The sequence below is a fragment of the Pseudochaenichthys georgianus genome, chromosome 10 (assembly GCF_902827115.2).
Source record: "Pseudochaenichthys georgianus chromosome 10, fPseGeo1.2, whole genome shotgun sequence".
In the NCBI taxonomy this organism is placed as follows: Eukaryota; Metazoa; Chordata; class Actinopteri; order Perciformes; family Channichthyidae; genus Pseudochaenichthys; species Pseudochaenichthys georgianus.
Window position 1 is genome coordinate 15,159,251 of NC_047512.1, and position 72,089 is coordinate 15,231,339.

The 72,089-nt window shown below is 40.6% G+C and overlaps 3 protein-coding genes across 4 annotated transcripts in view; 1 reads left to right on the forward strand and 2 right to left on the reverse strand.

Annotated features, from left to right (window-relative positions):
- Positions 1-12,359: 12,359 nt before the first annotated feature.
- Positions 12,360-41,159, reverse strand: zdhhc9 (zinc finger DHHC-type palmitoyltransferase 9). Its single transcript, XM_034093411.2, has 9 exons — positions 40,340-41,159; positions 31,745-31,905; positions 27,742-27,900; positions 25,783-25,920; positions 24,812-24,860; positions 24,093-24,195; positions 17,273-17,376; positions 16,706-16,805; positions 12,360-15,604 (listed from the first exon to the last, which is right to left on the reverse strand). The coding sequence occupies exons 1-9, from the start codon at positions 40,501-40,503 to the stop codon at positions 15,287-15,289; spliced, it is 1,296 nt and encodes a 431-aa protein (XP_033949302.1). The 5' UTR covers positions 40,504-41,159; the 3' UTR covers positions 12,360-15,286.
- Positions 41,160-52,923: 11,764 nt separating this feature from the next.
- sytl4 (synaptotagmin-like 4) lies at positions 52,924-67,894 on the forward strand. 2 transcript variants are annotated; one of them, XM_034092590.2, is made up of 19 exons: positions 52,924-53,259; positions 53,354-53,421; positions 54,415-54,452; positions 55,109-55,306; positions 56,831-57,046; positions 57,786-57,895; positions 58,080-58,194; positions 58,287-58,454; positions 59,596-59,692; positions 59,781-59,877; positions 59,986-60,080; positions 60,758-60,850; positions 61,865-62,043; positions 62,470-62,572; positions 63,023-63,184; positions 65,813-65,915; positions 65,996-66,104; positions 66,201-66,400; positions 67,234-67,894. In XM_034092590.2, exons 4-19 carry the CDS (start codon positions 55,182-55,184, stop codon positions 67,374-67,376), a joined length of 2,115 nt encoding a protein of 704 aa, XP_033948481.1. In that variant the 5' UTR covers positions 52,924-53,259; positions 53,354-53,421; positions 54,415-54,452; positions 55,109-55,181; the 3' UTR covers positions 67,377-67,894. The 2 variants fall into 2 exon arrangements, with proteins under 2 accessions (XP_033948481.1, XP_033948480.1); XM_034092589.2 differs by lacking the exon at positions 54,415-54,452.
- A 229-nt stretch (positions 67,895-68,123) lies between these two features.
- The window catches only part of srpx2 (sushi-repeat containing protein X-linked 2), a 12,028-nt gene continuing 8,062 nt past the window's right edge, over positions 68,124-72,089 (reverse strand). Inside the window, exons 5-10 of the mRNA XM_034092591.1 lie at positions 71,176-71,299; positions 70,977-71,098; positions 70,183-70,362; positions 69,952-70,085; positions 69,750-69,871; positions 68,124-68,560 (exon numbers count right to left, since the gene is read on the reverse strand). Coding sequence (XP_033948482.1) covers positions 68,380-68,560; positions 69,750-69,871; positions 69,952-70,085; positions 70,183-70,362; positions 70,977-71,098; positions 71,176-71,299 — 863 coding nt within the window. The 3' untranslated portion in view covers positions 68,124-68,379. The remainder of the gene's footprint in view (positions 68,561-69,749; positions 69,872-69,951; positions 70,086-70,182; positions 70,363-70,976; positions 71,099-71,175; positions 71,300-72,089) is intronic.

Genomic DNA, 72,089 nt, shown 5'->3' on the forward strand with positions numbered 1-72,089 from the left:
AAAAAAAACACGAGTAATACCAAGCCTTTGAATTAGAATTGAGCGAAAAAATGCTAACGCTTTTTTACACAGAACTCACGGTAGAAATGCCCTTATTACTATCTTAACTGCACAAACAAGATATACGATTTAAAGCTGAGACTCCACAGATTCTACACATGTAATATCATCACTGTACGACCCCGAATTAAGGAGCTATCAGCCAGAAAAGAGAAAGTAAACAACATCCGGTTTCAAAAATATTACAATAATTACGTCTTACCTTTTTTGATTTGTGATCAAAAGTTGTGTTCAACGGAATAAAAACGCCGCTCAAGGTTAATCCAATGTCTTTGTGTCACGTAGACATTTTACTGATAATCCATCATCATATTTATGGCAATATACTGGGTATAAAGTTTTGCAGTCCAGGCTTGCACTTTCAGATATGCTTTGTTTGCTTCTCTATTACGTCCGCTATGGTAATGTTTACGTGGAATTGGGAACTGCCCATCGATTCTATTGGTTCTGATGGTTAAGAAAAAGGTGTAAATCACACGAATCGACCAATGGGTTCCAGAGATATGGTCCTGCGTAAAGTATAAAGAATGCCAGCCAGAGTAAGTACTTTACGCAGCCGACTTCATTGTTTACTACGTAACGAAGCAGGAATTGCAGGGCACAGAGCGGACAGCAGATCCCAGAGCAGATTACAATATTTGCGTTTAGGACTTTTTCTGTACTTTGACTTTTGTCAAATAATGACTCACAAGAAATAGATGCTTACTACTTACAGGCAATGGAAATTGTGACTAATGTTGACAGCGATGCAGATATGTTACCTGTTGATTCTGAGTCAGACGACGAGGATCTCCTGCAGCCAGAACGGAACCCGGACCGTTGTGACTCTGATGACGAAATTCCACCACGGCAAAGGTATGTAATCTCTCTGTTTTTATCTATTACTTGTTTAACGATTATTCATATAGTAAATAAAAGCGTGTTTGGCAGGAATTAGAGGGGTTATTTACAAAAATACCAAATAGTGTTTATTGTCCGTTACATTTACTAAAAGTATAGGCCAGTGTTCGTCTATAGTCACTAAATGTATTGCATTCACACGCTCAAAATGCCATGTTTACTGCCAAGGAAACAGGAATTACAGGAATTCATCTAATCTCTTTGTTATTCCACATTTGCCAGGAAAAGGAAAAGCATCAGATAAATGTGTAAAACCCAGGAAGCGTGGCCGAGGTTCTTCCTCTTCCAGAACGACAGAAGAAGAACTCAGGTGGCACAACAGAGAGGAGAATGACCAAACACCAGAGCCACTCAATTTCACGCCAGCCAGGGTCCCAGGCCCAACGCTCGACCCCACTGTAGCATGGTCTCCCCTCTCCATTTTCAGATTTTTTTTAGCGCTTCCGTGGTTCATACAATCTCATTACCAACACGAACGCCAACGCCCTGAAAAGACTGCAGGCTGGAAAGAAGCATGTTTGGAAAATGCTGACTGTGAGGGATTTCTATATTTTCCTGTCCATCATCATTTTCTCAGGCCTCGTCCCCATTCACAACCGATCGGACTACTGGAGGAAGAAATGGCCATATAACTTCCAATTCCCAGGTGATACGATGTCCTGGGACCGTTTTGAAGCCATCATGTGGTCACTGCACCTGAGCGACCCTGATGAAGACGAGGAAAACGATCGCAAAAGGAACACCGCTGAGTATGACAGACTTTTCAAGATAAAGCCCCTGTACACGGACATCGTTGATGCCTGCAAAGCCCATTTCCTGCCCTATCAGAACATTTCAATAGATGAGAGGATGGTCGCCTCAAAGGCCCGCATCAGCATGAAACAATACATGAAAGATAAACCAACGAAGTGGGGATACAAGCTGTTTGTGCTGGCGGATTCCTCCACGGCATACACATGGAACTTCTTTGTGTACACAGGGAAGAGTACGTTCCTCTCAGGCCAGGGACTCAGCTACACCTCCGTGACCGACCTCCTGCCCCTCCCTCTGCTTGGTGCGGGCTACACACTCTTTGTGGACAACTTCTACACAAGCCCTGCCCTATTTGGGGATTTGTCCACAACAAACATTGGCTGTTGTGGGACCATTAGAAAAAATCGAATTGGTTTCCCACAGACGGAGTTGAATGGCCTACCAAAAAAGGCTGAAAGGGGAGATCTGCGGTGGATAAGGGAAGGCAAACTCCTGTTCATAAAGTGGTTGGACAGCCGTGAAGTGACCATGTGCTCCACAGTCCAGCGGAAAGTGAAACAGGCTGGTGTGTGGCAGACTAAGACTGTTCCTGTTCCTGACGCTGTGTTGGACTACAACCGAAGCATGGGTGGCGTGGATGTGACGCTTTGATCGGGTACGACAGCGTTCTCCACAAAATAATGAAATGGTACAAAAGAGGTAACCACAAAGCGATATTTAACTGAAAATACTAGGGAAATATTTACTCAGAATTTTTCTTCCACACTTGCCCCTGCTAACACCTCAGTAAATGAGCTAGTAGATCATTTTAATTCAAAAATTAAAAATTTTATAGATGCCATTGCTCCAATTAAGGTAAAGGAAGTGACTGGGAAGAAAATATCTCCATGGAGAAAGGCCATGACCGTGAAAACAGAAAAAAGAGAATGTCGAAAAGCTGAACGCAGGTGGCGAAAAACAAATCTCCAGGTTCACTTTGACATTTATAAAGAGAGACTTGGCCTTTATAATTTGGAATTGAAAAACGCACGACAATCGTTCTTCTCTGACATCATTACCAAAAACAAAAACAACGCATGTGCCTTGTTTGCTACTGTCGACAGACTAACTAACCCCCCAGTGTCAGTAGCCTCTGAATTTCTATCCACAGGGCGTGCAATGATTTTTGCCTCCTTTTTCACTGACAAAATTCAAAAAATCAGACAAGCAGTCAGTGCCTCTGCATCAGGAACAGCAAATGTGTTGTCTCTGTGTCCACTTAACATCAATTCAGACATCATGACACAATTCCATCAGATTAATGATAAAAACCTAGAGGACATTATACAACTTCTGAAATCCTCCTCCTGCTGCCTTGATATTATTCCAACAGGATTTTTCAAAGATGTTTTGCCTTGAATGGCTTCAGAACTACTTCATATAGTAAACAAATCTCTTCACTCAGGTATTTTTCTTGCATTTAAATAACTGTTTCGATGTGTTCCAGTCAGGCTTTCGTCCAAACCACAGCACTGAGACTGCTCTTGTAAAGGTCTTTAATGACATCCACTTAAACACAGACAGTGGCAGAACTTCAGTGTTAGTATTATTAGATCTCAGTGCTGCGTTTGACACTGTTGACCACAGCATATTACTAGACCGACTGGAAAACTGGGTGGGGACTTTCGGAAACAGTTCTAAATTGGTTTGAATCCTACTTAAAGGACAGAAACAACTTTGTTTCTATAGGTAAATACAAATCTGAGTTGACAAATATGACGTGTGGGGTTCCTCAAGGCTCCATCTTGGGGCCTCTTCTCTTTAACATCTACATGCTACCACTGGCTCAGATAATGAAGAACAACTGTGAAGAAGAAGCCTTCATCACAGTTGGCATAGGGGCATGGTAAAAGGCACACTGAGGGTAACACACATTTGATCAAATATAACCCAAGTCATTGTTTGTTCAAACCTAATTTATTGGAAGTCTTTTTGCAAATAACCTGCTTACCCTCTCCTTCAAGGTTGTGAAGGCCAAACAGAGCCACAGAAAGAAGCAGCCTTAAGTAGAGGCTCAATCAGTGGGAACACCTGTGCGCAATTGGAGCATACCATGTAGTGCATGGGCGCGGGTGGCACTTTTCTTGCAAGTATAAAAATGTTATTGTTTGGGGCTTCTGTGGTCAAAGAGATAATATGTTGACCTATTTTGATGTGGTGTGTTTGGGTAATTTGTCTTGCATTGTGAATGACATTGGTTAGGGGTATAAATAGTGGATTATCCTATGGGGAGGGGCTTAACATGTATAAAACCCTGGCCACAAGTGTTTTGATGGGGAGTCCTGACTGTGGCTGTAGAGCAGAAGAGGTACCAGGTATGTGTCCTCGACCTGTATGTATATAGCAGGGTTTTGATTTCTTCCTGTACAATCCTTGTTACTTTGTGTTTTTTTCAGCACGTTGGTGTTAATAAAAGCACCTAAGGATACAATTTTTGGTGACTCTAAGCCATCTTATTTAATTCCTAGTTTTTTCATCGAACCTTTTTATAACATATGGTGTCAGAAGTGGGATGGCCAGTCGCAAAAAGGGACGTGTTGTTAAAAACACGAACTGGACTACGCTCTGAGCGAAAACTTTTTTTTGAAGAAGGATGAGGAATGGGACACAGCTGTGACGTCAGAGGAAGAAGGACTATCAATTAGTGTTTGAAAACCCAAGGGGCAACACCGAAAATCCAGCAGCGGCAACCTGGGGCCATCTCCAGGAGCGGGTCCCTCAACCGGTGACATTGTAAATATTGTCAGGGACTTCATAGCGGCTCAGCAGAGGAGAGATGATATCCTACAGGAGGAGCTCAGGGGCCTGCGGGTCTCAGTTGAGGCCTCCCAGCAGCCTGTACATCGCTACCGGGGGGGTCCACACGTTGATGTTGGGCCTTCATTGATGTCTTCTCCTGACAGATTTGGTACTCCTTCTGGGGATGTAGCGGCAGTTCATCGTAAGGAGCCAAAGATGCCAGTATATCAAAATGGGTGAAGACATTGAAAAGTACCTTTCTACGCTTCGAACGCATGGCAAAGACATGGCAGTGGCCAAGGGAGGAATGGGCCTGTCGACTTGTCCCTTTGCTAACTGGCAAAGCCCTGGAAGCCTACACCGCGATGGATGAAGACATGTCCAACTGCTACCCAGATCTGAGGGAGGGGGGCGCTGTTGGTCAAATTTGACATCTCTCCAGAGACCTATCGTCAGCGGTTCCGGGCCACCTCATCGCCACCGGGGGAGACACCGACAGAATCATACCACCGGTTGAAAGGGCTCTATCGTCGCTGGATGCGACCGGAGCAAGAGAGTAAAGAACAGATTGGGGAGACTATCATCCTGGAGCAGCTGCTGCAGGTGCTTCCTCCAGATACTCGTACGTGGGTAAAAGAACATGAAACCGGAGGATGGTCTTATAGCATCCAAGTTGGCCATGCAGTTCCTGACCGCCAGAAAGGGGACGACTCACGACCAACGCGGATGAAACCAGGGACTGGAACCACCAAGGGACAACTTTCCAAAGACCTGGTCAAGGTAACCGGGGGGCATATGACAAGGTGGACCCTCTGCTCAGTCAGGGACTAAACCTTTTGTATGTTATCATTGTCAGCAGCAGGGACACAAGCGTCAGATTGCCCCCTGAGAAGCCAAAACTGACAGGACTTGTGTTATGTGCCCAGAAAGGGTGAGGAGATTGACTGTCAAGACAGGGAAGGAGGGTGTAAAGTGATCCCGGTAAAGGTAATGGTAAAATGATACACTGCTCTCCTTGACTCTGGAAGCTCCAGTGTCATTCATTAGGCAAAGTTGCTGTGCCTTGGTGCTATTGACTACAACCAGCAGACAGATTGTGTTTATGTGTACCTGGTGATTGCAAGCCAGAAACCACAGGTAAGAGATACAGTTAATGTAGAAGGCCAAAGGTATCTGTTCAACGTGGGGGTAAAGTGAAAGTTACCTGTTGAATGCTGTTGGGGAGGGATTTGCCTATTCTATATGATCTCCTTAGCAGTCTAAACAATGTCTGTGAACCCTTGTCAAGGACAGAACATGCATGTTTCTTGTTTCGTAGTGACACGGTCACAGGCAAAAGCCCAAGCAAATCCTGGTGTCCAGCCTCTGCCAGACTTATGTGGTAGTCTGTGCAGTGCTGGAACACAAAAGCACCAAGGAAAACACGTCGGCAACGGCGTTTAGAGAAACACGCTTGGTCACCTGTACCTGGTGAAATGCCTGGCAATGCTTTGTCAAATGTAAAGTGGGAAATACCAGAGAATATGACCATATTGCAACAGTCTGATCCCTTGTTAAAGTCTTTGCTAACCAGGTTGTTAAACTCAGCCAATCAAACCGCTCTAGTAGGTGGTGGCAGCATACTTTCTCCACAATGACCTGCTTTATGAGGGGGAAGAGCAAGACGGCAGGAGATTAGTTGTGCCAGGTAGCTGTAGATCCCTAGTACTACACCTTGCACCACACACTTCCATGGGCAGGACATCTAGGTCACTATAAGACGTATCTCAGACTTGCCTCTAGGTTCTTTTGGCCTTCAATGTACACTGATGTGCAGAAATATTGTAAAACATGCCAGAGTGTCAGAAAACTTGTCTCTCCGCAAATCAAACCGAGCACCCCTCCAAACCATGCCGGTGATAACAACCCCATTCAGCGGATTGCCATGGACATGTGGGGCCCCTGGGAAAAAAGCTAACAGGATACCAGTACATTCTGGTGGTATGTGACTATGCTTACCTCGGTTTCCTGAAGCTTTTCCTCTCCGGTCTATAACCACCCCCAAAGTTGATCAGTGCTCTTGTTCAGCGGTTTTTCTCGTGTAGGAATCCCTGAGGAAATTCTGACGGACCAGGAACCAACTTCACATCACGCCGACTGGGTCAACTGCAATAGGAGTTGGGATAAAAGCTATCAAGGACGACTCTTACCACCCAGAGACTCGACGGACTTGTTGAAAGGTTTAAAAACTTAACCAAACCCTCACGAGGATGCTAAAGGAAAGTTCGTATCTGATACTGGAAAAGACTGGGGATAAGTTGTTACCCTTTCTACTCTTTGCCTACAGGGAAAGTGCCTCAAGCGTCCACCGGATTTTCCCGTTCGAAGCTACTCTACGGCTGCGCCAGGTCCAAGGGCCCTGGATCTGTTGAAACGTAACGGGGAGGAAAGGTAACAGACAAAAAGGCAGAAGGGCAGGGTATTTTGCGTAGATTTCCTCCAGATCAGGACAGGTTGGATCAGTACCGAGAGGAGGCCAGGCTCAATCTAATGGATGCCCAGAAGACTCAAAAACGATGGTACGAACCAGCAAGCACGCAACCGTGAGTTCAAACCAAGGTCAAAAGGTTTTGTTACTCTTGCCTTCTTCCTCTAGCAAGCTAACTGGCCAAATGGCAGGGACCGTTTGAAGTGTTAAGGAAGATGGGGCCTACGACTTATGAGATCTTGCACCCGGAGAAAAGAAAAAAAAAGCAGACTTATCATGTCAATCTCCTTAAAGCATGGGAGGAAAGAAGCAGCCCTCCTCCCATCACCTCACTACTGGCCCGCAGGGTGGTTGAAGAGGATGACTCCGAGGGGTAGTTTGGTGCCTGGAATCAGCAGCCAGCGAAGGTCGATCTCTCCCACCTGGATGGTAAGAAGCCAGTTGACTTGCAAGTTATTTTCGATACCCTTCCCCACTTGTTCACACAGAAACCAGGCCGGACAGGTGTGTTGCAGCATGTAATCCGAGTAAAACCGGGGCAGAACACAGTTCGGCAGGCATGCTACAGAGTACCGGAACGTTTAGTGGAGGCATTGAAGGAAGAAATCCGCTTGATGCTCGAGCTGGGAGTAATTGAACCATCAACCAGTGAGTGTAGTAGCCCTATTGTCATTGTCATTGCCCAAGAAGGATGGCTCTCTCGCATTTGCATTGACTTCAGGAAGCTGAAATGCCATCTCCTTCTTTGATGCCTACCCAATGCCCCGGATTGAGGACCTGCTGGAGAGGATTGGTCGAGCCCAACTACATCACTACCTTGGACCTCTGCAAGGGGTATTGGCAGGTCCCCTTGGAAAGCCAGTCCCGGCACCTCACACCGCGTTCAGAAAGCCCACTAGGCCTCTTCCAGTTTACTGTGATGCCGTTGGTCTACATGGTGCCCCAGCAACCTTCCAGAGGTTAATGGACAAAGTTCTTCTGGGGTGCGAGGACTGCAGTGCTGCCTACCTGGATGACGTGGTCATTTACAGCAGGACCTGGGGAGGACATCTCGATCACCTTCGTCGGGGTCCTAGGTGCAATCCATGCCGCAGGACTCACACTCAATCTACAGAAATGTGAGTGGGCTAAGCAGGAGACTCGTTACCTTGGGTATCAGCTGGGGAACGGTTGAAGTCAGGGCCACAGGTGGACAAAGTTGAGGCCGTCTCTGAACAGTCCGAGACCTCGTACCAAGAAACAAGTACGGTCCTTTCTTGGCCTGGTTGGATGGTATCGACGTTTTCATTCCTCAGTTTTGCCACTCTAGCAGTTTCCATTGACCAACCTCACGTGCAAGGCTGCTCGGAATCCTGTGGAATGGAATGAAGAGTGTGAAAGGGGCTTTCCAGGAGTTTGAAGAAAAAACTGTGCTCGTCTCCGGTACTGCAGAGTCCTGACTTCAAAAGACGCTTCCTGTTCAGGTGGATGCCTCTGGATGGGCATCAGTGCAGTGCTGGCTCAGGGAGAACCAGGAGAGGAACGTCCAGTGTTGTATCTCAGCAGGAAACTTCTGCCCCGTGAAACCCGGTACTCCACCATCGAGAAGGAGTGTCTGGCAATCAAGTGGGCATTGGACAGCCTAAGGTACTACCTACTCGGGAGGGAATTCGACCTACAGACGGACCATAGAGCCTTGACGTGGATTCAGACCATGAAGGACCGGAATGCCAGGGTGACTAGATGGTATCTTGAACTACAACCATTCAAGTTCTGTGTGTGGCACAAAGCAGGCAAGGAAAACGTCACCGCAGACTACCTGTCAAGGCTGCCAAACATCGTTGATGTAGGAGAGGAGGGTGGTAATGTGAAGAAGCCTTCATCACAGTTGGCATAGGGGCATGGTAAAAGGCCACACTGAGGGTAACACACATTTGATCAAATCTAATTTATTGGAAGTCTTTTTGCAAGTAACCTGCTTACCCTCTCCTTCAAGGTTGTGAAGGCCAAACAGAGCCACAGATAGAAGCAGCCTTAACACCTGTGCGCAATTGGAGCATACTATGTAGTGCATGGGCGCGGGTGGCACTTTTCTTGCAAGTATAAAAATGTTATTGTTGGGGGCTTCTGTGGTCAAAGAGATAATATGTTGACCTATTTTGATGTGGTGTGTTTGGGTAATTTGTCTTGCATTGTGAATGACATTGGTTAGGGGTATAAATAGTGGATTATCCTATGGGGAGGGGCTTAACATGTATAAAACCCTGGCCACAAGTGTTTTGATGGGGAGTCTGACTGTGGCTGTAGAGCAGAGAGGTACCAGGTATGTGTCCTCGACCTGTATGTATATAGCAGGGTTTTGATTTCTTCCTGTACAATCCTTGTTACTTTGTGTTTTTTCAGCACGTTGGTGTTAATAAAAGCACCTAAGGATACATTTTTGGTGACTCTAGCCATCTTATTTAATTCCTAGTTTTTTCATCGAACCTTTTTATAACAACAACAAAATAAGTTACCATAGCTATGCAGATGATACACAAATTTACGTAACAATTTCACCAGGAGACTATGCTCCAATTCAAACACTGAGTAAGTGCATTGAACAAATCAATGACTGGATGTGTCAGAACTTTCTCCAATTAAACAAAGATAAAACTGAGGTAATGGTTTTTGGAGCCAAGTCAGAACGTATAAAAGTTAGCGCTAAGCTTCAGTCTGCAATGTTCAAACCAACAGATAAAGCCAGAAATCTAGGTGTAGTCATGGACTCTGACCTGAGTTTCAACAGTCACATTAAAACGGTTACTAAATCAGCCTACTATCACCTAAAGAACATATCTAGGATTAAAAGACTGTCACAGCAGGATTTGGAAAAACTTGTCCATGCCTTTATCTTCAGTAGACTCGACTACTGCAATGGTGTCTTCACAGGTCTCACTAAAAAATCTATTAGGAAGCTGCAGCTGATTCAGAACGCCGCTGCTCGAGTCCTCACTAACACTAAGAAAGTGGATCACATCACTCCAGTTCTGAAGTCTTTACACTGGCTTCCTGTGTGTCAAAGAATAGATTTAAAAATACTGCTGCTGGTTTATAAAGCACTGAATGGTTTAGGCCCAAAATACATTACTGACCTCCTGCTAAATTATGAACCATCCAGATCTCTCAGGTCTTCAGGGACTGGTCAGCTTTCTGTCCCCAGAGTCAGAACTAAACATGGTAAAAGCAGCGTTCAGTTATTATGCTCCAAATATCTGGAACAAACTCCCAGAAACCTGCAGGTCCGCTGCAACTCTGACTACTTTTAAATCCAGGCTGAAGACTTTTCTTTTTGTCGCTGCTTTTAATTGAACTATTCATATTTTAAACTGCACTGTAACTTTTATCCATGTATTTTTTCTTTTAATGTTTATTTTATTAGCTTTTCTTTTTTAATGCTATGTCATTTTTTGTAAAGCACTTTGAATTGCCTTGTGTTGAAAAGTGCTATATAAATAAACTTGCCTTGCAATACTTTTTTTTTCCATTTTATGGACATTGCCGTGGTGAACAGCTTCATTCTCTACAAGGAGCTGTTCAAGATGAGGGTTGACGCCGGCAGGACGAAGCCACACACACAGAAGACTTTCAGGGAGCAGCTGGCTACAGAGATGTTGGAATATGCTGAAGGCTCTGCACCTACACCCCCACCACTCACATGCGGGCCCATGTTTTATGGGAAAGATGTCCATATCAGGAAGAACTGCAGGAACTGCCATGATGCTGGCAAAAAGAGTGAAGACACCTTTGCCTAAAAACGGGGGAACAACGGAGCTGATCCCGATTTTCAATTTACATATTTAAAAAAAACTCAAAGCATGTCTTTAAAACTCAGTAAAGAGAAAGTTATTGTACTGTATGTCATACAAACTTGTTTTAAGAAAGATAGTTTAAAATCCTAGAATTGTATGTCAAATATGTTTTAAGTAATTTCATACTATGTCATGAAAAGTCTTAAATCTTAGTACAGTAATACACAAAAATATCAAATAGAAAACATGTTTGAACAAAGTTGGTATACTCTACGTTTAGTCTTCTGATACAGAACTTTAACATCTATCTGCTTAATGAAATGAGGGGGAAATAAAGTACATCCATACTACTTAATTTATTACTTGGTAGTTTGGAAGACATTACAGTTAAACAAAGGACCTGTATTATCGGATGATCTGTAACATCGTCACCCTTACATTTGTTGTTGTTTTTCTAAGAGTAATAGAGAATGCAACGATCACAAACATGCTGCAGACTTTGTGGAAGTGAAGACACTGAAACCAAATCCTATTTAGAGATGTAAACACAATCCTCTGCTGTTTGCTCTGATGTGTGAATCTCTGCATGTTACTCCTTACACAGCAACAATATCATGGCAGTACATATGAGTGTTGTGTGCCAGGAAGACTGAGGTAACATCTGATATATGGAAAGAGCAGTAAAGTAAACATTGTACTTTTACAAAAGGGATTCATTCATTCATAAAAGATCACTTGTTTTCAAATGATTGTATTAATACTGTAGTGGGAAGAGGAATAATAAGTAGTCTGACCTTTACTGAAGTAAAAATACTAATACTACATTTCAAAAAACGTCCGACTGCCTATTGAAACATTGAAATAACACTAAAACAGAAAAACAAACCGCATTTTCAACTTGATTTTCAAAGTTAATGCACATTCTTTTCGACGGGATTCTTCTTTCACAGAGAGATTAATGGTTTGATAGCATAAATAATACTTCTGTAATTAAAGGTGTTCCCTTTCCTATAATGTGTTATAAAGATTTTTGTGCATGTAAATGGTCTGCAAAGGCTAAAATATGTAACACTCGCTAGTGCTCCAACACATTGTAGGCTAAGGGGCGGGACATCTCTAAGGGGTTGACCAATCACAACAGAGCTGGCCAGCTAACCAATCAGAGCAGACTGGGCTCTGGTTTCAGACAGAGGGTGAAAAGAGGTGCTGCAGCACAGGCAGAATGAGAAAAATAAAGAGCTTTTTGAACATTAAAGAATGGAGACATGTCACAGTAGAGACACTAAATACAAATATGAAAGTAAAAATGAGCATGATAGGGCCCCTTTAACTAGTTTAGCTAGTTCATTAGCTTGTCACCCATTATGTGTACAGAGAGTTAATATTGTAATTTCAACCATTAACATGTTGCTGGTTTTACAATTAACTGTGTGTATATTTTAAGTCTAATAATAATCAAAAAGGTGTGTATGCAAGTGTGAACTCCGCCAAGTGTCTCCTGTAAACATGTTCTGTTGTTGCTCTTGCTAAATGCAGCGCAAATCTGTATTTCATCGTTTTGTTTCCCTTCATTTGCATTGCGCCCTCTAGAACTCTGTATAAGAGCAAAAAAAACATTTTAAAAGACAAACAATAAGACAATATTGTTTATTTACCAGACACATTGATCATGTAAAAAGAAGTGAATTAAATTGAATGAAACACATAAAGTCACAGTGCTGATACTTAACAAAGTGAACATAAATAAAGAGTATCATCGATGGTATATTACTGTTTCTGTATACATCATGTAATTGATTGATCAGAGCATTCAGATCTGACCATCATGGCATTTTAACACAAGAATCATACGTACAAGAGCTCAGCTTGAGCCAAAAAATCATACTTCATCCGTCCCTTTTAAAGTCTCCCGTCTCTTCTTTCATCGAATATCAATCACATACATTCTTGCTTCTCTGTGACAGCAAATCAATGAAATACACCAAACTGTCTTCAAATACTTTCCACAAAGAAAGATCAGCCGCTAAATTCAGCTTGAAAAACTAGTCTCAAACCTTCTTATTAAAAAGTTTTCCCAACAAATACTCAGCTGTTTTTTTTTATACTTCACAGAAACAAAACTGTCACAAAGGAGAGTCTGTCATCTCTCCTTTTTTCATCCTAATGTAGAGATTAATGTGGAGCTAAAAGTGTTCGTCAATTTATCGACAGGAAATTAATTGCACAATTTATTTTTGCTGGAATTGTGCAAGTTCCAGCTTTTTTAAATATAAATATTTTCTGATTTTCTGAAAGTTCAATGATTTTCGAAGGGTCTTCGAATAGCTGGTTGGACAACATTAAATACTTCAATATGTCAACCGAATATTTTTTGGACAAAGGGTTAGCCGGTAAAGAAACTCATCCACAGATTAAACAAGAATGAAGAATATTGGCCAAAATGAATCTTTATCATCCAAAGTGTTGCTGCTCCATTATTACGGTACAATATAAATAATCAAACATTTCCACTCTTTGTTTGATCTTCAGGATAAACTGTGACTTAGTAATAAATAATCTCAGGCAGATTTCTGATACAATGCTGTTGACAAACTAGAACTTCTACACAGGTACATTTCACAAACACTAGCTCTGTCTTGCATACAACACAATAACTATTACAAACCCTCGCTATCAGCTAACATCATTTAAATACTAAGAATAACTCTTCCTCTTTCCTCGGTGTGGATGCTGTCCCCTCGAGCGACCTGTGACCAAAACAAATAAACTCTGCAGCCATTTTGAAGTCTGAAATACACAGAAGTGTGAAGAGAAAGGACGTCTTAGCCTCGGCTCTTTATGCTTGAATGATGCGGCCACAGATGGCTGCAGTGGAGACCTCGGCTTTAGGTGCACCGTCACAGCAAGGAGGCGAGGAGAAGGAGAAGTGTTAAATATGTAGTAACAGGAAGAGAGAGGAGGAGGAGGAAGATCAGCAGGAGGAGGCGCTGGAGCTCAAAGGCATTGGGAATAACACCGGCTGCACTTAAACGCTAAAAAAAAAAACCTTGCTTTAGTCTCTCCTCCTATCTAATCAGCTGACATCTTTACCTTGCAGAAATATGTACAATTCAACACGGCTTCACTACCTTTTTGCTTTACAATGTCTAATTCAGTGGTTCCCAACCTTTTTAGCATGTCCATAAGTCAACCAGCAGTTCAAACTGAGTGCTTATTGTCCTTCTAGGATTTATTTTTGTGATTTTCCAGCTAAAAACCCTTTAAGAAAATGTACTTCAATTACGGTCTGTTCAAAATGTCATCGCTTCATTATTTTGATCCTAATAAACATTTGTGTAAATTGTGGACCTTTGTGTTAAATTTGATATTCTACCTTTAGACAGAGTCAGGCTAGCTGTTTCCCTTTGTTACCAGTCCTTTTGCTAAGCTAAGCTAACTGTCTATTAGCGGTCGCTTTATTTACTGTACATATGTTGTAGTGATATAAATCTTTTCATCCAACTCTTCAGGAAAGGGAAGAAACTACTTCCCAAATAGTGAAATGATACCTTAGTTCTTACCCTCCAGGTTGGGAACCACTGAACACTTAATAGATGTTAAGTGTTCAGTGGTTAGAAGAATAAACGTTGGCATTTGTCTATCAGTGGCATGAACGTATCTATCTGTTGGTCGACTTCAGTTGCACTTGTTGGTGCGTCTGTTATGATAAGGCACTGTTACTACTAGTGTCTACTATCATCAGAAGTCAGACCTTTCCTCTCACACAGTGGGACTGAGCGTCTCCTGGATAGAAGACTTCACGTTAAGCAACTTCAGAGCACCGATGTCACACTACATCCTGGATTTATAAAAATGGAAGGACAGGTGTTGGTCTGTATCTCTTAAAAAAAAGTAATGCATGTAAGTTATAACAATACTGAATGCAGCAGTATCATAAAACAAGGTAGATTGGACTTTCCTGGAAGGAGCCTTTAATCTGTCAGCTAAGGATCGTCCTCCTGGACTCCTGCCATTAACCCTTCTCTTCAAAAAGCTGCACGTCCAGCCTCTGTATGTTTGCATAGGGCATGTAATGTGCACACAACAGATAAATGGAGTTTTATACATGTCCAGAAGTAATATCGTCGTTGCCAGACACTTGCAAGGAATATATTTGAACTGGCCTCTCACAATAAATGTCATCACGCAATATTTTAAATAAAGAACAGAAGCAGTAGTGATAATCCCACAGGTGGCCTGCTGGGACGTCAAACGCTTGGAGAGTTTTTGTATTTCTCTCTGCAGTTCTTCCTGCAGCTTCTCCCCCTGCGTGTCTTTTCCATGCAGTGTGCAGGAGACAGAGGAAGCTGCTGACTTTACATTAAATCGATGCCCCTCCTGCACTGTCAATCTGCGGGTGAGGAGAGGGGGGGAGAGGAGGAGCTGCTGCAGAAACCCTGCTCTCCTGGAGGAATGTGGGGCGGGCGTCGGAGGATAACTGAGTCCCCCGCACAGTCATCACACGTCGATAATGTTTCACTTCCTGACCGGCCAGGATCAGAGCCCCCCCCTCATGCAGCTAATGGGCCGGTCCCTTGGTGACGGACACCTCTGCGTCAGGCTCGGGTGAAGCCAGGGGCGGGACCTTCGGGGTCTCCTCTCTGGGGGAGGAGCTCTTCTCCTCTCGGGGGGAGGAGCTCTTCTCCTCTCTGGGGGAGGAACCCTTCTCCTCTCGGGGGGAGGAGCTCTTCTCCTCTCTGGGGGAGGAACCCTTCTCCTCTCGAGGGGAGGAGCTCTTCTCCTCTCTGGGGGAGGAGCTCTTCTCCTCAGGGGCGGCGATGCTCCGCTTGGCCTCATCAGGTGTGTGTTCGTTGCGGATGAAAGGAGCCGTGGTTTTCTGCAGAAAGAGACACTGATGAGGAACTGAGCTGCAGCAAAGCTGAAGGAATGACATACAAACAACAAGCATGGCATTTTTAGCTTCATTATAACTGGATAAACTTCTCTCACCATTTTAGTATTAAATTGATATATCTTTCGAGAAATAAACAGACATAAAGGTGAATTCAGTTCTGACTTTCTGCTGCTTTCAGTATATGGTTAAAACCAACACACTGCTCATTGAATTAATTAAATCGAAGGAAATAATTTCCATGAGAACTCTATAGAACCTCGCTATCGCGTGAAGGGTCTGCTTTATGCACTCCGCACAGTAACTCTGCTGCGTGCTCACTACCACACCAACCCCCCCCCCCGTTCATAAAGTCAAGTAGCCTACCCCTCAAAAGGTCCGGTTTATTTCATTTTAAGGATGCGCACCAAGCAACATCTCCAGGTGCTCCTTTGAGAACCAGGGCAAACAAGTTATGTGCACCCCTGATTATAACAGTGTAATACTGTATACTGTGCATTATTCTTCAATGGGCCATTCTGCGTTAAAAGCACTTTTAGTTTGGGTATTCCTGTACATTGATGCTAGTACACATTTCTAATTGTTACCGATGACTTTTACACCATGGTATTAGCACTTAAGTTAAAGGTCGGTATGTGTCTTCCTCCGCTCCAAACACGACTAATGACGTAGCCTATTTATTAGCAGAAAATATAACAAAATAAAAATAATAAATAGATAAATAATAGACTATATAAAGAGACACAACATGGCTCAACATCAGTGTGTCTCAAGATGGATTACCTGTCAGTTTGATTACACACACCACACACACAAACACACACTTTTTCCAACATCCTCTGTAATTGGCTAAGACTGTTTTATGTCTGCTCTGTATTCACTATCCTATGCTCTGCAGCCTCGTTCACTTTAGAGCCAGAGAAGGAGAAGTGTGTGAAGGGGGGTATACAGTGTGTGTGTGTGTGTGTGTGTGTGTGTGTGTGTGTGTGTGTGTGTGTGTGTGTGTGTGTGTGTGTGTGTGTGTGTGTGTGTGTGTGTGTGTGTGTGTGTGTGTGTGTGTGTGTGTGTGTGTGTGTGTGTGTTCACCGTGGTTTGTGACACTGGGTTGCTTCTGGAGGGGGGGAGTGAAGCAGACGCAGCAGAAAATGATGAATCCTCCTGCATCAGTCCTCTCCTGTCCAACACGCTGCGGGGACAAGGCCATCGGTCACTGACGGCAACCGGCTCGTTACCGGGCAGGGTGAGGAGCAGCAGAGAGACACATCTACCGACTAATCTATCACACACACTCTCTGTCGCAGCTCACAGATCTATCTATTATGACAATAAGCAGTGTTTTATTTCACTGTACAGCATTTCAATTTACATTCTATTTTTACCTCATCTTGTTCTATTTTACTTGAATATAGTTAACCTCTCCAACATTAAGTGCACATTAGTCTTGCAACATCCTCTTGCACTCATTTATTTCTACTGGTTCCTATTGCACTATTTGTATTGTGTTTAACTATAACTATACTTTCGATGTGCATACCACAATAAAGCCTTTGAACAGAGCTCTTCGATAAAACTGCAACATACTGAAAACCTAATATAGGCATCTAGACAATTTATTAACCACGAAAGATGATCATGTTTTAGTCCGACAGTTACCTCGGGAACGTCGGCCCGCAGAGAACCTCGAAGCAGTTCTTGAAGCAGTTCTTGTGGCTGTACGGGTTCTGGACTCGGTTCTTACCCGACCAGGATCCTTTAATCTGGGAAAACACAAAAAAAAGAAACACTTTAGAGCAAAATCTTCCCAAACCACATCCCTGATTTTCCCTGCGCTTATATCTTATTCAAAAGCATACTTCCTTTTTTAGATGTTATCCCCACAGGCTTGGCTCTGACCTACTTAAAAGGAACTTTAACGATTCCTGGTTTAACGGGAACTCTATCCGCCAACGGGTGCGAACAAGCATAGCATGATTACAACCACTTTAATAATTCATTCAAGAATCTGAGGATTAATATAAAGGATTTCCCCCGGTAATATAACACATTCCACACTGTGCTGTATGCATGCATAGAGGCTTCTTTTATGTTCCTATGATGTACAAAGTGATTTCAATATTAAAATCCTTTATGCCTTTTAGCGCAGCACATTTACATGAAATGAAAATATTCTAAAAGTCTTTTATAAAAGCGTCAACAAAATACCTCCTGACATTTTTTGTATTTTTTAAAACTCAAAGACTCTCAAAGTCACACACAGGCTTCCCACTTTGTTGGTGAAGGTGGTTGGAGGAATACCTTCAGACATGACTGGGGGTTGAAAATAAACTGCCAGCTCGACTGCATGCTTTTGGATTATAGAGAAATACTTTGAGTGCAGTTTGTATTCTCCTAAATATACATTATAATAGAAAGTCAGCTAGTTGAGCTTAACTTTTATTTAAAAAAAAAGAAGCTTTTTATCAAAGCAAGGTTAACACGTATTTTGGGTATTCTATTTTATATACTGTTCATATTTCATGGTCTTGTATTTTCTATTTCATCTGTGTTGCTGAAATTGTTTCATTTTATGTCTTTTACATTTTGTTTTATGTATTTACTATATTTATGTTCTTATACTATCAAAAAATGAAAGAAAGAAAGTTCATAATTAATAATCCAGCATCATTTCTTAAGTGCTAGATTGACTCAAGTGTTACTGGTACAAAAAACACAATTTAGATTGTATATATAATTGACCCCTACAGAACAAACGTTGGCTGCACAGCAGCAGTTTGTACCGAAAGACCCTCCAGCGAGTCAGAGAGAAAATAAAAAGCTTTTCTTTTTAGTTGTTGCGGCAGATGTAGGTCAAACTGTCTGCCCCTGGGCTACTTTAGTACTGCATGCCTATGTGTAATGTGTGTGTGTGTGTGTGTGTGTGTGTGTGTGTGTGTGTGTGTGTGTGTGTGTGTGTTCGTCCTGTGGGAGAGATCGGAGCAGCACTCAAGGTGCTTTCTCTTGCTCACCCTCCTTCCCCTCTCCTCCCTCTCCTCCCTCTCCTCCCTCTTCTCCCTCTCTCCCTCCCCCTCCCTTCTGCCACACCAGGCCCTGCAGCGATTGGTGGATTTATTATTAGGCCAATCACAGATAACCAAGCTATTGTTTCAACTCCTGGAGCAAAACTACACCGGACTGTACTGTAGGTGCTCATTGCAGAGCTTCATTACTGATTAAATGAAAAAAATGAGGCCAGCTCTTGCACAGGAGAGAGAGAGGGGATTATAAATTAATCATTACAACAAAGTATGAGTGCACTTTCTTGCTTCCAGCCATCTAGAAGCTTCTATCATCGCTGCTGCGCTCTGCTTCTCCTCAGAGCCTCTGCAGCACTAACAAAACCTCAGATAACATACACACTGTTACACTCACACACACAGACACCACATAAATGACTCCCTGAGGATTCAGCCACCTGCATCATCACCACTCATCTCTGTGTGTGTGTGGGGGCGTGTGTGTGTGGTGACTCAATATTAGTCAAGCAATTAATACTTATTTAGCTCATTTAGCCTCACAAGCATCTCTAAATATATTCTTGTCATTCCGTTTTGTTTGTCTGTTTTCATGCATATTTTTAGATCATAAGTCGATGTCGGCTCGTGAGCAGAGAGGAGTCCAAGCTTTCTCCAGACAGGTTGTCATATGGCTCAGCCTGTGAGCAGAATAAAAGTGTTCCTGCTGTACCGCCCACATTAAGTGTGGCTGTGGTGGACACTATAAGACATCATTCATTTTAAATACAGACAAAAACATTTGTCATGCTTTTCGTAGCCTGATTTATATCACCTTTCATTCTATAGATATATATATATGTTATGGCTGTAGAGTATATTCTTTACTTTTTTATAGTTATACATAGCGATATCGAAATCCCCTCTGTAAAAAATGTAGACTCGAACATGTTAACCAAACAATTAAAAGGTTTTGAAACTGGCTTCATCAAAAGGTCGGATTTCTGTCTCGGAACAGTATGTTAGCTAGAAAAATAATAGATAATGCATTTCTATTTCCATATTTTAAACAAACATAATTATTCTGATGCAGGTTATCAGAAAATGTCCTGGTGATATCCGTTAGTTACATTTTTACACTATTCACTCTTTCTATGGTTTCTAATTTCTCTCATTTCCCCTCCTCGACTCCTCGGTTCTCCGGTAGTGACCCGGAAATGGATTTCAGCGCGCCATGTTGAAGGACATCTCATTTCTCTAACTGCACAACGAGGACGAGGATCGAGCGTCGAGGAGGCTCTCTGGAGGAGCTCTAACCGAGGAGACACTGATGGGTCCTCCACGGCTCCTTCGTGGATGCATTTCCGGCAACAGAGATGTTTCAAAGAGGCGTGACTCACGGCCGGACTTATCTCAGCCAATGACAGCTCTGCATGCATCCCCTGGATATTCTTTTATTAACTGCTTGAATCGCAACGCAATGTTTACAGTGAGAACAGCTGTGAGGTCCGTGCAGAAAGCAAAGCAGTGTGTATAATATATATCACTCAGGATAACAGGCCTACTCTCTGTATTTGCTGTAGTTTAGTAGATATCGGCTGTAGCCTGATATGTATTATATGCTTTAGGAGCTGTAGGTGTGTGCGTGGTACAGTGCGTAGGTGTGTGTGTTGTACAGTGTGTAGGTGTGTGTGGTACAGTGTGTAGGTGTGTGTGGTACAGTGTGTAGGTGTGTGTGTGGTACAGTGTGTAGGTGTGTGTGGTACAGTGTGTAGGTGTGTGTGGTACAGTGTGTAGGTGTGTGTGTGGTACAGTGTGTAGGTGTGTGTGTGGTACAGTGTGTAGGTGTGTGTTGTACAGTGTGTAGGTGCGTGTTGTACAGTGTGTAGGTGTGTGTGTGGTACAGTGTGTAGGTGTGTGTTGTACAGTGTGTAGGTGTGTGTGGTACAGTGTGTAGGTGTGTGTGTGTGTGTGTGTGTGTGTGTGTGTGTGTGTGTGTGTGTGTGTGTGTGTGTGTGTGTGTGTGTGTTGTACAGTGTGTAGGTGTGTGTGTTGTACAGTGTGTATGTGTGTATTGTACAGTGTGTAGGTGTGTGTGGTACAGTGCGTAGGTGTGTAGGTGTGTGTGGTACAGTGTGTAGATGTGTGTGGTACAGTGCGTAGGTGTGTGGTACAGTGCGTAGGTGTGTAGGTGTGTGTGGTACAGTGTGTAGATGTGTGTGGTACAGTGCGTAGGTGTGTGTGTTGTACAGTGTGTAGGTGTGTGTGTTGTACAGTGCGTAGGTGTGTGTGTGTGTTGTACAGTGCGTAGGTGTGTGTGTGGTACAGTGTGTAGGTGTGTGTGTGTGTGTGTGTGTGTGTGTGTGTGTGTGTGTGTGTGTGTGTGTGTGGTACAGTGCGTAGGTGTTTGTGTGGTACAGTGTGTAGGTGTGTGTGTTGTACAGTGTGTAGGTGTGTGTGTTGTACAGTGCGTAGGTGTGTTTTACAGTGCGTAGGTGTGTGGTACAGTGCGTAGGTGTGTGTGGTACAGTGCGTAGGTGTGTGTGGTACAGTGTGTAGATGTGTGTGGTACAGTGCGTAGGTGTGTGTGTTGTACAGTGTGTAGGTGTGTGTTGTACAATGTGTAGGTGTGTGTGTTGTACAGTGCGTAGGTGTGTGTGTGGTACAGTGTGTAGGTGTGTGTGTGTGTGTGTGTGTGTGTGTGTGTGTGTGTGTGTGTGTGTGTGTGTGTGTGTGTGTGTGTGTGTGTGTGTGTGTGTGTGTGTGTGTGTGTGTGTGTGGTACAGTGCGTAGGTGTGTGTGTGGTACAGTGTGTAGGTGTGTGTGTGTGTGTGTGTGTGTGTGTGTGTGTGTGTGTGTGTGTGTGTGTGTGTGTGTGTGTGTGTGTGTGTGGTAGTGCGTAGTGTGTGTGTGTGTGGTACAGTGCGTAGGTGTGTGTGTGGTACAGTGTGTAGGTGTGTGTGGGTACAGTGTGTGTGTGTGTGTGTGTGTGTGTGTGTGTGTGTGTGTGTGTGTGTGTGTGTGTGTGTGTGTGTGTGTGTGTGTGTGTGTGTGTGTGTGTGTGTGTGGTACAGTGCGTAGGTGTGTGTGTGGTACAGTGTGTAGGTGTGTGTGGTACAGTGTGTAGGTGTGTGTGGTACAGTGTGTAGGTGTGTGTGTGGTACAGTGTGTAGGTGTGTGTGGTACAGTGTGTAGGTGTGTGTTGTACAGTGTGTAGGTGTGTGTGTACAGTGTGTAGGTGTGTGGGGTACAGTTTGTAGGTGTGTGTGTGGTACAGTGTGTGTAGGTGTGTGTGTGTGTGTGTGTGTGTGTGTGTGTGTGTGTGTGTGTGTGTGTGTGTGTGTGTGTGTGTGTGTTGTGTGTGTGTGTGTGTGTGTGTGTGTGTGTGTGTGTGTGTGTGTGTGTGTGTGTGTGTGTGTGTGTGTGTGTGTGTGTGTGTTGTACAGTGTGTAGGTGTGTGTGTTGTACAGTGCGTAGATACAGGTCTCAGTTGGTTTGGTGTCCTATGCTTACTTTTAATAATTGTAAATAAAACTTTTGGCCCGTAATTTAAATTCTCCAGTTCAGCGACCAGAGAGGGGGGTCCGCATCTGTAGCCTGTTATTGTCTCATTATACCGCACTGTGAATGAATCAAAGTAAATATAGAAGTGGTCATGAACACATCTGTCCATCAGACAGAGGGCTGCTGTGCCTTCTGTCATCATTAATGGACGTCTCTTTAAAATGACCGCTCAGAGGAGAGGAGTTCTCATTTCTCTAACCGCCTGCTGCTTCCCCTCCTCTCTCCTCGGCTCCCCTCCTCGGCTCCTCCGCTCGCATCTCCTGTGGGCGGGACTAAGTCTCGAGGATAGGAGTCGAGGAGGGGAGTTAGAGAAATGAGAAACCTTCATAGTGTCTCCTTTAGCTGCAGTTATAAATACCCTGTTGTTTTGGTCGTGAATTTGTTTTCACATCTCTGTTTTCGTTCAATATGTATATATTTGCTTTACTGTATTTTACGTTAGGAGCCTTGTTTAACAACCAACAGTTTACTGGCACTTTTTTGTCAAGGAAACAGCTCTGCAGTATACTATGTTTACACCTCTGTGTGATGTAGGTTTGTGAAGCCAGCTGCCGGATCACAACATTAACTCATGTATTCTTAAAACTGCACTTTATCTTCATTATGACTTTTATACTGTATAAATGACTTTAATGTGAATGTGTCTTATATCTGAGAACAAAGATACTATTCTTATCTCATCTGTGATCGATTGGTGGGAAAGGACTTTGCTCAAACATGACTTTTATGGTACACTAATGAGTGGTTTGACCCCTTGTCTGGGAGATAAAAATAACGCTGGCCACTCAGATTGACCAACTATTTACCAACCGGCACGATCTCAGTTCTCTCTTATTCACACCCGGCAACTTCAAGCTGCTTGGCTGAATCTCAGAGAGTTGTTTGACACAAAAACAAGAACTTTTCATTTGCATTATCACCACCCTGGGCCGTAGAAGGATCAACCAAATCAGGGTTTCCATACTTTCTTACTTTTCCAGTACTTTCCATCCCTGATTCTCTTATATTCAAGCACCCATGGCTGTAAGGTTTGAGACGTATAGAGTTATTTTAACACATAAAGCAACACTTTATCTTATTTAAAACTGGCAACTCCTGATTATTGGCCGAATCACAAAACTATCGGATTTATGTAAAAGTGCAAAATCAACCACAAAGTATTTTGGTGCTTCTAGCCAGATGTTTTGAAAATGTAAATGCATTTCTCTCTTTATATAAAAGTTGTTAGCAAGCAAGCAAAACCTTGAGTGTCTTCTTGCAATGTTTTATAAATCCTTTTAAACATCAAAATTAAGGACTTTCCAGGTCTTTGCAAGCACGTCCTCTCATATTTCAAACCCCCAACGCCATCACGTTTGAGACATGGAGTTTTCTTGACACAAAAGCAAAACTTCATCCTTTAACTTATAACTAACATTATTATTTCTTAATTGAACAAGGGCCACACATAAAATGACATTATCTCTTAAGAGAAGAGATGACTCATGCCAGATTTGAGATAATAGCTTATTTCCATCTGCAGTCCTTTCACTGAAGAGAAAGGGGATAAAAAACGTAATCTGACAGTAACTTAAAGTGTCGGATAAATGTTGTGTGGTAAAAATAAATATGCTTCCCTTTGAGACATATTGAAGAAGTTTGAAGTCGCATAAAATGGAAATACTCAAGTACAAGTATCTCAAATATGTACCTAAATATAGCACTTGAGTAAACAGACTTACTTACATTCCCTATCAATAATAATAATACGGAACAAAAACTAACCAAAGAATGAGTTGATGCTGTGGCTCCATGATATTTTGCATGAAGCCAGGATGAAACAAAGTCGATGCTAAGTACAGCATGTGCGTCTTCGGGGTTATTTCAGATAGAAGAGACAGCTTTAATCTCGCAGTAACATTGAGTTATGAATCACTTACATCCTCGTTGGTGGTCTGGTTGAGGGAGATCAGGTAGGTGTGGAAGCCGGTCAGTCCCACCACCGACCACAGGGTGAAGAAACACACCAACACCTCCAGCACCGTGGGGAACAGTTAAGAAAAAAGCAACAGATGTTTCCTGCCCGACATGCGGTCACTGATTAAACAGCAGATGACGGCAGACAATTATGCAACATGAATAATGACAGAGGGTTTTTTTAAAGGATCAAAGGCAGGAAGTTTTTACATTTTAAAAAGACAGAAATGGCCAGCTGGAATGTAGCTCTTATCCATATGCTATCTTTAGTCATGCTGGCTGGGGTTATTCAAAATACAATAAGAGCAGGGCAGAGTTAATAATGTTAGCTTGAACTCTAATAGCAATAGGTTACTATTGAAGCTATTCATCAATAGACGGTCATGCTAAAAGATGGAGCTTGTGTAGAAGTAGAAAAACATTTTCTGAATCCATGCTTGCATTTTTGCTGCTGTGTTTTTGGTTTTTGAAAAGGCCACAAAAAGACGTTAAGAAATCAAAGCTGTACAGGCCTGCAAAGCTATTATGTTAGTCTCACTGATCAGGGTAAGTTTAGGAAACAGTAATAGTCATGGTGTGATATTTGAAAGAATCTGGATGTCTTTCCATTTCCTTTTCTCGGAAATCTGACAAACATCATCCACACAGCAGCTGTTTTTGTGGCCAGAGCCTAAAAGGATATGTTCCAGGTGTTTCCTTCAAAGTGTTCAAAAAGCCTTTATCCACTGAACCTGTGAACAGAGCAAAACAGAGGGAAGTTAGGGAAAAAAGCCTTCTAAAAATTAAAATGCTTCCCTACTAATTTGTCCTCTACTGAAGAGCACAATATATATTTCCTTTATTTAACCAGGTAAAAGACTCATTGAGATTAAAATCCCTTTTCCAAGAGTGACCCGGCCAAGAAGGGCAGCATGTACGAAGTTACAACAGATAAAACACAGACAAGACCGGCAGACAACTACAGCTGTAAAACACAAATAAAATGGCACAATAGCCAGTCAATATGCGAAGTAAAACAAACTATTAAAAATCATTCAAAACTGGAAACATTTCAAACGATTTTAGGATATACGAGCACTCACATCTACCAATGGTGTCGTGTTCTCTGTCCTTTAAGATGGCCCTGAATTCCCCCATAGTGACTAAATCTGAGAGTTTCAGCTCCTTCTGTACATTGTTCCAAGCTGTGGGGGCAGCATAGTTAAAAGCTGTGTTACCCAGTTGTGTTCTCACTGTAGGAACCAGCATCTGAATAACATCTTGGGAGCGCAGGCCATATGGACATATAGCACATTACTGCAGTATTAAGATAACAGGCTCAGAGATAATGGTCCTGACTAGAAACACTGTTTCCTCGTCTCTCTGTCGCCTCGCTGCCTGTTGGGTAGAACAAGGAAGCAGGAGGCAGGTCATGAAAGAGGAATCAGGTTGTCGTTCGCTGTCACGTGTCATGTCTCGCTGCAGGAAAAGCTGGTCTGAACGAGGTCAGAGTTGCTGCTCATGTACTGTAAGAGTCTGCAAAAACTCTGGAAGCTGCTAATGAGTTTGTGTCAAAGGTTGTTCTTCCTGTTTTACCACAATCTTTCTATTCATACTCTAATCTCCTACACGTTGGTTCCTTCTTATTGCACAAACGGCTGACAGGATACTCACGCATCACCACGTGGACGATGTCGAAGGTGAAGATGTAGATGGTGAGCAGGGAGAGCGACAGGGTGAACATGTAGAAGTATCGGTAGTTCCTCTTGCCCACACAGTTGCCTACCCATGGACAGTGGTGATCAAAGCGGTCTGTAAAAGAGGACAAAAGGGTGTCTGTTTGAATAGGGAAATTGTACAGGAGCTGCAAAAACAACTTAGAAAACAGATACTTTTGGAAATCAATCGAGTGTTAAAAATACACCGGTATTTCAGTCAAAGAAAGCTTTGAGCAGCAGCTCTGTAAACCTGCAGTCTAAATATAGGGATCACTTCCTCTCGGCCTCTCCTCTTCTCTTCTTTGGAGGAGAGCCAGAAGAAAGCAGGACAGGGTCAAACGGACACAAGGATGGAGTTTCTCAACAATATACAGTAAATATAGAGGCAGGAACACAAGACTTGGAGCAACTCGGAGATTCAAAAATAAAAGGATACTTTATATATTTAGAGAGAAGACGTTCCGTGCTGTCCTTCTGTGTTTACATAAATATTTGGTGAACATAACATGTTCAACTTAAATGTGATGCTGAAGTGACTTTTAATAGGGAGAAGTGTGTCTCTTTCAGTCTCTGCACCCCGAACTTCTGTTCTTACACAATGTTACTTTTCGTAAATTGGTCGTACAATCTCCAGGGAGAAGTACATAAGATATTACCGCAATAAAAGTAGTATTTATCTCTCTTATGTCCTCCCGTTGGTGATTTACAGATCTTACTGATGGACAGGAAGCATCACCTAATTGCTAACGTCGCAAACATTAACTGACCTTATCTAGTTAGCCTTTAGCTCCGTTTTTCCACTCCTTACATAACTAATGTAATCATAACAAATGAATGTGTACCATTACAGCTGTCTCATCTACGGCAGCAGTGCATAAGGGAAATGCATCACATTTATCTTAAAGCACCACAACGTACGTTAATAATGAAATATGAAATGTGAAGTGTGAAGTGTGCTGCAATCCAGAGGTCTGGAGTCGGGCGAGCACTTTACCCCCAGAGATATTGTTTTATTCCTGCATACAGATATAAAACTACTGCCTAAATACTCAGAGACTACAGTATATTGTGCATCAGACATCTCATAATATATTAACTACAGAAGGCTCCGGGTATAAACAAAATGTATATAGTGAAGCAGTTTGTTGTTTTTTATTATGCTGCATGTTTTGTTTAGGACTTTACCTGCAGTAAACAATGTGAGGTTGAGGAGGGAGAGATATGATTGCAGTAAAAGAGGGACTGAGGCATGCTGCTGTGTCATGCTTGGACTGTGTGTGTGTGTGTGTGTGTGTGTGTTGTGTGTGTGTGTGTGGTGTGTGTGTGTGTGTGTGTGTGTGTGTGTGTGTGTGTGTGTGGTGTGTGTGTGTGTGTGGTGTGTGTGTGTGTGTGTGTGTGTGTGTGTGTGTGTGTGTGTGTGGACTACAGCAGGTGGACACAGATGAACCAGTGTTCACAATGACTGTGCACTTATTCCTCACTGAGCCTCCCCTGTCTCCTCTTATATCGACTTTGAGTCTACGCTGCCTTTAGACGCATTCCTCACTCATCAGCAGCCAAATCACCTTTTAGTTCTGCCGAGTTGAGAGACAGCTGCACACACACACACACACACACACACACACACACACACACACACACACACACACACACCACACACACACACACACACACACAACACACACACACACACACACACACACACACACACACACACACACATTATTGTGACAAACGATTGCAGAGAGGTAATTAAGAGTAGGGCTTCAGAGATAATCCTCACATCACGAAGCTTTTTTTCCCCACAGGAACTCACCTTTCTATTTCTGAAAAACTGAAATAAACCGATTTCAATGAGCTGTCTTCTCACTTTGTTCAGCCTTTGACAGCGGATCGGAGGACGTTTCTTTCTTACCGACGCAGTTGTCACAGATGCTGCAGTGAGAAGCTCGAGGAGGTCTGAAGATCTTGCAGGTGTAGCAGTACTTGAGCTTCACGATCTGGTTGTTGATCTGAACGTTGCGGATTCGAGGGGGGGCTCGCTGCCCCGCGGGGACGTTCCCATTAGCAGCCTCTGCGGAAACAAAGAAGAAAAAACATTCATAAGCAGGTGTTGGCAATCTTGATCACACAATGAACTGGAATGGCATTTGACGAGCAAAGACCTCCTCCACCAAGGCCAATGGTGCATTCAAATGCTCCACGCTTCAGGTGGTCCCATTTCCTAATGTGGGAAGTCGGGCTTTATCTGTTTTATTTGTTCTATGTGCTATGTATAGTCATGTTGCACTGTTGGAGGAGCCTGTGACCTAAGTTTTTCATTGCCATATCTACACTGTAGCTAGTGACAATAAAGCCTTGAATCTTTAATCCTATGGGTTCATCAGCCTACGTTTAATGTAACGCGACATGGAAACAACACTTTTTTTTTATTGCTCAGAGCGTTTAAACAAACACTTATATATTTTCCAAGTTCTTTTTTCCGACTCAAGGGGGAGTTTAACTACGTTTTTATGATCATTCAGACCCAAAATGTGTGCAGCCAGCACCACTTTCGTATCTACCAATGTTACCCTAAAGTCAAACATAATTTGTATATACTATAAATAGGTTCTTCATTGGTCAAGCCTCACCCCAAGACAAGGGTTTATGCAAATAGGGCCAAGTAGTTTTTCCATAATCATCTACACTGCTATTAAAAGGTTTTAGCTCATGGTTATCTGCTACATACAACAACACTACAAACTACGTCCTCAAAGTCACAACTAAAATCTCTGAGAATATTTCACAATAAATGAATAGGTCTTAGACAGGCAGTGAGAAATGTGAGATTCAGTGACAGGGACAAGAGAAATAAGGGACGTAAATCTCCACAGCTGACGTTGAGCGAGTCAGGGAACGGACCCGGATTGGCTCGATACAGTATTGATGATGCTGGATTTCTATGTAATCCACTGCTGAGCTGTACATATTATGTATTTTTATCAACACTGTTTGGGCTTCAGCTACCTTCCTAACACGGACATATCTTGAGGTGAGTCATTTAGACCTTTCTGATTCAGTAGCACTGCAATAGCTGGGTGCAGAGAGCTAATGACCAAAGGGCTGAAACCTCTCCGGAGAGTTCTGTTCGAGAGAAATCCTCCATTACCACGCTGCATAGAGAAGCTGTGAACGTGCCGTTAATGGAAAAGAGCATTACGGAGAGCTCATTTGACGTTGTGGGGGTAAATTAAGAAAAGGAATGTGGCCTTTGTGGAAATACATTATCAGGAATAAGAAAACGTGTTCAGAGATTAACATAAACTAAAGTGTTTGTTTATCATTTGTATATATTACTGAATCCAAAAATCTGTATTGTAAATAAAGCTTCTATACATCTACAGACATAAAGATGGTGAAAATGACGGCACAAACTGCTCAGCCTCATGAATCTACTGAATGTGGGATTGGTGGCTTTCAGGATAAACCAGCGGAGAATAAACAAATGACTCATCACTCACGGGAGGATGATGCCACTCCCTCGGGCAGCAAAGCTCAGTCTGGTAGTGGCATTATATCCTACCTATTAGCAACTCCCCCCCTCCCCCTCCCCCAGGGACTTGTGTCTAACAGGCTTCTTCCATACCTGCCTTCTCTACTGGCTGTTCGCTGTTAGCACGGCCCAACACATCACAGCAAACAGATACCATAACACAGTGGAAAATACCCGCCATAGGAGCTGAAATGGAATCTGTGCACATCCTGGATATTAGGTGATGAAGAACCGGCTATTTTGGGACATTTGCTGAGATGTGTTTGGTGGAATGTAATAATGGCCATTAGGTGCCTTTACCTGAATATCATTTCATTTGACCGCTTCCCCTGATTAATATATATTGGGTTTACTGGTGATTTAACAACAAAGTATTTGTTGTTAAATCGCTCTGGGAACTTGTGATTATGATCTATATCTAAAAGACACAATTATTGGTGGAAGACAATTATTTAGAACTTGAGCAATGTATGCTCATCCAAAGTTTTGATGATGATGATATTCTTACAAATTGATATTGTTCTTTTCAATGTGTTTTCCTCACAAATATCACACAAGCATTCGTGTTCCTGTTGTACAGAACACGTTAGGCAACAATGTTTGTAGCTTTAGGAAAAGATTGCGGTTTGTAAAAGCGTCATTAAAGTACACAACCCTAGGTAACAAAATACGTTAAAATACGTCACTTTGACTTGGTTTCCAATCGGGACTTGACCAGTCTCCATGATTAAAGCCCTGTGCTTTTTGACCCCATCCATCCAGCCCAATACAACCATAAGTTGCGGCTCTATTCACATAAATAATCTTTCCTAGTGAGATTTCCTTATACGGCTGCATGCAGGAGCTGCACAGGTCATCACGGCCGCAGCTATGACCAGCGAAGCATTGTCACGCTGCCAGTGGTATGAGTCAACAGCCATGATGAGAGGAGTGCTGCCAGATGACCATCCTCAGAGGACTGTCCTGCCTCCGCCCTGCTTTTTACACCCCCCCTCTGTCATGAGCCAGCCTCCACCCGTGCCTCTCCACCGGAGTGAGAGCACGAGTGATGGTTCTGAAGGACACAGTGAATCTTTAACAGAGACGAAGAGTGAACATTGACCAGCCACAGAGGCAGAAGGGTGGGGGGGTGGGGGGGGATGCAGGGAGGGCTGTTGCAGAAATATTGCAGATTAAATCTCATTCCTCCAAATAGGAAGAGAGTATGGCCAACCCGGGAGAAAGTATGGTCAATTAGTTTGTGTTGTAGTAATGAACACAGGATCCTTTGTAATGAATGTGGTGTTAGAACTCAGCTCTACATCCACCGGGGAGCCCGGCCAACCTTCCGCAACATAAAGAATACCAAACATGAATAAACAACAGGACTGAGGCTCTCTGCTCACTGCTCAACTAGCATATAAGCTGAAGTTATTATGCCCCCCAAAATATCTTTCTCTTGAGCTAGCCTCCAACATTATTTAGAGTGACTAACAACCAAGAAAGAAATGATGACGTAACAGCAGCATGGACTCTAACACCTTCACATTTGAATGGATGTCGATAAGGATTTGGGCCGTGTGGCTTTATCAGCGCTGATTGTGAATAACAGCCACTCAAGGTGAGGAGCAATCACAGAGGTGAGAACACACGCTGCTTCAAACCTGACAGCACTCTGGAGAGGATCTGAGCTGAAGGGGCATGAAGAAAGATGATACTGAGCTGTTCTTCTATTATCATTTTAAGCTGCCGATATTTCATTGCAAACATTAGCATATACAATTGTTATGTGCTAAAATGCATTCTTCAGATTAGCAGAGCCATTTTTACATTTCTTATTTTGGCAAAAGTAAAATAAATATTTCATGTCAAACTAATGGAATCCCTCAGTTCACCAGCGAGTCCTCACTGTGTCTGCTGTGGACGTCGGGCAGGTAGTGTACAGTGAGTGTTTACTAAAGACAACTGCCTGCTCAAATGACAACACTATTAGAGTAACCCAAAACAGCAATGTTGCAGCCAGACAGACAAACGATGAGCCGACACGTTAAGCATCTCCATAAAGCTGAGCGGCAGATCCAGCTGACCCATTTCACACTGACTTCATTTGACATTTTAGTCATAAAATATTGATTATCGCAACTTTAAATACACGTTCATCAAAGTACTGACACTATCACAACTCACACTTGATTATGTGCGTCTGCCACACAGGAGGACTGTTCACAGGATGTTCAGAGGATTCAAATCTGATCAAATCACACCAACACATTTATATCATGCTTATGAAGTCATGAGTGTTCAATATTATAGAGAAGGATTGGAAGCCAAGTTTCGAGCAGAGTATTGGGGAGACGGGTGCTTTCTAGATTCGAGAGAATTCTTAAACTGTCTTTAAACTCACCAATCTCCATCTCAATGAATGTGGCTTCCTCTGGCAGAGCTCGTGGCAGCACCCCGGGGTCGCTGAAGCTCGTCCTTAGCAACATGGAGATGACGAAGAAGAAGAGCACGATGGCGAAAACTGGGACGGAAGGAGACAGATGGACGGCCAGGTACGGACATCTGTGGGAAAGCAAAGAGGGTGAAGAGCCGGTCAAAAAGCAGGTAAGGTTTCTCAGAAAGGTTAAGAGTATTTGATATAGCATACTATAAGAACAATGTATGTTTTTGATACCTCTATTAGTTTTGTGTCTCATTCTTAACATTATTTGACCGTTTTGACTGTTGGTTGAACATTTTGCATTTTGAATGTGATGGACATTTCTCCAACATTTGATAGACAAAAGAAAATAGTTGCCAGAAGAATGTAATTGTTAGTTGTGTAATTTCCCACAAAATGATTATTCTTTGAAATGTCATGTGTTTGCATCACATGGACACAGCAGATAAGAGAAGCTGTGGAGTTCATTATAAAAGCGGCCTGTGCAGAGAGGGCACGACACGACAACACACACATTCTGAACTGGTGTTGCGAGCACAAGGTCATGAACCACGAGGGCTGCCCTTTCTCCGAACCCTCCCGAAGTCATGGCCGTGAATAAACAACACCGTGTCGCACCCCCCCTCACCTTCTGGAGAAACATTAGCATGTCCCCGTCAGCCCGGCCACTGAGACCGCAGCCAGCGGAGCTCCTGTTGCTCAGGGCGATAACAGATGAGCTGCAGAGGCTGCGGTATGGGCATGAAGTTATTAATAGTTAAACTGTGCGGGCTCATCTCCCTGCCAGGTGGACGGGATCATATATATTTATAATGCAACACTAATGCTGCTCTACAGGAGAGAAAGGTATTGTGCTACATCCTGTACAAGACTGACTTTTGTTCTGATGCCATGCATAACACAGACTGCACACATATAGACGATGCAAAGGAGGGCCATTTCAACTCTGCAATATTTTTAAAACTCTCCTCTGAAGAGTCATCAGGCTACATTACATACGTGTCATCACCTTTTTCTTGAATTAAACATATTCAGTAGGAGTTCAGCAAAACGATTGTTCTAAAGCTGATGACAAAACATAATTCTGAAGTTTTTTGGAAAATAGATTGATAGTTCAAGTTATTTTTCAGGCAGAAATGAAATCAATCTATGCTTTAATTATTCTTAAATGGTAATAAACTGACCATAATTGGGTTACTGCCCTAAAGAGATATTACCTTGGCCATTAATAAATAACTTTTTAACAAAATGATCAATTGTTTAAAACTAATCAGCAGATTAATAGATAAAGAAAGATGGCTTCGAAGCAGCCTCAGATATAAGTAGTCAGGTTTTTAAAAGGGTTTTTGGGTGCACAAGGTTCATTTGTGTGGAACGTAATATCCAATACTGACAGCAGCCATGTATCCGTATCACATAGCAGCCAAAACACTGCAGACACAGTTACATACATGAGTATGAGATGTCAATAACTCTCAGGGGGAGAAAGCAGCACTAATGCGTTTCATTTCTCAGTGATTGTTTAGTCTAGATTTGTTTGATCGGACTGAGCAATCTTATATTTGGATACAAATGTGCTGAAATACAGAACCAATAAACAAGATGTGTATCTGTCAAAATACATATGGACTGCACTGTAGCTGTACATCATCAGACATCCCATAATAAGTTATTTAATCGAATGAGCAGCTATTTTTGATCGATAATAAAGCAGCAAGTTGGTTTCAGCCTCTGTGAAGTGGAGATCTGCTCCCTCGTCTGTTTTAATCATTTTTAAAGTGATTTGAGTTTCAGACCCTGAGGTCTATTTAATCACTTCCAGTGCCATCTGTTATTGTTTTGTCCAGGTTGCATTTCGTTTTCATTTAACTGCACATATACAGCGCTAAGGGGAAGGATGTAACTAAGTCAAACAACTTCCTCAGCTCAACATAGCAGAGAACAAAGTCCACCTGCCTAGCTGCACCTGCTCGTGTAGCTACACCATGCAGGTACGCCAGCATACCTGTGCACTTGTGAAACATCACACACAAAAATACAACACCAGCTGAACAGGTCAGAGCAGTTTCCCTGCAGTATCCTTTCTCACACAAATGGAAACTAGGAGCAGCGATTAAATCAATACAGGTTTCCAGTGGACCGGCCCTGTGAAGTATGTCAGGCCCAGAGCAGAGAGCAGCCGGAGGATTCAGACGGAGGAGAGGCAGCCTGCGGGTGAAGTGTAATTCCCGTAATGATGACTGGTAGGTATCGGAGGCGCACTCTATCATCGGCTTCCCATCATGCCCCTCCACGTCCTTCCTGGATGTGACCGTTTCCTCTGCTGTGGAGGAGCAGTTGTGTGTGCTGTGTATTCATCAGTCACCACAGAGCAGCAGAAAAAAACTGGACTTAATCGAGCCCATGTGGGGAAAATATTTTCATCAGTGAGGCGATCAATCAGACCACCAAGTGACACTCATGCCACTTACACATTACCTCTCTCTCTGCCTCTCCGTTGAGGCTAACAATAAACTAGCTCCTGTGGTGGAATGCAACGGAGTACATTTACTCACTTACCCCAGCCAGCAACACTATGAACATGCTACTTATGTGTTAAAGGGTTTGTTGTTTTTTTTGAAGCGGGGTTGCATATGATCCATAATGAATGTACGGTATGACCTACAGTACATGTCAAGTGGCACACTCCCAATGATAGGAAACAGACAGGAGTCGGACCACAGGAGCTAAGAAATGTACTTTGGCAGACAGGCGCAGCAGCGAAACACATTTTACCTCTTAAAAAAAAAGGCCCACTTATCAATTTAATTTAAATAAGTTGGAGTTTTCACTTTATTTTGATCTTTTTACCGCATGTCCTTGCTGTCAGATTGCCCTTCCGACAGAAGCTTTTTTTCGATGCTTCGACTCTTCAAAGTCACCAGATTTACCTCGCAGAACACAGAGGTTGCTGGACTATAGCTGCCTTAATCATTTAGTCTGTTATTGTGTTACGCTGTTGAATATAAAGCAACCCTTCAAAACACAAAAGTTACAAATGAACCAAAACATAGTTACAGATGGAGGGCAGAGGTAGACCATCACCTCTGATGTTCTGCAAGGTAACATTACTGTGTTTGTCAAAGGAGTCTTTGAGCTTTGACAAGAGCAACCATCAACACCGAGCAGCCTTCCCTGAAACACCAAGTGGGACCAACGTTGCATTTTGGGTAATGTAGGCGCCAGGTTTTACAAAGGAAGGAGAAAGTGTCAAACCAAAAAAAAAGGTTTTTAGGGACGATATGAATTCCAAACTGCAACACAGAGATATATTTTCATTTCACTAAAGTGTTTCATCCATATGACATAACACATTTAGTTTAATCAATGGTCTGTACAAATGTTATAACATCATTAAGAGAGTGACCCTAGGGCTATTCCAATATAGAAAATATCGTTTTCATGGCTTAATAAATTGAACCATTAGCTTAAAACCTGCAATCAGCTACCAGTCATGAGAGAACATAATCACATATGAAAGATAAACAGAGTTACACAAGAGATAGTGATAGGTTACATACTGTACAGTACTGCTGATTCTACAACCAAAGTGTGATGTCCGTGTGTGTGTGTGTGTGTGTGTGTGTGTGTGTGTGTGTGGTGTGTGTGTGTGTGTGTGTGTGTGTGTGTGGAGATGCATTAAGGAGAGTCTACTGCAGACTTTGATCTAAAGGATGTCCCCTCTTAACTCAGGATGACATGGGTTTAAAGGTGAGAAGCTTCTTCGTAGGGATATTGCTGAGTTTAATCCCTTTAACCTTTCAGCAATAAATCCACTAAACTCATGATGATGACTTCACCACTTCATGCCTCGGTGACTCTTTGTTTTACATTATAAATACTTAACAGTTGTAACCCCGTCATACAAACATCTGTGGACTGGACTGTGACTCTGCCCGTTTCAAAAATAACAAAAGCACAAACTCTGCTTGCCCTCTCCCTTTTTTCCACCAACAGACATAAAACCTACTTCATTACCCAACTTGGTAAATATTCTGAGTAGAGGAGGGGGTTTCATAATTCCTTTCATCAGGTCAGGTCAGGTGTTTTGCAAACACAGGACGGATATGTCATAGGCTACCTGTATTAGGGGTAAAGTGCAATCCAGTCATACGAGAAACAGGTGAGAAATCTATCAAAATGGTTTGAAGGAATCAAGAAAAACCTTGAAAGCAGCAGTTAATGTTACAATGTTAACCTTCATGGTTTTAAAAGATTGCAAAGTATTTTTTTCTTTTCATAACATTCAATGCTGTGACTCAGATGTAATGTTTATAAATACGGAAAATCCAGAAACATGTCCTTTAAAACCTGATCCAATAAATGAATGCGTTAAAAAGAGGCTACACTTGAGATGAAGAGGACACCATCTGTTGTCCAGTTTAAATCAGTCATCCTTGTTATGCAATCCTTAAATACCATATGAGAGAGATGAAACATGAGAGCCACGGTCATAGTCCTTTTCCCAGGATTAAAGCTAGGATTACAGATGTTGCGTCATAGAATACTCACTAAGTGAAATGAAGAATGATGAGAAATATGATGATTTAATGTTGTCAATGTCCACATGAAAAAACAATACTACTGAACAACATTAAAGATGTAGTCATTTATAAAGGAAAAATCATCGAAGAGGGCATCTAATTCAAGCCAAACACGTCACAAAACAACGTGAGGTAAAGTGTAAAGTGTGCCTCCCTGTATGGCACAGGTTGTGGGCGAGAATAGCAGCAAAGAGAAGCATCCAGAGAAGCCTGTAGATCACTGTTACAGTAAATGGTGCACATACTCTGAATAGAGCATAAATCATGTTATTGCTCATTCAGTCAGGGCTGGCGGGTGCTTTCTGATTGGCTAACAGGGAGACAGGGTGGGGTTGGATGCTGAGGGAGGCTCGGTTACAAGATCTCCTCCGACTGCAGCCGCCCGCCCTGCACTACTCAATATGTGTTCACATTTTATAAGGCTGATAGGGCCTATGTAAGGATGTAGAGTTACAACACAAACACACACACACACACAGTCACACACAGTCACACACACCAAGGATCACTCTCATTACATGCACATATGCTACGCTGGCCTCGTCGTAGCTGAGCGTCCTGCAGTGGAGAGACAGATGACACACTCTCCTTGTGTTCCAGTTTCTTTTTCCTTCATCCAAGCTCCATAGGTAGCAACGCACATTCACATATGCCTGCATGCACGCACTACATTTACAACATCATACAAATGGGAACCGAACCAGTTAGTATCCAACAGCGAGGAAGCGTTAGTTACCACCTTATACAGCATCCAGGTATAATATAAATATGTAAATTCCATTTCAAAATCAGATCAGTGGGTATTACAAGGGCAGAAACCAACAGCGTGAGGACACACAGCCCTAAAATTGATTCCAGGGGAAAACAGGCCGGGCCCATCTCTTCCCTGAGTAATTTGTTTAGTTGTTCCTAATGGCTTTTTCCATTTGTGTATTCGGGCTGCTCGTTTCCGCAATTTAGCACAAATTAAAGTAGAGAGAAGTCTCCCTGCACGGGATGCTGATGCCTGGTGATAAAAGTGAGACGTCTGTGTGCATGGTGTTGGATGTGAGCCAGCCAACGCCAAGACACTGCCCTCGCTGTTTACCCATCATGCCCCGCTGCAGCTCACAGATGCACCTCAGGCATGTGAGGAACGAACTCTCCAAAACAAGGAAACGACGCCACAAAGACAGAGGATGTGATGATTGAAGAAGGCTGAACCACAGCTCAATGCACCAACATGCAAACGTTTAAAATCAGATTATAAGGATGCATTGTTGGGCATATTTTGTTTTTAATCAATGCCAAGCCTTTTTCATAGAGTTTTTGATAAATGATGGCCACTGAATGATATTTTGGAACGGACAATATTATAATTCATATTAGCTGGAGCTGTTATGGGTACATCTATTGATTGGCTACTATTTTTGAAAATGTATTTATTCTCATATTCAGCGCAAGATGAGGGAAACAATCTGCAGTTGTTTGCTGGCAAAACAACCATCTAATAATGCTAAGAATCAAACTGCAGCATGCTAACCCCATAATTACAACTAAACACAAAGTATAGCTGAGCTGATTTAAATGTCATTAGATTTGCAGGTAATTAGCAATAAACCAGAGTAGTTAACAATAACTAAATAAATACATGTTGACCCGATAGTGGCGCTATATGAAAATCAGGGTATCACCAAAATGATTACAATGAAGGGGGCATGAATGAATGTACTCAAATGCAATGGCGATCCATGTAATGGTTTTCAATATATTAGTGAAAATGCCAAACTTCTATGACGTCGTCTTTTCAAATGTTGAGTGCTGAATGTCTTACATGATGTTAAACTGAACGCTTCTGGGCTTGAAACTTTTGCTCGGATAATAAAAGCAATTTGTAAACACAAACCAGGAAATATAGAATGGGTCTTTCTTTATCACCATTTCTTTAAATGACTACAAAATAATTCAAAATCTAGTGAATATAAAAATGTTCTGCAGATAAATCATCAGTGGGTATTCCACTCTCAATATTCATTCCAAGAAAGAGTGCAATTAGAGGTTTTAATCCTACTATTAAGCACAGATGCAAGTTTGCAGTTTGTGAATGCATTAAAGCTCTTTTTGCAGAAGGCTATTCCTCCGTCAGAGGGTTACATCAGATAAGCATCAACAATGCCGTGTAATGGCCAGTTGGAAATTACCCCCATGTCGTCTGGGTGCAATCTCTGTGTTAATATCCATGCACCTACGAGAGATAATTATGTTCAACAACTGTAATATGAACATAGCATGCTGACAACCCTCCAGCCATTAGTCACCACAATGGCTCCTCTGGGCTCTGGACCTTCGGTGTGAGAAGTATCATCTCTCTGCCTCTCCTTTTGCTCCGGATAACAGCTGCTTCTGTCCGCACTCAGAAGAAAAGCAGGAGGCCATTAAAGTGCAGAGCAGATAAAGATGGGAAGGGCCTGGCACGATGTGAGCTACCTCTCTTCTCTGCTATACTTTAAATCCATTTGGCCTGCATGTAAACACCCTCAATCAGTACAGAAGAGCACGATTGTGAGCTAAATCATTCCGTCTATTTTTTGAAAACTGGCAAGATAAGAGAGAAGAAAGAGGAAACAAGTGGTACATACACAGAAAGTGCAATCTAAATGAGAAGCAGCGCTGCTTTATGATCATTTAAATTCATGTTCGTCCCGTTAAAAACAATCCTCTGCGCAGCCTGACAGGATTTGGGCTCTCATGCTGCGTACGAGCCTGTGTTCGCAGGACTAATGAGTCCACTGGGTGTGTGCGAGTAGTGGTTTGAGACAGAACTGCTGAGACAACAAAAAGGCAGCTTTCCTTTCTTAAAGCAGAGCAGAAGATGGGCAGCTACTGGCTATTAAATATTTAACACCTCAGTATGTGGTCAATCATAAACCTCTTTCCTGTCCCGGACTGAGAAACCAAACATGGATCCACAGAGTCACTGTGATCTTTCTATCAGCACAAGAAAACAACAATCCAAGATGCCCATCAGCTCACATTTTCGTATAGCTTACTAATGTCCAATTCTCATTTGAAACTATTGACCATCAAATATGTATGGCAGTAATTGTTGAGATGAGACTTCAAGTTTGAGTTGAAACAAAAACATCTAGTATCTTGTGGTTTAAGCTAAAATAAATTGATGATTTTACCTTTTCCTTTGTTGTAATGATAGTAACCTAAAGAAATGTGCTAGCTGGTTGGATAAAACAGACCATTTCCATTAATCCAATTAAGTTTAACAATAGTATTTCACTACTTTCTGATATTTCATTGGCAAAACTGCATAAATGGAGAAAATATTTGAATAAAATCTGAACAAATCCCCTCTTGACTTCTTCAGATGTCTTATTCTGTTTAAAACAAAAATGTGAAGAGCTGGGCACTGACTGGAATTGATGAATCTATAATCCATAAAGCTTCCATGTTATCCTCTGTCTATCATCTTGTCGAACATTGGATATTTATCAACCACTCCTTCTTCATCATATTCACAATGAATTAGATATTTGTTTTATATGCTGTGTGCTTAAAGATGTGTTTCTGTGAATTTCCCTGCGGAGATCAATAAAGGTCCATCTTCAAATTGTTTGTGAGAGACTATGTTATGATGTTGCATGTACAATTGTAATTGTAATGTCTGTTGGTTGTTCTATGTGTAGCTGCCTAGGGACTGCAGATGAAAATAAGCTAATAGCTAAATCTAACATAAATCATGTGTTTGTTATGCATGGTCCTTGTTAAAAAGGGACTAATCATGTTTGCACTGATTGTTGAAGCTCTCAAGTTGGATAATGTTGGAAATGGCAATACTGTCAGCTAGCTTAATACAGAAATGTTGGGAATGTGTGTATTTGTGAAGAACCACAAGAGCCTTAAAATGACGTGTGAACCCTCTCAGGAGCAAATCATCAACGAGTGATTTCATTATGGAGTCAGAGGCAGGAAATGAACTCACTCAAAGGCGAAGAAGAGGGAGCAGGTCCCGACAATGAGGAAGAGGGTCAGGTAGAAGACTCCCTTCTGCCGGGCCATCATCACCCTGCCGTCGCAGCAGAAAGTGTTTTTCCCCGGCAGCTTCTCCCATTTTCGCACCTTACGTGTGATCATCACCGCCGACATGGTGCCCTCTCTTCAGATCTCAGTCCTTCTTTAGGTTGATGCCAGCTGTTATACTGTAAAACGATTCAGATACCTCTGATTCAGAACCTGATAGCTCTTACAAATATTGCCCAGTCAATGTGACACAGTCCACTGAGGAAGAAATACCCGAAACGACTCAATGTGTAATATTAAAGATGTCAGCACAAGGTGATCATTGTAAAGCATCTTCTTTTCGTAGTTCGTAGTCACATCATCGTTGTGTTTTCATGTCCATTTGTATTTCCAGTCTTTACTGCAGCATGTCATTCCCACACTGGGGCTCCCACGCTGCACCGACAATCTCGATCCTCTCACAGGACAATATTAATAAAAAAATAATATATTAATTAGAAATTAATCCAAATGCTCGCAGCAGATGTTTCCCACAAGGAGCAAGAAAATCCAGCTGGGGCTGTTGCATCGGGATCTTGACCGAGTGACATTCATATCATCTCGATAAATCATAAAAGGCGTTCCCAGACATTACACTCTGGCCATGCGGCTGGACGTGGACAATATGCCTTCTTGTATTAAAAAATAAATTAAAATCCTTCAGAATTAGGAGACAGCAGTCAGTATGGAGGAAACATGTAAAGCTGTTAGATTCTTTTTTCCTCCTGCAGGAGCCAGCCCTCGGTTTGAGTCAATGGCAGCAGCAAGAAACACGCCTAGATTGAAATGTCTTATCTTAAAGGGGCAGGACAGGTAAAGCAAAGCGAACAAAGGACGAGGATGACGGTCCTATTTGGATCACATGAATATGCTGAATTGCTCGCCTGTGGTATTACCCAAGGGGGAGACTGTGAAGGAGTGTATTTAATGAAGGTAATTGGTTTTAGACACCAGATGCATTCATCCCCAAAGTGTTGCTCTATATGTAGTTTAAAGCAGAGCAGAAGTAAACAGTGCAGAGGTCCACAGAATAAATACACCTTTCACTTATAGATTAGGTATGTTTCCTAATAATAATAATAATAATGTTATTTATAGAGCACTTTTCAGGATAGTCAAATATACTTTACATGTTAAAATACATTACAACAACATTAAAAAACCACACTTAAAATATATAAAACACAACAATAATGACAGATGAAAAGCAGTTCTGAAAAGGTGAGTTTTGATTTGAGATAGGTTACTTATTCCACCTCCATTGATACATTTAAAACATGTCCAAATAGCAATCTCTTGTTAAGAAAAATAAGTCTATAAAATCGAGAGACGATTTGAAGATGTAAGACATTTTGTCATTGTGTCATTTTTATTTTTAATAATCCACCAACACGAATCCTCTTTTCTAATTTTCCATTAATGGGACTACAAAAAAACGAATACATCTTGTAGCACTAGTCCGTGTAGCTCCATTTCAATTGCAATAATAACATCTGTTTAACCCACGGTTGTAATTTTACAACATTACTTTAAGCTATCCTTTTTTTTAAAGACTACATTTACATAGTCAAAAGGTCCTTTTGTTCAGCCTCAATGCTATTGGGTAGTAAATGTGTTTATAGGTCCTGCCCTGCCATGCACTCACACAACTTCCGAATCTTCAAACGAGCAACATCTCTTTGTTTTATTGGACTGGATTTGTCAGATTCAATTAAGTAAAATGCCTCAAAAAAATGTGTTTGTGATTATTACAATGTCTAGAACATGTACATATTTAGTTATTGTGGAATACATTCATCCAATTTGATTTTGAGCAGCTTATGTCTTTGTAATATTACAACACTGGGTCAGTGTGGTTGTCAAAATAGCACGTGTCCCTGTCATGGAGATTGCCCTTCTTATATGTTCACATATGGAAATAAAACACTAATAGAAATATGATGTCTTTGATAATTCACTATAACTAAGTTCTAAATGGGTGCTCTGTTAAGATTTTGAATTAAAACCAGAATTGAATAAATGAATACATTATTTCTGATAAAAGTACGTGAAATTATATCTGTAGCAATATTTTAAACTCTACTTGTATCTTATCAGTTAGTTAGTTGCAGCAATACATTTAACTCTGGTTCTGGCAGAGACAGTTCTTTCTGAAATGTTTTGGGACACTTGGATGTATCCCTTTTAGTATGATAATTAGCCTATTATCATTAGCCAGACAGCATTGTGTGACTTGTATCCTAATGTATTTTTGACATGTATCTTGATTGATTCTGTTCTAATCATGTAAACACAACTCTTCTGAAAACTGCCAAGAGAGGACGACCATCTTCAGGCAACGGGAGCCCAGCAGCGACATTGACATCAAGGAGCCCGTTGAATGCTCAGAAGAGACCATCCTCAGGTGAAGGGGTCCACCAAAGACCAAACAGGGCCCCATCCAAGAGATCACAACCTCCACTGGATGTACGAAAGGACCTAATGGCACATTTTCCAGGGAAGACAAAGAGAGGACGCTGCAGACACTGCAGTAAAGGGTACACAAACACACAATGCACCAAGTGTGACGTCCGTCCGAACTGTTTTTGGGACAACCATTGTATTCATATTTAATAAATGACTATTCATAAAAAAAATATGATTGATGTGTGTTTATTATTCATGCTATACTGATATAGGGCTAAGTAAGCAATCAATCCTGCAAATCAACCCTTAGTTGTTCAATATATTTATTCAGACAATGTGAGTAGACATACATAAATTCTGCTCCCACCTAAGCCCAACATTGCAATATTACATTTCCCTAAACACTTACCTGCTTTCTCAAAGCAGCAAACAGAAATCTTTCTCCCTATTTACATTTCAACCCGGAGAGACGTGATGTATGGAATACATATTTATTGTTACACGTCATATGAATGAAATGATTGCCATGATAATACAACAGGAGAATGGAATGGTGTTTGGCGATTAGGCCCCGGTTTGCAGGATAATCATTCAGGAGGGAAAGCACTGCTCCGATGAAATCCCCGGGGTCTAGACACTGGTGGTGGTGCTGAGTAGGTGGGACCGGTCTGAAGGAGGAAGGTTTTAGCTTTGTCCTGGAGGAGACGGGAGGCGAGAGGGGTGGAGGAGGGTTGCGTGTGGTCACCTGAAATGACAACTGACAGGAAGGAAGAGCAGGCATTTAAGGAATTTAACGTGTGCAGCAATTGGCTGCTGAGGGGTGACGCCCACCCATTTAATGAGGGGGGAGAGAGCAATAGAGTGACGTGTAAGTGACTCATTGTTAGGTCTTCCTTATTGAACTTGCGCTAAAGCTTTCATAACAACATTGTAATTGTTGTTTAAAAAAAAAAAATGTGCAACACATTTCTTTATTTGATATTTAATTCAATATTTATATAAGACATTTTTTAAGTAATGTATTTCATTCTTAATTGTATCACTTTATTTTTTGTATTAAAACTTTTGTTTTCATATTAAATATCTTTATTATTTTTCACGTTAGTTTTTATGATTGTACTCTGTACTCGTGTTGACCACCCTTGACCGCCCAACTCACGCGATCATCACCATTTCACCCACAGACATGCCATCTTGCCTCCCACCACACTTCACTTTGCCATGCTGGGAGGCCAAACCACCAACTGTCACGATCTGTTTGTATTGTATTTTGTCTTGTCTTTTGTTTCATGTTTTATTTTTGAAAGGTCTTCACCTCCTGTCTTGCCTGTTTCTGTCTGCGGTTCCTGTCGTTAGTTTCCCTGGTGTGTCTAATTTACCCGATTGTGTTCACCTGGTGTCCCTGTGTTTTCTCCTCCCTCCTCACATGTGTCTTGTTTGTGTGATTAGTCTTGTGTGTATTTAAGTTCTGGTTTTTCTGTCTTGTGTTTTGACTTGGTCTTCGGTGAGTGTTCTGTTCTGTCTTTGTTTCTAGTATAGCCTTGAAATAAAGGAGATATTTTTGACACTTTAATCTGCATTTGGGTCCTGCTTCCTGCACACACCGTAACACCAACTTGTTGTTAGGCATCCATTTACCCCTTCAGCAAAAGACGCCAGTACATATTCCAGTCAAATTTTACAGAATTTGCTTCTACGTTTTTGAAGGTTACAAGGTGACACAAAGATATTGTTAAAAAACATTTGTTTGAACTCATTGCCAAAAGTTACCATACATTTTTCACATTTGTTCCAGAAAAACTCAAGGCTAACGGGACGTGTGGAGCCGGGTTTCCTGAATATGTCATTTAGAAAAAAACTGGACTTAAGCCTCGGTTTCTTTCTAACTTTAACAAACTTCAGGGTTTTTTTCCCCCCGTTTAGAAAAACCTCCATTCTAACAACAAAACGGCTATCTCGATTGGGACATTCTGGCTATGACTTCATCATTTCTGAACAACATCCCCTGATTTGGCTGTGGCTGAGAGGAAGAGCTGTTGTCTTTGAGTGAGAAGATGGTGTGTTAAATCCCGGCCATGCAGTTATGTTGTTTTATCCAAGTGTGTATTGTGCTGCTTGTTATAGTATTTATCAGTTGCTAACACACTAAAATGAATGAAAAAGCACAATGTGTTTCAGCAATTGAAAAAAACTGTAACTCTTCAAATGATTTTAGTTCATCCTCCCTCTACCTCTTCCTCTTGCTGCTATCCATATATTTAGTTTGTAGTAAAAAGTTCTTAGGCATAGCCTTTTTCTAGTGCTTTCATCCTGATTGCTGAGTCAACATTAAAGCAGTTTGGTGTTTATGGTCATTTGGCATGTGTATTTGTTAATTGGTTCATGTGTGTAGCATTTTGAATGGCAGTGTTTTGAAAATGGCAAACAAGTGTGAATATGTCAGACTTCTCTGTCTCACTTAGACAACTGTGTGCAGTGTTTTGCAAAAAGTGCCAAGTTGAATTGCAAATATTCTTGTTTTTACACAGTACTTTGTTAGGGGAGAGCTGAACCACCAATACCTGTCAGATGCTTCTTTGACCATCCTGCCAACTAAAATGTACTTATGACTGCAGGCAACTAAAAGTCATATCTTCAATCTGCAGCTCTTTTTCTATTACATAAGGAGAGATGAGTGAGAATGAGATTTATATCACTGCAAGAAGAAAGTTTCAATGTATGACTTACGTAATGTGAAGCAAATGGACAGAAAAAGATATGATACTATACCACTTCCAATTGGAGAACAGTGTAGGGCACGCATCATACATTAATAATTCATTAATTCTAAGAAGTTCAATAGAACAGGTTGATGAGACAAAAACCTTTTAAAATGGTGTTAAAAATCAAGTATCATAGAGTGAAAATAAGTGGATTAGCGTTAGGTTATTGTTAATAGGAGATCTCCAAACACTTAAAATATGACATCTTAATGATGATATTAAGATGTGCATGTTGCAAATCCTTGAATAGTAAAAAAATGTCATTATTCTGAGAGATATTCTTCTGGCTGCTGTGAAAGTTAAGTTAATTCTATTGTTTCCCATTCAAGACCAATTAAAATCTTGGAATTTATTAGGAATGATCATTTTGAGATGTACCATATCGTTTCGAGGGGGTTCTCATCATCAAAAATACAATAGAAGAATAATTAGAATACACAATAACAGACAACCAAAATAAAACCAATATAGCAATGCTAATTGTGACAAAACAAACAAGACATTGATAATAATAAAACAATAAATAAAAGAAGGTGCATTTCTCAGTGAAAGTGGTTACCCTTGAATATAAATAATTTCTTAGTTCAGTTACAGATTACAGGAACAGAAAACAGAAATTGAGCAATCAATTGATGTTTGGGGGGAAAGTTACCATACAACGTTATGAAAACACGACATAATACAAACATATAGAGACCGCTTTAAACTATATATATATTTAAATATATTTATTTAGCCTACTTTAGTTGAACTCACCCTCGTGTGTTCTGAGCCGTTTGTCTCCATCTATCGACATTGACGAGGAGGCTTTTTTTAACTTGATTAATCAAGAGTAATTTACAAACCTTTAAGGCACTTATGTTATTACTGTCAATAACATTGAAAGGTGCAAAAACAGTATAAATCAAATAAAACAAACTGTTTACATCTTACCAAAAAAATGGACTTTGCAAAAATGTTAAGGTCGTTCTTCCATCCAGTAATGTGGGGCTTCACCTAAAGATATTTGAATTTATGTATGAAGTGTTCCGGATCAAACATTCTACATTATTATTTTAATTTAATAATAATGAAAAACGTTTTTTATTTCGAAACGTCCGTCCTCTATTATGATCCGACTAGAAACACGCGTTGTATTCGACTGTTATTGTTGTAGGAAACTCATTTTCTTCCTAGGCTAAATTAGCCTTTTAATACCGTCAAACATAAATACGGTGGATTTTAAATGGACGGTGGGCCTTGCCTTCGTGTGTCGCAGTGTAATGTGCAACAGTTCAGGTAAACAGTCGCACTGTAAATAACTGCTTAAGCTAAGGAAGCTAGCACTTAGCATGGAACCCGGATACACTGATAGGAACTAAAATACGGACATCAAGATTGCTTTGATTGTCAAGTTAGATAAAACAGACCGTTTTCTTTGTCTTTTTTCTACTCATTTCAATACTCATTTTTTTTATTCATCCTTTATCTTTTCTCTTACAGGAGATGTTTACAGACCAGAGCAACTCTTGATGTAGGTTTGTGCATAAAAGACTCTTTTTAATATCCTGTCTGCCACAACTCAATACCACAATGGACCCAGTTATATATATCTGTATTAAACAAGGACCATGCATGCAAATACATTAATCTCAAAAAGAGAAGAGATGCTATATTCCAGATAATAGCTGAAAGTGTATTTCCATCTGCAGTCCCTAGGCAGGTGCACACATACCAATTAACAAACACTAAAGACATTGCATAATGCCTATCAAATTGACAAATAAAACAGATAAAATACAGATGTATACATTTGTCAATATAAATATAATTGTATAATTTCATGGTGAGTTTAGAGTCCTGTATTTAAAGATGAATACAATGAGCGGCAGACAGTACTCTACTGCAGCTATAAAGTGTTTTTTATGCCTCTCCTGTTTTGACAATTTCCTCTTCAGTCAAAGAATAAGACAGAAAGAACAAGTGGTAATAAACTTGAGAAAATCCTCCAAGAGCTGATTGAATATACCGAGCTCTGAGGACAGCTGGCCTGTTGCCTGCCGACTGCTGAAGAGAACAACTGGGGGCCTTTTGCACATTCACAACATTACCTCAGCGTTACCGAACACAGCAATCAATGATGCTTCTGGGAAGAAATCTGACAGAGAGGCGTGGCAGGTCTGGGCTGATGACACAGCAAAACACATCACTTTTCTTTTAAAGGACATCACTGGAGCACAGTGGACAACAAGCATCCAGCACATAGAACATGTGAAGTCCTATGTACCTCATGTTCACCATGTTGTGCTGGACTTGGCATGCAGACCGTCCTGGGCTGAGGGGATGAACACAGAAACACTACTGTATTCATCTTTACACAAACACTACACTAACTCCAGTCTCTACCCTAAGCCCCTGAACCCTCCAGATGTAATTGACCTTGTTAGTACTTGAGTACTCTCGGCTACAAAGCTTGAAATGGTATAAACAGAAATAGGAACAATTTGCTTCAGAATATCATGTTACCATAATGCCACCAAAGCATGTAAAATAGGCCTACATTTGTGGATTTTAGACTTTTTATATTACATTTTTTACTTTATTTATAACGAATGCACTGATTTGAATGTATTATTAGCTCTTGATGTACAGAGGGGACAAAAGTTAATTGTGAAAAAAATAATTTACTTGTTTTTTAAACAGAATTACGAAGCAAACAAAAAAAATCATTGAAGAATAAACCAGTTTTGCTTGTGCTAATAGTTTCACATGTTTTTGTGTACCATCCTAACTCCTATATTGCGTTTCTTTGTATATTTAGGCTTCCAGACTTCCCCTGGTAACCCCATGTATCAATGTCACAAAGCTATGAATTGTGAGTTATCTCCTCAGGCAAAGTCTGCAGAAATTTGGATTTACGAGGTCATGCACTTCAAAATGTGGGAAAACTCTAAAGAGTGTGGACATTGGGATTGGGACAATGTTTATTCCACCTGTAAGGTAGTACAAATCAGCCGCTGCAGTGTTTATTTAAACCTTTATTTATCCAGGGCAGGTTCACAGAACATAGATGCTCTTTATTTATTTATTTAGAAACACCGTGCTTCACAGCCATGCAAATACAAACCAATCTGGAGGCTGCCAAGCCACCGGCTCCACAGTTATATCTTTTGTGCTGGGTTTAGGGCACTGCATTTTCCCTTGATCACTAGATCCCTTATGGTTGGTTGAAATGAAATGTTGTAGACATGACACATCTGTACAGGAACAGTGACACCCAGACATATACAACTCACCCCAAGAAATTAAAAGACGACATAAATCACATATGAACATACAGTATTAAGCAGACGTAAATATACCCGTGGAACCCCTACACTGTATATAAAGGTGGAACCTTAGAGGGCAGCAGCCAATTGAATCAATACTAAATAATTTATTCAATACCACATCACAGTTTCACTTCTGAGCTTAAGACAGGTGAAAAATTAAACGTACAATCGTAAAAACCTCCATAAAATGTGCTTTCATCAGTGGGCCATTTTCAAAGGAAAATCAACAAACAGCTTAACTCCTAAGTGTTTCCATGTGATATTATTGTTGGCCCCACTGTCCCAAAGACAACTAGATCACTTGATATCTTTCACAGAGGCAGCTACTAGCAAGAAATTCTGCAACTGATGCAAACCATAAAGAGAAAAACAAGATATATATTAAAATAAATTGTAATTAATTCCCAATCCTGCTCAGTATACAGTCCACAGCGCTTCTTCCAAAAGCACGGGTTCTCTCCTATTTCTGTGCAGGCAGTCCCTCCCTCCAAGCAACTCACACATCCACTGAGCTTTATGCAAATGAATATGTGAATGAGTATGTAAATAAGCACATTATGTGGAGAGGCAACTCTTGGTCGCTTTTATTGGAAAAGAGTTGGCAAAATGTTCCCACAAGATTGCAGTTGATGGCTGATAGCAAACCTTAAAGGTAACCAATGTCATTATTTTACAAATCTATTTCACTTCAAGTTAAGGCAAATAAACTCTTTTATCCTTAAAACTACACTGTAAAATATTACCATGATTTCACAATATTTAGCTGTAATATTTTACAATAAATTACTGTTTTACCACTTTACAGTCTTTACCTGTAATGTTCACAATATAACACTGTAATTTAGAATTTCACAGTGAAATCAATACAGGCACAGTTAATTACTGTGAATGTACAGGATCAATGATTACCAGGATTTCACAACATGTTACTGTATTATTTCATCGTAAAATACTGTATTCAGACCATCCTCTGTGATAACACAACAAATTAAGTGATTTTCTTGCTTTTATCGCTCTTGCTTGGCTTTAAATACAAATGTCTTTCTTTGGTGCAGGTTTTACTTAAATTGAAAGGGGCACCGCTGCATGTGCCTTAAAATAAATGAGGCAACATATACATCTATGTAAAATTGAAATTGTTGTCTTGGCTTATTGTTTTCAGGTGCATCCTGGGCATTAATCCTGAGACGGGCTAGAAAGCCAAAAAGAGGCATGGCAATTTAAACCTCCATGTCTGCACATTCTTCAGAAAAATTGTTGACTTTGAGTGGATGTCTGTGTAGACATGTGTTAAGTGCTCCCCTCCTTGTTTTCTGTCTCCCTGGCTCTGCCTCTGCCCAGGTGCACCTGGTCTGCCCCTGGCTCCGCCTCTGCCCAGGTGCACCTGGTCTGCCCCTGGCTCCGCCTCTGCCCAGGTGTTCCAAATTCCACTCAGCCGTGTGTATATATATAAAGAGAAGCTGGAGGAGAAGGATGTCTCACCTATCCTAATGCCGGAGACACTGTCCTTAGAATACCTCTTTGCCATATTTTTGCAGATGTGTTTATGTTTAGCCTGGAGGACCTGGTAGTCTAGTTTTTGCGGCTTTATTTTGTTTCCCATAGGGTTTATATTTGATTTTTGGTTAGGCGGGGGAGTTCTGGGTCCTACGGCCCGTGGTGTGGCTGGCTCGGGTTCCCTCCTTCTGTTTGTTCCTTTTGGCCAGTCCTCCAGACCTCTTTTTGTTTCCCATTTCGCTTGTGTGAGCAAACGGCTGATTATCAATAAATGCTCGTTACCAAGTACCGGTTATTGTGTGTATTATTTCATGTTGCGGGTCTCAGCACAAGCCACTACCGCGGATTAGAGGTTGGGGCCGTAACAACATTTCCAAAACACTGTAAAATGTACTTTGCACTTCAATGGAGTAATAAAAAGTTAAAATGGGCATTTTCTTTGTTAATTGAGCTGATTGAATTATGGTACAATCCCAGTCAAATTTACAATATATTATCGTATTATTTAGATTTGTATATTTACAGTAAATTACTGGCTACTCCTGCAGTACTTACACAGTACACATTGTAAATTCACAGTAAATTACTGGCTACTCCTGCAGTACTTTCACAGTACACATTGTAAATTCACAGTAAATTACTGGCTACTCCTGCAGTACTTTCATAATAGAAATGTAAAAGTACAGGCCCTTGTTGTAATTAATGTACAACAAAATGATGTAATTCCCCAGTAACATACTGTAATATCACAGTAATTGAAGCTGTGAAGTTACAGTATACAGTTGTACCTTTACAACAATGCATTGTAATATCATGGATGTGAAATTACAATACATTGCTGTGAAGACATTCACAGTAAATTGCTGTGAACCTTACTGTGAAAGTCATGCAACAAGTTGCCAGGTAATTATTGTGAATTCACGGTGGATATTTTTACAATGTAGAGTAGAAAAACACATGCCTTTAGCTACATACCTGAGGGTGGGGGGAGAGGGCACTGGATGTTATCATGATGGAAAGGATGTGAATCATATGATATGGCATTCACAGTCAGCAGGTCTGAACCATTATGAACAGCCATGTGAGATTTTGCACCCAAATAAAGGAATATCTGCTGGATGAATGAATAGTAATCATTCCAGTAGAAAGCACCAAAGCTACTCTGGCAGCTTGTGGTACCAATATCGTGTTACGAGAAAGTCAATGTAGTTATTCTTTTTCCTTCACCCATCTGTATGTGGAGGTAGCAGCGGATGAGAGCACACAATGTGTTTGCTTTACTTGCCAAAAGAGCCATTTACCACAGACACGCCTGGATTATTTTTTTGTGAGTAATGGCCGTGTGAATTTTCTCTTAAGTGTAGCATTAATATAAAAATAAAGTTAGCAGTAAACTCCAGTCACCTATCTGTGTTCTCAGTTATGCTTCATACCTCAAGTCTATGAATACATGAAGGTACCATGTTGGGTACATTTAAGTAGTTTGGGCTAACTGTAATCAACCTGATAATTCTCATTAGCCGATAAGGCCGTACACATTGATATAATTAATAAAACAACACAGAAAAACCTACAAAGAAAATATGTGATTCACACTGGGGACAATTGACTACTTGAAAATGTTTGTTGATGTATCCTTTTTGGGTAAAAGAATATCATACTGTCCTCTCAGATTTACTGTTCATGATTACAAACTTGGATCAGTTGTTAATCTCCCACCATATGTGTTGCATGGTATATTTTCCTTATTCATAAAGCTTTGCAAGATAAAAAGCTATTCTTGACTGTTCTTTCCCTTGTTTTTTCCTCGAAAATGGTGTGTTATTATTTTCTTCATATTGCATTTGCATATTCAAAAATAGTTCTGCATACCAAACCAAAAAGAGTTGTAAGACTATGGAGCTATATCAGGGTCATACGTTTTGATCATTCAAAAAAATACAATTTATTTGAAAGTTCAAGTTTTTATCCTGAACTTTGAAAAATACAATGATGTATTCAAAATAAAAATAAGTATTTGAAATAATGTTTCATGTTGAATATTATTTTGATTCAGTTCAGCAATTTTTTGGAATAAAATGTTCATACGTAATATCACATTCTAGCACAATGTATTGCTCTTATACCGCAATTGGTACCAACTACAATGCTAACAGCTCGCTTAACGGAACTTTGACGTTTGTTTACCACCAATCACGTGAGTATTCTGTATAGAAAGTGTTGAGTTATATTTTTCGTGCTACCTAATAATAAATCAATTCTAAATTGTATTTCTTTGAATGATCAAAACTTATGACCCTGATATAGCTCCATATAAGACCAGCTTTAAAAACGTTATCTTTTAGTGTTTATATAGTAATAATGTTCCTAACAACGTGGTTCATCTATCATCACTTTGCATACGCCTAGACAACAAATAAAGGCATCGTGTATAGTGCATAGTGTACCAGCTGTACAGACACGCCATTTGCAGTGTCTCTTTTCCTCAACAGCAATACATTCCTCACTTTTTGATGATACTTTGCATGATGTGTTGCATTTCCCACGTTTTTTTCCCTAACACAATCAACTTTTAGAACCCATGCACTTCCCTGTCAGGTTACTGTTTCGCAGGGTAGAGTGAGCAGAGGAAATTAATGGAGTGTTACATGGGTCACATTTTCCACATCCAGCCCTCCTGTGGTAAACAGATCTAAGGAAATACACTTGTCACAGTGGAAACTGTGGAGAGGCGCTCCTGCTTGTCTTCTGCAAACTTTCCTTATCTTCCGGTAGTTGAGACTCCTCCAACACAAAGTCAACTGTTTTTTGGAAACGGGAGGCAGGAGGAAGAAGTGGGAAAAGACGGGATAAAATCGACGAGGAAAGTGAGTACACCAGTTTAAAAACACGCGGAAATGTAATAACTTTAAAGCGTTGTTAGCTTTTTGCTACTTTTAACCGTTTTGTGTTTTCTGACAGGGATATCTGTCGTCCGTAGTGACGCTGCAAGCCGTGTAGCGGTGGTAAAGTCGACATTTAACAACACTGTGAGTTATTTTAATACTGTTTTGTATTCTTTCTCAGCCGACTCTTTTCCACGTAATATAATTGAATCGTTTGCACCAACACACCATTCGGCACTCGGCAGCAAACTGATTTTAAAATACCATGAAGTGAAAATGGAGTATCGTTAGCCTTTATTTAATTTTCAGTAACGTACACTTTCAACTGTTGGAGTATAAGCCGTAATATCTTCATTTACACACATCTAATCACAGTTTGCTGATAATGCTAAAAACAACAACACCCATTGTCTAGGAATTTGTTTGTCAAATTATTATTTGTTAAAATAGCCTGATTTACATTTGACAAGACATGGCAGCATTTTTAAGCGTAGGCTAGGTAAGTGTAGCTTGAGCTAAGTGTTTTTAGACGAATTGAATATCGCCTATTAAGATTAGTTCATTATTACACCATCTCTATGACGCATACGCAATTTCCTTGAGGGTTACTAGGCGAGTTCCCTTGAATAAGTTGATATTGCTGCAAGCCTCCTCCAGATGGTATTCAAACAATGAGGAAAAAAGTGTCATATTCTGTGTAGTTTTGGAGTGCAGCTTTTCTATTGTGTACCTACTTAACAACAGAGGTGGGAAATAACTAAGTACATTTACTACTGTTCTTAAGTACACTTTTATTTTAAATACTTACTTTACTTGATCCAATGTATGCTACTTTGAACTGTTACTCAACCATTCAGAGGTACATGCTGTACTTTTACTCCACTACATTTATTTAATGCCTAAAATTTATTTTCAGATTTGGATTAATGATGTGAAATATAGATCAACACTTAAATAAGACTTTAGTCTGGAGTAAATTCACAAGCTACCCTGCAGTATACAAAGTAATTAAAACTAGCTGCACCTTTACTGGCTTTGATAACACTTGAATGCATCAATAATTATAATCAAAACATATCATATATGATTCTGAAATGGACCAATCTGCAAAACTCTGGTACTTCTACTTTTACCTAGGTACAATATCTGAGTACTTCTTACACCTCTGCTTACAGGTACAGTCACCTCCTCAATTTACGTTTCAAATAGGAACATGACAGACAACCAGCATGTTTTTGGGATTAGCCTTTTGGGATTGTTTATAAACTACAGAACTCCACCCGGCTCTCTGTATCCTTAGAGGGTGGGAACCAGGACACAGAAGCCAAGTTCATGTTGTTTTAGCCTCTCTTGCTCAGAACAAGCCTTAAATCCTCCACCATACTGCTTTCTATTAGTCATATATCATTTTTGGATCGCTAGATTCAACAAATATTTCGCTCCAAAGTTGTAGACCTTTTCCTCTGTCTGTTAGTTTTGTGATTATCTAGATTCCCATGGATATCCTTTTTGACTGATAGACATAAGCCTTTCTGAAAATAAGGAGACTACAACTCTAACTCAAAAACGATCCATCGCAAAGTTGCTGGACTGAGGCTTCTCTGTATGGAGGCCAACGGGAAGAGAACAATATCACTTAGTCGATTATTAGCCATTTGATAAGTCTGGCTCTTCATCATCGTCATGCATTAAGTTCCTCTTTTCCCTATAGAGCTCTGCCTGGGTTGCATCACATAGAAAAATACTCAAATGCATGTTTTGTCAGTGTTAAATCAAACTTTTGTGAAGTGTCCCAGTTGAGTTTATTCCTGATTGTTGGTTCTGCCCTCAGGAGATCTTCTTGATGCGACAGTCCCTGAGTTGAGCCAGTTAACCTACGCTGAGGGTTCCCGGTAACCGCCACGATGCTCGAGGCTGCTGACCTGATCAACCTGAACCTGGCCTTCCTGTCTGACTCTGAGCGGGAGAGGATCCTGGAGGTGCTGCAGCGGGACGAGGAGCTGAGGCAGGCCGAAGAGCTCCGTGTGCGGTGAGGAGAGAGCACTTCCTGTCAATTGTACTCTTGGTTAACTTACTAATGCTGTTTCCAGTTTATTCAAATCAAGGTAATGAACACAGTTTAAGTTTAAAGAAAATTAACATGCTTTTTTTGGGGGGATTTAAAAAAAACGTGTGTTTACTATACACTTTGTTGGAGTTGGGAGGCCTGTTAATTTATACCGGTGTTGTGTCAAATGATCTCACCTCTCTTAACTCCTGAAGAACCAGGTTCAATTAACTGCTGTTTCAATTCAGACGACACACTAAATCCGTTTAAGCAATCCCGAAGGATTTTGGTATCAGTAATAAGGTGTGGCCCTACCTAAGTGTGAGTGTGGCAGTTGTGCAATCTTACCTTTTAAGCAGGAGAGAAGAGCGCAGATATATTTTAAGTTACCCCAATCCAAAAGGGTGGGATGATTTTATTTGAAGAAAATGGTCCACACTTATACAGGGTTTTTACCTTCTCTCGTTACAATGTGACAATCATACCAAATATTTCATGCAGCGGTAAATTACTAATATGAAAACTCAATTCACAGTTTTACATTTCTTATTTTATTTCGTCACTCCCACTTCAGTTGTGACATTTAAATTCTAACTTCAACTGCCCACTTCAGTTGTGACATTTAAATTCTAACTTCAACTGCCCGCTTCAGTTGTGACATTTCAATCTAACTTCAACTGGCCCACTTCAGTTGGTTTTAGTAAAACACAGTCAAAACAAAACCTATTTGAGAGAATTTACCAAGGAAAAACCCCACTCTGGAGCTTTCTCCCTCTCAACCAGTGCTTTTATGCTGGACACAGGGACAAAAAAAAAAAAAGACACCTCCTTCATACCCATATTTGTGGTCAACTTTCCAAACCACTTACACTTTGTATATACCGTGCTGATAAAACATGAAATATAATGCATTTTCATTGTGGATTATACAAGATTATTTTGGATTATATTAACTTTCATTTTAGTTATTCAACTTAATATCAGCAGCTTCTAGTTTTTAATGTTATGTGTTCATGAAGGTATCTGATGTCTATTTCGGGATGTCTTGGTGTTTGTAGGCCTGGTTAATTGAACCTCAGTTCTTATTAAAAACCATGCAAAATGTGTCAATATACTTAAGTATTAAAAGTCAGATTTTATTTTTATTTTTAAAGAGTCAGATATTTAGTCTTGTTTACTCATATGAAAGTATAATCTAAATTAGTCCCAATACCCAGAAATGTTATTAGCATCAGTATATTAAATTCAAACATAACCCATCCATAGTTGCTGGGAGCTGAAGACAAATGTACCCAACAGGCCATGCAATGGATTACAAAGAGAGAGTCCATGTTATATGTTTTTAATATACAGATGTTTGCGTTGCAATGTAAACTACCTTTTTTTGGTAATTTAAGTATGGTCAAAGGTGATCCAGAAAACAAACAAAAGTTGTAAATATAGACCCCTCAGGAAGTTTATCATTAACAATTCTTCTTGTTCATTACTTGCGTTTCTGTTTCTCAGGAGCATGAAGACGGAGTTGCTGGAAGTGAAGAGGAAAGGGGCCAAACATGGCAGTGGAAAATACAGTCAACACAGTTGTGGCAGATGTCAGGATCCTCTGAGTCGACTAACTGTTTTCTCCAGCCAGTGTAAGATCTGCAATCACCATCTCTGCAGAAACTGCCGAATAGCGCTCCCCGATGGATCCTGGGTCTGCAGCGTTTGTGCCAAAGAGACGTGAGAGATTGTTTTGTTTATGCTCTCATTAGATGTTGAGAATACTTTTATATGAGCAAATATTGTTTCTGGATCGAAACTATTTGTCTTCATCTTTTATACTGTTAAGATTGAGCTAATCCTGAACTATACACCCTTGGATTACCTGGTGAAGATGTAGAAGTCACACATGAAAACTTTAACAAAAAAAGGCTGAGTCATTTCCTAGAATAGCTGGGCCCTGTAGATTCAAGCAACAGTCACTCAAACAGTTGTCGTCTGTTTGTTCAGGACTACTTAATGGTGGATTGGCTATTTTAAAAAGGTTTATGTTTATTTGGAAGCAGATACAAAGCAGACCATCATTCACACGGAAGACACTAATATCTAGTTATTTATGGTTATTTAAAATTGTACAATCGTAGCACGATTTGCTAACTAATAGTTTTATCTTTGAAAACCTATTATTTTGAGCAGCATATTATTATTTCCATTATCAATAAACCTGCCAATTATGTATTAGTTTAATCGTTTGGTATATATTCTACATTAAAAAATACTTTTATGATAAGCCTAATTAATAATACAATTATTTTTCTTCCAATCGAATAATCATTTCAGCTCTAGTATGTTCAAATTGAAAAATACAGCATGACAGGTATTAACCGTTAACCTTTTTTAAATGTGTTATTTTACTGATGAATGAGTGTAAATTCTCTTAAATTAAGACCTTTTATAAAGTATTTATATGGCATTGTAGGGATCTAAAGAAAAGGACAGGGGACTGGTTCTACGATCAAAGGGTCAACCGTTTCTCCATGACTCCTGGACACGACCTGGTGAGAGTCTCCCTGAAAAAGAGACTAATGGGTGAGTACATGGAGAGGAAGTGGTGGCTATCGACTGTTCAGCCAGGAATGTAAACGGCTCTCAGTCTGGGCCAAATGAAATGCCCACAGTCACTGGAATGTTGTCCCTGTTCAACAGCAGGAGGAGAGAAATACAAGTGACATTATGTTTAACTGCTGTGTTTAACATTTGTTCTGTGTTACAGCAAAGAAGCGTGAGACAACAGGAGAAGTGCTGTTGAGAAGCACTGACATAAACCCAGAACTTCCCATTCCTGTGCCGCGGGTCAGGCAGAACAATCAAGTAACAGATAACAATGGGTGTGTCTCTAGTTTTCACATTTATTTACACATTTTAGTGTTCTCAGAAGCGGATTTAGCATCTCTAACTTTTGTCATATTTACTTTTACAGTTCTGCAAATGAGAATACAGGATCAATTGCTTCAAGAGAGTCATTTGAATCAAAGGAGGATGTTTGCTCAAAGCCAACTCACAGTGACACGGAGTCTGCAGAGAACAACAGTATGAGCAGCCATAAAACAGACACTGAATCTGGCCATGTGACCCCGGAGCAACAAAGGTAAACCCCCTGTAGTTACTTTACAAAGTACAAACACTACAAGGTAACTTCAAAGCAACGTTAGAGTAAGTGTTTGGCCCTCTTCCCCCAGAGCTGGTAATTGTACAGGGGAAGTCTACCTTGTGTCAGATCATTTTTTAATACAAAATGCATTGTTGTTTGTTTCACCCTTTTGTTAAATACTTTTAAACAATTATATATAAATATAACTAGAGTGCCTTTGGATAAATTGGCTTGCAGTTCTACATTTAATAGTTAATAAAATAAAAAACAAGTGTTATAGTGGACACCTTAAAATAAAATATAATCAGTAACTGCAGTAAAACGATTGCTGTATATCAGTGTTGATTTTGTTAATCGAAACTATGACGATGTTTGTCGACGTACTTTTCCCTATTTTTTTTTATCTCAGAATAATACTGCACTTTCTTCAATAAACTATTTCTGTGACTTTATCAACATGCTATATTGTTGACAAAAAGACTTTACCTAAAAACGTGACCAAAATCTATTTTTTGGTTTACAAAAAAGAGACAGAATCTTATGAGCATAAACTCATGCATGGACATTCTGGGCGTGGTAGTTACACATTTGTCTGTTTGACTCAACTTCTTTACTCAAGTAAAAGTAAAGAAGTATGGGCTTCGAAATGTACTCAAGTAAAAAGTACACATAACTACCAGCTGTTTTAAAGAGTAACTGACCTCCCTTTATATTTATAGAACAATAATGTAATTGTTAGCTGATGGATATTTCGATACTGAACAACGGCAAAATGACAAAGTTTTCATTGGTCGCTCTTCTTTAGAGAGACCAGGAAATGATGGATACACGGATCGTGTTCAAATCAATAGGCACGCAATGACTCTAAATAATAATGATCACGCCACCAAACACAGATTAAAATTAAAGTAACGAGCCTGTTTGAAAATGTAAGAAGTAGAAAGTACAGGTATTTGTGTTAAAAATGTAAGAAGTAAAATTAAAAAGTCGTCAGAGAAATAAGTAGTGGAGTAAAGTACTAATACCAGAAAATGAACTTAAGTACAGTAACAAAGCGTTTGTACTCCACTACTTCCCACCTCTGTTTGAATGTAAAGACTTGTATCTGTAATGAATAAAGATGTATGTCATCCCACAGGAGAGAGAGCCTCTCAGGGTCCACTGTGTCCAGTCTGACGGCTCCAGTCAAAGCAGACATCGTGACAGAGGACAGTGCTAACTCAGAAGCTATCCATGTACGAATATTTCAAATGCCAGGTTCGTGTTTCCTTCTCAAAGTATTTTCTTTTCTATAAATGTGACTCCTTGTTTCTGTTACGACAGGTGCCGGAAATAAAAACAGCCCGAGTCAGCCCGAGCCGGGATATGGACGTTGATAGACTCTTCAAGAAGAGCATCAAACGAGGCCAAAAAAACCATGGTTAGCATTTGATATAACCACATGCAATGCTGTTATTCTACTTCCAGAATCAAAGGAAAAACATTGTGTGTATTGTAGTTTAACCGCTGGTCTGTATGTTTATAACAGAGACGATATCCACACTGGACCTTCGAGATGGATGTGACACGGCTGAGGTCTCCATGGGCAACAGGAGACGCTCTGTACCAGTCCTAGAAATGCAGGTACGAATTTCACTTTGATACTATTCTGTAGTGCTTTATCCTGAATCTATATTAAAGGTCCAATAAAGGCTTTTATATATATATATATATATATATCCAATTTATATTTCAATCGTTCTTCAACCTTCACAATTCTGAAGCTGACACTGATCAACACTACTTGCTTTTAGCTTGTTTCAGTTTCAGTCTTGGGACTAGGTTTGCTCCATCCTATTTAGATGTGCTCTGTTCTGTCCCCCAGACACATTACCCTCCCCTCTGTGAAAGATAATTTATGTGATGCAATGCAAGTATAGGTTAGCAAAGTACAAGTACACACAAACCAAGGAAACTCCTTTTATTAGGACGAGTTTTAGCTTATATAGGCAGTCCATATGAACGTTTTTTTTACAGATATTCTCTGTAAAATTTGGGTTGAGGAGTTACAGAAGTTAGAATTAGAGTAAGTCAAGCCTCTTGCTAAAACAAAACGTGTTCAATGGCTGGTCTATTCTGGTTCTGGCTCTTTTCTGTGGTGAATTATTTCCTGCCCGTTCATAAACCACCAAAAGGAGACCATCGTCATAGTTAGATTTTTCTGCTACTTAAATTGACTAAAATGTGTTTTATGTATTTTTTTTAAGAACCCTAGCCTGATTTTAGCTGACAACAAAAATCGAATTCTTGTGTTTCCACAGGAAAATGGAGAGGAGGAGGAAGATATTGACAGCTTGGTTAGCTTTCATAAAAGGTCAATGGCTTCAAGCTCCTACAGTCTGCACAGCTCGAAGGTAGAGTATTGCCATTTCTCTTAGCTCACATTAGTACACCAAAAGATTTATCTTCGGAACGCAGCTCATTATGTCGCTCACAACGGAACTGATGTTAGATAATCTGAACGAGCATCTTTGATCTCAGGATATCCTCCAGCAAGTGTGAAACTGATATGAAAAGGCCTTAATGTTTATAAACTTACCAAAGCTTCAGGGGACACAAAAGTGACTGTCACTCTGGATTTAGTTATTGACAGAAGCATTCTGATCTTTGCTAATTTGTTTGTCCCTTTCTGTTGCAACTCAGCAGTTTTGTGTTGTGCAAGGCAAGGCAAGGCAAGTTTATTTATATAGCACCTTTCAACACAAGGCAATTCAAGGTGCCTTACAAAAATGAAAGACAATCAGACAAAGGCATTTAAAAACAGTCATTACAATTTCTTAGTTTTCTTTATTGTGAAATCTGTTCTGCACCTTCATCACAAAGCAATCAGATGGTGTCTTCTAGAACATAATCTTAATGCCGCTATTTTGTATTTAATAATAGTTCGGATGGGTGGGTTGATTATCCATAATTACTGTAGATGGCAGCTGGCACACCCAGCTGAGACCAAGCAGGAATGACATCACGAAAGCTAAGCAATGTATTGCTGTAAGAGCCTGAGCCAAACTATTTTAGCCATCTAAAACATATTTGTGTCAGTGGGTGGCTTTGAAGATAGCAGAGATAACATAAATTGCTATCTGACGGCAAGGAAAAGCAGTATAATAATTACATATTGTGTACACTTAATTTAACTTGTCTTTTAATTTTGGTGTTTAAAATGTCCCGTGCACCGCAGTACATTCCTTAATTTCCATGCTGTTACACATGTCTGTTTCTCCTATAGTAAGTACTATGAATATGGATAATTAAGTCATACAATTCCACTCCAAAGCAACCAAACTATCCTTTTTAAAGTCAGAATTTGTGAATAATGATACAGAAATGGCTGATGAGTTTTCAGCTCAGGTGTTTGTATGTTCCTCCAGAGCATGCTGGGCAGCCTGATGAGTATTTACAGTGAAGCAGGAGACTTTGACAGTGTGGTAGTGAGCGGAGACCTGGTCTTCTCTATGAGCTACAATGAGCCCACCCAGAGCCTCCATGTCTTCATCAAGGAGTGCCACGGGCTGGCCTACGGCAATGCCTCGGGTCAGCTTTCCCATCCGTAAATATTAATAAACTTTTTCTTTCTCCAAGCGTAAATCACGTAATTTAAACTTTGGCTTTCGTACTGCAGATTGTGGCTCTGACACAGTAACATATTTTTACTGCACACACCCCACTTAGTGCTGTTAGCACAGCTTTGATCCGTGTGGATAAGAAGCTGCTGTGTTTTCAAAAGCCTTGATTATCACATCCTATTGGTGATTGCTTGAACTTCACAGGAAATTCAATGTCAACAGATATTTTCCAGTTGTATACAGAGCTGATTCTCATGAACTAACATATAATGTATTAACTTGCTCTCAAATGTAGAGATCTGTATTTAAGTTGTACGAGTTAAAAACGGCCAAATAAACACATTTAAAAGAAATGCAGCAGAGAAGTGGTAGAAACGACTTTAAGCATTCCTTCTGTCTTTGTGTTTCAGTTATGTTAAATGTTATCTACTGCCTGACAAATCTCGCCAGAGCAAAAAGAAAACCAGCATCAAGAGGAACACGGTGGACCCGGTCTACAACGAAACGCTGAAGGTGAGGGTTTATAAGTGTTGACCTTCTCCTGTTGACTTAATGGCACTCCCTGATTAGTGACCTTGTGCCTTGCATGCTGCAACTAATGACCACACCTACAGAGACTTTAAGATTGATATTGACATTGCAGATTAGAATAGCTGTTGTCAAATATTGATTTTGGTACAATGTAGAATCAGCTTAAATACAGTAGCAAACAATGCTTCCGAAAGGAAAGCTGGATAAAACCATTCGTAGTATTATTCATCTGTAATTTAGGATTTGCTCATTAAAGAGACTGAAGGGAAATATTAGGAAGATTTCAGATGCAACTTCTGATCAAATCTGAATTCATTTGATTAATTCATGTCCCATGTTTTATTTAGAACTCCCTTCAGCACCAGAGCACTAAAATAAAATAGGTTTTAAGAATGAAGATCAGCTTTTGATTCGTTCTTCTCCCACTGTCAGTACTCCATCAGCCGCTCTCAGCTGTTCACCCGCTCCATGTTGATATCCGTCTGGCATCACGGACGCCTGAGCCGCAACGCCTTCCTGGGAGAGGTGGAGATCCCTCTGGACAGCCGAGACCTCGACTCCCCGCACGAGGAGAACATGGCTCTCATGGCGAAGGTAGATCAGAGACACTGGATGTAGAACTATTATGAATTCTTAAGATGGCAACCTTTATTGAATTATGTAAATCTCCAGTGTCCAAACAATGTGAGAAATACCTTTCCTCCCTAAGGCTAATTTTGAAACATTGCATAGCTTCCTGTAGACTGTACGTTAGTAAACATGGATGTAATCGTACTAAAGAGCAGCCTTAAAGACGTTAAAATGTCCAAGTATACCTTGTGTGTTGGATGTCGTCTTATGCATTCGTATCTATTCATCCGTAATGTGCGTTACAGTGTAAAGAAATTATTTAAATAATTTTTTTGTGTGGTACTTTCTTGTAAATCTAGTTCGTTTAAATTCAGTATTTTTTTACACTTAGTATTTATCCTGTTGTCTACAAACCTGTTGAAAACTTTTCCTTTTTCATAAAAAAGCTGCACTTTTGTCTAGAAGAAAAAAAACGAATTGCTTCTATATACTCACTGTTGACCTGTAGATCAGAGGAAGAGTGGGAAACCTTCTGCAGGAATGTGAAACACGTCACCTCTGTGCACGTGCACTAGATCAAACAAAAAAAGGAGCTACGAATATAATATTCCTCTATAGCACTGTGAGACTGACCGTTGAGCGGTCCGACCAGGCAAGGAGGCAGAGGCAGAGAGTTCAAATATAACCCGGTGTAGGCATTTATTAAATCAGACAATGATTCAAAGCCTCAATATTGCTACCCACGTGCACACAGTCACCAGCAACAAGGATCTCACACACACTACCTGTCCAATGACAGGGAAACCAGAGCCTAAATACACACACTAATCAGGCCAATAAGACACAGGTGGGGGGGGAGGAGACAACACAGGACACCAGGTGAACCCAATCACCAGCCACAGACAAAACAGGAGGGAGAACACTTTCAAACTAAACCACATGTGCAATATTACAAGGCCCGAAGCCGTCAGTCCACAGTGACGAAGTTACCTTCGTCACAAGCACTACTGGAGGTTAAAACTGCAGTTTAAGTTTTAAATATCAGAGCAAAGCAAGTTGCATATTGGCTGTGAGAAGCATAGCCTCACCTGTTTACTTATTCATCCCGAAGGAACATGTTGTGCCAGAGTTACAAAAATACAATAAACACAGCAGTATGTAAACATGTTTTGCAAAGATACTAAGACTGTGTTTGAGATCATTTGGAAAGTGAGAGTCTATTATTTATTTCATCAAGCTGAAGAGCCTTTACCTTGAACATAAGAGGGGGGGTTGCTGTCTATGAGTCTAAGTGTTTATCAGCTGATATATTGTTAATGCGTTTTGTTTTATTCTACCATTAAACATTGTCATCAGCCTCTGCCACCAGTGTGACATGAGGCCTCCATGCAGGGCCGCCCCTGGCCAACTTGAGGCCCCAAGCGACATTGTGAGATGAGCCCCCCCCCCCCCCCCCCAACCGACAGGAGTGAAAAAAAATGTTTTGGAAACAAAGTAGGCTACTTTGCAAATATAATTCCTGTTTATTATTATTATTATTATTATTATTATCAACACAGTTACTTTTTTATACAGTGAGGTAAATGGTAAATGTGCATTTATGTTGTTCAGTATGCGTTTACAGGTGATTACGTCTGCATTTCCTGCCAAATACTAGCCTCAAAAAGATTAAAATATAATTAATGCAAATAAACTACTTCTACTAATAATAATAATAATAATCATAATCAATTCAATAATATAAATACTATATTATTATAATATAGTTGTAATATAGTAAAGACAAAACATGCTTATGACATGCTCAAAAACTGATATTTCTTAAATCTGTATTCAAATGTATTTCCCTCTGTCAGCAATGTATCAACAACTACACACACATTTCTATCAGTATTTCTCTGTGTTGAGGTTGACATGATGATGACTGTTAGGATTTAAGGGGAGAGGCTGAGCATCTCCGTGAAATGTGCAAATTGACATAAAAATGAATAAAAGGGGGAAAAATGCTCCATGTTTTTTAGGCTGTAAACTTGAACTGTTATGTAAGCCAACTAGACAGACAGTGTATCACTCTTCCTCCTGTACATTAGCAGATACAAGGCATCACATACTTGAATGAATGCTGGAAATAACTGCATCTCCATTAGCCTATATGCTATGCAGAGACTGCCTTCTTCATGTCGTGAATTGCAGCTGATGTTTTAATATGGCAATTGGCAATTTGACTTATACAACATTCGCAAGTTGTACATTTGACTCATACAATAACCCACCTTCGAGTGATGCTCTAGTTTCTTCATGTTTTTTTTTTCCCCTCTTGCTTGCGCCGGACTGAAACTGTCTTTTCGCCGACATCTCTTCACCTGCACTAGTGGCTGTATCAAAGCCGTGATTGGTCAGATGTCGATTCATTGCAACGGTGTCGGGTTACAGACGTGCTCCCCTTGTCACCTACTCGCACTCTCGCGTGTCAGCGGGGGGTGCGCGGAGAACTTCGCACAGCAGCTGAGGCCCTCTGGGCGGGGCCCCTGCGCAAGGCGGGGCCCCATGCAGCCGTGATTGGCATGTAGGGAGGGGCGGCCCTGCCTCCATGTTTGCTGTACTGTTACTTAGGCTTCTTGTGCCCTGACTATACAACCTACTTTCCAACAGTCAGCCTCTGCTGCACCAGCTTCAGCTTTTGCTCAGTACCAAGGAGAGCTGGTGATCTCCTTGAAGTATGTCACACCTATAAAGCCAACCTCTGGGAAAAAAGGTAAGACGATGATAAGAAGCTCTGGCTGAGTTTGATTCACTCAGACACACACTCTTAAGTTAAGTCAATCTTCTCCTCAGGCAAAAAGGCAGAGGTCGGGGGAAGTGGAGAGCTGCATGTGCTTATCAAAGAGGCAAAGAACTTGATGGCAATGAAGCCAGGAGGCACCTCCGATAGCTTCGTAAAAGGGTAAGTGATCAACTTTCCAGTCTTAAAATGACATTTTGCATTCACATAAAAGCATCTTCGCTGTTCAAGACTCACTCTCTTTTTGTGGTCCTGCAGTTATTTGTTCCCAACGAAGACAAAGAAGAAGACTCCGGTGGTGAAGAAGAACCTGAACCCCAGCTACGACCACACGTTTGTGTACAAGGATGTGGCTCTGGAGCAGCTGCAGGAGATGTGTCTGGAGCTCACAGTGTGGGACAGGGAGGCCATGGGGAGCAACGAATTCCTGGGAGGACTCCGCCTCAGCTCGGGAACAGGTCAAATATACAATTCATTCAATTTTTTTTTATATATTTGTCTTATATATTATATTTCTTTTGTGTGTCATTTAAACAATTGCTCTTTGTTAATGGCACCAAAGCTGTCAGGGTTAGTGGTCTAGATTTAGGAATCTACTCTTTTATCTATCTATTTTGTGTCTCCTCTCTCCTTAAACCTCCTGCCTGTGACCCGGAAAGAGTGAGCTATGAGAGCTATTAGCAAGGATGCACAGGACCCTTTCAAAGGTTTTTTTGGGTATTTTAATTAAAAATAAATGTATAAGGTGTCATGAACAGGAAAATCATAACATACAGCACAAGGCTATTACATAACAATGAACACTTAATGTTTTACTTGACTATGCCTTTAAATGGTGGCTCAGAGGCACAGATGTCTCATTTGGTTAAACGCCCGTTTCCTCCGCTCCCTTCCCTTGCGTCTCTTCCTTGCCTCCTCCTCACATCTCAGGTTGGAGGGACTAAGACGAGAGGAGAGGAATCAAGAATGACATTTTTTTTGTAATTGTTTGGTTTAGGTATCCTCTTTTACTCCTACCCCCTTCCTTAATAACTTGCGTGAAGGAAAATTAAATGAATCCTCATATCAAATAGAAAGTCATACTATATCTACTCTTCTAGTTTAATAGGTTTTATTGTCAAATAATAATAACCTTTTTGACAAAGAGACACTTAATTGCAAGATTACTTCTAAAGCTTCTATGTGGGAAAATTCAGTGTGAAAAAGGAATTTGCCATTTATTAATTTAAAAGACTCATTTTTGCCACCCGTAAATCTCATGATTGCCTTCATGTAATCTTCCCTCCTGCAGGCACAGTGAAAATTGGAAAAGCAGAAGTGGAAATGGACTCTTTGGGAGAGGAAGTGAGTCTGTGGGAGAAGATGATGAAGTACCCCGACTCGTGGGCAGAGGGCACTCTTCCCCTGCGCTCCACCATGGTGAAGGGCAAATGAGGAAGGCACCAAAAGAGACTAAAATGTAAAAAGCTGCGAGGTCTGAGACGTATGAGATTATGGATTTTTTATATTTTGCAAGTTTGTCAGCGCAGAGGCGTCTCCTGAAGTGACTAACACACACTTCCTGCTGAACATCTGCCTCCCTGAGGGGTTCGTGTTTAGCTCCGCCGCCTGACTGCAGACTGGTGTAACTTCAGAAAATGTGCCAAAACATCACAAACTCTGGGTTCATTTTAAGAGCAAGGACACATTTTATATATTTTTTTAAAATTCAGAATGTATATTTACTGCATTTCAAATTCACGCACACTTTTGAGCATTTAGCACAGAACTAGTATCGCCTTTTTTCTTAATAATTGTGTACATAATTATACTGACGCGTGGGAAAACCTACAAAATCTCTGGTGTTGCATCCAACAAATTGTATTATTATCTTTATAAGTTGCACAAAAATCTTTATTTGAAATAATTAAATGTCTTTATTTGCAGAAATAAAACAGATATTAATATTTTAACTATGTGATCAGAGTTGTGTTTACCTCAAGGTTTCCAATAATATTCTGTTCATCTAATAAAAAATGTTAAAAACCAAAAGACATGCTTAATCGTCCATATCAGCTGGATTTAAATAACCTGTCCACGTTAGTTTAATAGGCTTTTTAAGATGTGTGTGTTTACAGTTCTCTTTCAATTTCACATCAGAACAGGTGGTACTTGATACTAAACCAAAACACATATCTCACCTAAATGTATGTTTCTATTTTATTTAAATGTGCTTTTTTCGAGCTGTATCTTCTGTCTCCATTTGCTGGCCTCTGTGCCTTTCAGATGATTAGAGAGAGAAAACAGTGCCAGCACTTCAGTGTTGTTTGGTGATCACATCCTCCCCCCGCCGCCGTATGTCCCTCTGGACCTGGTTTTGGGCTGTTTGTCCTTCCTCATCTTGCGTTTAGTAATGCTGATGAGTTCATCGCTGTGGCAACAGGAGAGGTTTATTTGATTAGTCGCAGAAGTCCCTGTGGAGCTCCAGCCTCTCTCGCTCCTCTTCCTCCAGCAGGAAGCTGTCGATGTACGAGAACAGCTCGCCCGACGCCATCGGGTATATGAAGCGCTCCCGGTCCAGTCCCAGCTCGTCCAGCAGCAACATGCTGAAGTACGACCTGGAGATCCTGAACGATAGTCTGCAGGAGACAAAGTAGATTATTAAAACCCTTTTATCTAGGAGAGCCCAGGATTATTTTCACCTTCTATTTAAACTGTACATAACCCACATCAGTACTGAGCAAGGAATATGAGATCTTACTTTGTTGATTCAACCAAAATATTCCAAACTTACAACTATAGGTGGAGAGAGTATTGTTTCCCATGTTATTGAAGTGGCTAAATAGGTGCTGCACGGTTAACATCATCAATGTTGTGCAAATGAAATGTTTCTTTTTCTTTTTAAGAACAGGACAAATATTTTTGCTAAAAGTTGGATTCATGTTACTGTAAATCCTTATTTTAATATTTAAGCAATAATTTGGCCGACCCCTTGCAGTAACTATGAGGACCCCCTGTAAAAGACCCACGATATACATGATATAAGACTAAAGCTTATTGATACTTGATAGTATTTTTAACAGTTGCTGCCTTTTAAAACTGAAATAATAAGTTACAAATTAGGAACAGATTACAATAAAAACTCACTCTTATAAGTGATTATTATGACAGAAACACTTACTGTAGCTGAACCTTTATAATTAAAAATAATGTGATATTTTAATGCATTGGTAAACAGTGAAATCAGAACTGTATTTCTGTCCTTTTTTCTACCTTTAGTGATTGCCCACATTTCCCAGAGTGCTTTGTACTCAAAGAATGTGCCTTTAATACGCTGCTCTCACTCTGCTGTGTGTCAGAGAGACTGAAGAGATTTTCCAGTCTGGAAAAAGTGAGCAGCAGTGCCCCCAACTCAAATTACACAGTTGGTGGAAAAATCTATATCTCTGGCTCTTCTAAGGTGAACTAGTGCCTGCATGTTAGAGCCTGCTGCAAAATAATGTCTAACTCGCAGATCCTCATGAAAACTATAGCGAGATGGTCCTGTTTACCATTGATCATCATTACTCAGTGTTGTCAACATCCCATTACGGCTACCCTGGTGTTATTATCTCGCCATTTTAAACAGTGCTGATCCTTAACGTGGATTTTTTTCCCCATACAGAATCCCTTTTATTAGGAGGATCCTGACATTTAAATTCAGTAATAAGATACACCTTCTTAAAGTTAATGCAAATGGGAGTTATTTCCATTTCAGCTAAATAAACACTTTTCCCCATGACCAATCAAACGGCTGAATAACTAAGCGGTAAGTAGTCTCACTGTTACCTCAGACCCTCGATGGCTTCAGAGCTGAGCAGACTTTCTTTAATGCGACCGGTCTCACGAGGTGGGGAGCCCAGGAGCTCGATGACGGTAACACGTCTCAGGTCTAATCCACAGTCTGCTTTCTGTTTGAAACAAGAACAAATGTTTGAGTTATTTTTGTTTAAATGTCCTTATTAAGACCAGCAGCCACACATTTGCTCACCTGTATCATGATGTTCTGCAGCTGGTAGTCTGGGTCAGTTATGTTTGGACCAGACATGATCAGCAGCCTCCTCTTTTCATAAAACTGTTCCAGGAGAGCGGAGACAGTCTTTACATCCGATTGAATCTCCATTGCTGCAAACACACAAGTCACAAATGCATCATGCACCTTCTTCTATATCCTATTATGTTTTTGCCGCAAAACTGATATGCAACTTTAATGCGGACTCACGAACACACTCAGCCGGCTCTCCCGCCCAGTTGCGGTCGAACAGGCAGACACGAGAAGAGACGCCCCTCCTCTCATATCCCCCTTCACAGTGATATTCACATGTTGCACCGTAGTTATTCCCATCAGAGGAGCAGGTGAGGAAGCCTTGCAGAGGTGGAGGTAGAGTTGGACATCTTCTCACTATAGGGAGGACAAAGTGGAAATAAGAAATCAAACGTGTCATCCAGGTATAATGCTCTCTTTTCATTACCGAACATGCCTATTGGGCCAAGGCTCAGGGGTCTCAAGGATCAGGGTCCCCCAAGAGTCTTCCTACAATATGATACATAAAGGGACACATCCCAACTACATAGAGACTCAATGTGTCCATAATGAAACATTAAACAACTATCAAGAGATGTAAAACAGCTGTAACGAGACATGAAACCGCAGAGAGACTCAAAAGGACAATTAAGAGACACAGAGCAACCGCAAAGACACGCAAAACAACTACTAACTGATGCTAAATTACCGCAGACACAAAAAAAGACAGAACAGCTACAAAGAAACAATATAACAATTCTGCAAAACTATCACAAAGACAAGAAAAATGGACACAAAGACTGACAAAATGACCACAAAAAGATACACAAAAGCACAATAGAAAGAGGCTAAACATTGATAAAGTCAAATGTAGTGTGACTTGCTCCCATAAAGAAGATGTTGAGGGGCCTTCCGCATGTCTGTGCCCAGGGGAACATTGTCTCATTGTGTGTCTATTAGTTTATATTTAAACTCACTATAAGTCAACTCACCCTCAACACGTACAATAAACTTGCAGGCGGCTCTGTTCCTGGCTTGATCGTACACTTTGTATCGGATAATGCTCGCTCCCTCTTTAAAGTCGGTGCGCGGCCCCTGGCCAACAAGAATCACACTGCAGAGAGACGGAGGAGAGTTTAATCCATTATAAATAGGAACAGGAAAGGGAGGCAAAGGAAAGGAGCAACATACTCAAGGGATTTATCAGCAGTATCTGTTGCTTTGGGCGGGTCCCAGGTCACCATGGCAGTGAGTTTTCCAGGCTCGGCAACCTTGAGTCTGGACGGAGGACATTTGATCTTTGGAGGGTCAGTATCTGGAATAAACAATAGGGAAATTACAGCATTTACATTTTGCCAGAAAGGAAATCCCCCCTAACTGTAAGAGTCTGATAGAGCGGAATATGAAAACTCAAAGACAGCAGAACGCAGCTCTGGATTCAGTCCAGAGAACAGAGGAAATGTGCGTGTTGTGTGACTGCTAAACACACACACACTGGATTGTGAAAGAATAATAAAAAGGAGACCAGAGACCAGTGGTGGAAGAAGTATTCAGATACTAAAGTAAAAAGAGTGATACCATACTTTAAGAATAGTCTTTATTCATTTAAAAAGTCATGCATTGAAGATGTTATTCAAGTAGTAGGTACAATTAAAAAATATATATAATACACTATTAATAGCAAACTTACTCAAGGCAGAAGAATGGCCCCTTTGAGTGTTATACTATCATATATTTTACCATTAGGTTAAAAAAAAAGCCAGATTGTACTTGGTGGAGCTCATTTTTTAGCTTTATTAGAAATTATGCTGCTGATTTTTTTCTCCATTACTTGATTGTTAGGTGAAAAATGCCCTAACAAGCACCAATACCTCAAACTTCCCAAAGTGACACCTTCAAAGTGTTTGTTTTGTCCAACCAACTGTAAACAAAAAACTCAACATAATAAAAACAAATCTAAATTCAGAACATATTCACTTAAAAATAATAATCAAACAATTTTTCTAGAAAACAGAAAAAAAACTCAAGTACAAATACCTAAAATCATACTTAATTTCAGTACTCGTAGTATATGTACTTTGATACATTACATTCCACCTCTGATA

Excerpts from the sequence above, each read along its gene's own strand:
- zdhhc9 (XM_034093411.2), bottom strand. The coding sequence starts at position 40,503 with ATGTCGGCGGTGATGATCACACGTAAGGTGCGAAAATGGGAGAAGCTG. Across the intron at positions 31,906-40,339 it reads TCCCTCTTCTTCGCCTTTGA|ATGTCCGTACCTGGCCGTCC; the intron begins GTGAGTTCATTT and ends GCTTTCCCACAG. Across the intron at positions 16,806-17,272 it reads TGCGGGCCGACGTTCCCGAG|CGTGTTGGACAGGAGAGGAC; the intron begins GTAACTGTCGGA and ends TTGTCCCCGCAG.
- sytl4 (XM_034092590.2), top strand. The coding sequence starts at position 55,182 with ATGCTCGAGGCTGCTGACCTGATCAACCTGAACCTGGCCTTCCTGTCT. Across the intron at positions 58,455-59,595 it reads GTGACCCCGGAGCAACAAAG|GAGAGAGAGCCTCTCAGGGT; the intron begins GTAAACCCCCTG and ends GTCATCCCACAG. Across the intron at positions 63,185-65,812 it reads ACATGGCTCTCATGGCGAAG|TCAGCCTCTGCTGCACCAGC; the intron begins GTAGATCAGAGA and ends ACTTTCCAACAG.